This window comes from Abrus precatorius, unplaced genomic scaffold, assembly GCF_003935025.1.
Source record: "Abrus precatorius isolate BTA unplaced genomic scaffold, Abrus_2018 Scaffold6, whole genome shotgun sequence".
In the NCBI taxonomy this organism is placed as follows: domain Eukaryota; kingdom Viridiplantae; phylum Streptophyta; class Magnoliopsida; order Fabales; family Fabaceae; genus Abrus; species Abrus precatorius.
Window position 1 is genome coordinate 3581096 of NW_020874406.1, and position 72089 is coordinate 3653184.

At 34.6% G+C, this 72089-nt stretch overlaps 2 protein-coding genes, 1 non-coding gene and 1 pseudogene across 3 annotated transcripts; 1 reads left to right on the plus strand and 3 right to left on the minus strand.

The window, feature by feature from the left end:
* Positions 1-3956: 3956 nt before the first annotated feature.
* Positions 3957-15876, plus strand: LOC113870030 (annotated as a pseudogene).
* LOC113870581 lies at positions 11136-11242 on the minus strand. The gene has a single exon (XR_003505602.1). It is a non-coding gene; the product is annotated as a small nucleolar RNA R71 (small nucleolar RNA).
* An 18072-nt stretch (positions 15877-33948) lies between the features above and the next one.
* On the minus strand, positions 33949-37065 carry LOC113870031 (cytochrome P450 86B1-like). Its single transcript, XM_027506627.1, has 2 exons — positions 35585-37065; positions 33949-34350 (listed from the first exon to the last, which is right to left on the minus strand). Exons 1-2 carry the CDS (start codon positions 36794-36796, stop codon positions 33949-33951), a joined length of 1614 nt encoding a protein of 537 aa, XP_027362428.1. The 5' UTR covers positions 36797-37065.
* A 16971-nt stretch (positions 37066-54036) lies between these two features.
* Positions 54037-55356, minus strand: LOC113870032. Its single transcript, XM_027506628.1, has 2 exons — positions 55267-55356; positions 54037-54348 (listed from the first exon to the last, which is right to left on the minus strand). Exons 1-2 carry the CDS (start codon positions 55354-55356, stop codon positions 54037-54039), a joined length of 402 nt encoding a protein of 133 aa, XP_027362429.1.
* Between the last annotated feature and the right edge of the window lie 16733 nt (positions 55357-72089).

The following is a 72089-nucleotide window of genomic DNA, read 5'->3' on the forward strand; positions in this document are numbered from 1 at the left end:
AATAGCCAATGGTATTGGTTATATAGCATTGGCAACAAATACTAAAATAAATAAATAAATCTATTTTATTATAGTAACCAATATGAATAATAGTAACAACGAGACCCAATTTCTTTTAAATTTTTTGTAGTTTAAAGTTATTGGTGAAATTTTATTTATTTTTTGGACATAAAAAATAATTTTGTGAACCTTTGTTATTGTAACAAAATGCTTAAAAATATTAGATACTCTTCTAATTTTGATCTAAAATTTTTTATACATATTTTTGACACTATTAAGCACATTATGTTCAACATACCTTCCAATTTGATATTATTTAATTAATTAAAAAATTTGTGTTCTATTATGTGCATATGATTAATTATTGTGATTATGTCATATTGCTATTGATGAATCCATATTTTTACTATAGTTTTATCCCATTTAATAAGAAAAATATGTTAGAAAAAGCAGAAAAAGTCATAAAAATATAATGATTAAAGATTTTCTTTAAATACATAGTTGTTTTAGAATTTGTGAATTTTCTGTGTAGAATTTAAGAATTTTATCATGTTTTTGTAGGAAAATCTGAGCCAAGTGCATGAAGATAGAGGAAAAGTGGCAATTCTGGACTCAAAGAACACGATGACTTTGAAAATGCAAATATTCTAAGTTCATTCTATGAGGCAAAGAAAACCATCATGAAGCTTGGTTTGAACTATACCAAGATACATGCATGTCCAAAAAATTGCATGTTGTATTGGGGTGATGATGAGAACAAGGAGACACGCAAAGTTTGTAACAGGTCTAGACAGAAAAAAGTGTCAAAAGATGGTCGAGACAACCGACATTGGTGGTAACAATAAAAAAAAGTTGCCTGCAAAAGTCCTTGAAGATAAAAAGATTGTTTTTATCTTCAAGGACTGTAGAGGATATGAAATGGCATGCTTCAAACAACAATAAGAATGACCTAATGAGGCATCCAAGAGACTCAAAAGCTTGGAAAAGCTTTGATTTAACAAATCCTTTATTTGCATCTGATCCACGAAATGTTCGCCTTGGTTTAGCTACTGATGGGTTTAATCTATTTGGGACTTTAAGTGCAAGTTATAGTATTTGGCCTATCTTTCTTATTCTATACAACACCCCTCATGGGTGTGTATGAAACAAACTTCATTCATCATTTCAATGATTATTCTTGGCAAAAGATCTCCAGGAAATGACATAGATGTCTACTTGCAGCCTCTAATCAAAGAGTTAAAAGAGTTATGGTATGAAGGTGTTCATGCATATGATGCTGCTGCACAAGAAAAGTTCAAGTTGCATGCAGCTTTGATGTGGACTATAAGTGACTTTCTTGGGTTATCGATGCTTCCTAGGTGGAACACATATACAGGACTAGCTTGTCCAACTTACAATTTTGATCCTGTTCCTTGTCGACTTAAACACAGTAAAAAATTCTATTTTATTGGCCATCATTGTTTTCTTGACCAAAGACATAGGTTCAGATTGAATAGGATCCGATTCAACGGAGAGCAAGAGACTAGGTGTGCACCAAAAGCATTGTCTGGTGTTGAAATCCTTTCCCAAGTTGAGAATATTAATACCACATTTGGGGGACTTCCAAAAATAGGAGAAAAGAGAAAAAGATTGCAGGCTAATGGATATGGCAAAAGCACTCAACAATGGAAGAAAAAAAGAACTTTTTTTAGCTTCCATATTGGAAGTGTAACTTGTTGCGTCACAACCTCGACGTGATGCACATTGAGAAGAATGTGTGTGACAATGTCCTTTATACCTTGCTAAATGATAGTTCAAAGTCAAAAGATCATTATAATGCTTGAAGAGACCTTCAAGAAATGGATATCAGGCAAGAGCTTTGGGCAGATGAAAATAAAAAGTATGCTCATGCTATTTTTACACTTACTAATTTTGGGAAGAGATCATTCTTGAGAACTTTGAATAACATCACAGTGCCTGATGGTTATTCAAGCAACATTTCAAGATCCATTGATATGGAGAATCTCAAGTTCAGTGGGATGTTGAAAAGCCATGATTGCCATACTCATGGAGCAATTGCTACCTTTAGCCATGAGGACATCATTGCCTAATGAGGTCTCTGCAGTATTAGTCGAGTTGTGCTCATTCTTTAGACAATTATGCAGTAAGTCCTAAGGTACTACAACTTTAGACAAATTTCAAGATCAAATTGTCCTTACTTTATGCCACCTAGAAATGTTGTTTCCTTCTTCACAATTATGGTTCATTTGGTGGTGCACCTTGTTGAAGAAGCTAAGCTTGGAGGTTCTGTCCATTATTGATGGATGTATCCTATAGAGCGATAAAGATTCTATGATCATAACTTCCTTAGATTATTAATGTATAATATAGTTTTTAACTAGACTTGTTATTTTGTAATAGGTATTTAGGGCAGTTAAAGTCTTATGTGCGCAATAAGTCAAAAGCAGAAGGATCAATAGTAGAGGGTTACCTAATGGATGAAATTCTTACATTCTGTTCAAGGTATTTCGATGATATTGAGACAAGGTGAAATCGCCTTAGGCGTGTCGATAATGGACCCAATTGTGTACATCCTAATTCTTGGGTAGCAGAATTGTTTCCCATAGTAGGGAAGAAAGCTAGCGGTTACAAAAATGTTAATTTAACAACCATTGAGAAGTTGCAAGCACATAGACACGTGTTAATCAACTGTCCTGCAATTGAACCATACCTCCAATGAGTAACTCATAACCTTATCCTTTTGATAATTGACATCTCCTTATCTAATTATGATATCAAATGCAAGGAATATAGAAATATCATACAACAAAAACTGAGAAGTCGTATAAGAAATACAACAGAGATAGACAAGAAGGTCTATAGAGAGTTCTCTAGCTGGTTTGCTAGTTGTGTGAGTAAAATCACAAGTTTCACAAGTATTGTATCAAGATTCTAAAATAATTATGTAATTAACTCTTAGCATGCTTTTTTAGATTGTTAGGGATATGGATAACATCGAAGAGTCTAAGAGAGGAGTTTTGCTTACTCTTGCCAAAGGTCCTATCAATCATGCTAGAAGATACTCTACATACAATATCAATGGATTCAAATTTAGAACTATGGAACGTGATTAGCAATTAAATACACAAAACAGTGGAGTTTATGGTTCTTTTGGAACAAGAAGTTACTCAAGTAGTAGCGATTCCCAATGAGATTTGGAGAGGTGCCTTATTATGGGAAGTTAGTAGACATTGTTGAACTTAACTATAATGGTGCATTCAATGTTGTACTATTTAAATGCCAATGGGCTAATACTACTAATCCAAAGGGCATGAAAAAAGATAAGCTGGGCTTTACATCCATCAACTTTGGTAGATTGATACATTCGGGTGAACAAGAAGATGACAAACCATGTATAAAGGCATCTGAAGCTCAAATGGTTTATTATGTGGATGATGAGAAGGAAACAAGTTGGAGTTTACCAGTTCTTCTTGCACTAAGAGACTTGTATGACATGGGATCCCTTGACAATGAAGAAGATATCCATGACCATGAGGGTTATCCATCCCAAAACTTGGAACAAATTTTCCTAGAAGATATTTCACATCTACAATTGGCAAGGGATGGCATAGATGATGATCCTCACTCTACAATTGTTAATGAAAATGTTAGGGATGATGATGATCTGGACTAAGAGTCCTAGTAAATTTTGGTAAAATCTCTCTTATTTGTATGTGTTTCATATCTCTTTTTGTGCAACTTAATCTGTTATGTTAAAAATTTGATATATGTATAATGTTTGTTATGCCATGGTTGGTTTGTGACAGCTTATGTATTGGAGAATTGATTTGTGTTTGCATTATTTTTCCTCCTTTTAGATTTGTTTATAACTATTTAATTTTGTAGATACTTGTTCATATGTACTATAATCAGGTTTTGGTTTGACTATATGTTAGAAACCCATTGAAATAGTAAAAATGACAAAGAGAAATAAAAATGGTGCTAAGAGAATGACTAGAGTAGTTTCAACTCATTCTCAAGAGGCAAACAATCTTGAAGCCATTGGTGAGATACCAGTTCCATCCAATGAGAGATCATCCACTCCACCTACTATGTTACCCGAAGTTGAAAATGTTCCATCAATTGAAATTGAAGAAAAGACTAGATCTTGGCTTGTAAATCTGATTGGTATGTGATTTGTTTGCTTTTTTCAACATGAAAAATGATCTTTCATTTTTAATATTTAGTTTAGTTTAGATAGGCTTATGTTCTCTTTAAGGAATAGATGCATGTTAGTTGCTGACAATTATCTGTCTTTGTTTCACAATGTTAGATGCGAATGGGATAGTGAAGACAGAAAAAAAAATAATTGCAGATATATGGAATCTTAAGACTGGGACCAAGGTTATGATAGAATGGAGTGGTAGCCAGTTAGTTGGGAATTCAGGTGGCCTGTTACGGATGTTTCTAGGAGCAGTTGCTAAAAACTACAAGAACTTTCCAATTTGTTATAAGACTTGGCACAAGGTTCTAGACAGCTACAAAAATACCGTATATGAGAAGCCCATCAAGGTTCACACTATAATCAATATAAAAAAAAATTTACTTTTGGCTTGCTTGATTATTATATTAACTTTATCTTTTTCCTTTATTTGAAGGAAAAATTTGATGTCAATGATGGAGCTCATAAAAAGTATATACTTCAAAACCTTGGAAAGAAGTGGAAAGACAACCGGACCAAATTATTCAACACCCACTATGATTTTGACAAGAGTAGAGAACAAAACATTGCGTCATGTCCAGATGGGGTTGAATTGGACCATTGGTCAGCATTCATTGACTACAGATTGGATCCTAACACTATGGTAGTTAGAGATATATTGAAATGTTTTAAAATATATATTTTTATTACTAAAGATATTTTTTTAATACCACAGGCAATGTGTGACAAAAATGCAGAAAATCGACAAAAGCAGATAGTCCCTCATACCCTTGGTTCTAAGTTGTTATCTAGAAAAAAAAATGAGTTGGTACGTATGATTACTAATCTCATAACATTATCTAATTTTATAATTCTCGTAACATTATGTTATTAACCTTAAGCAAACATTGATTTTAGGAAACAAAGAATAAACGAAGCTTCTCTAGGATTGAAATGTATCCAATCAGCCATAAAAGAAAAGATGGATCTTATATTAAACATATTCATAGGATTGTAGAAATTTAAAATATTGTTGTTTTCACTTTATAGTGTCTCATGTAACATAATGGTGTATATGTTTAATTATCATGGTTTTAATTTTACTATGTAAGTTGTGCATGATTATTAAAAGTATTTTTTAGATATAGGACCAATTAGCCATGCTTGAAAGTGAAGGGACTTCTTCCCAACATACTTCGCATGATGATACTTTTACTAAGGTATTTGGAAAGGAACACCCGAGTCATGTTTGAGGTATGGGCTTTGGGGTGTGCCCATCTCAAATGTTGACTTCTGCCCCAAGATATAGTGAAGGGATGGCATCCTCATCCTGTCATACCTCTGAATCCGCTAAGATTCGACAAATAGAAGCCACGGTTTCAATTCTACAGGTTCAAGTCAATTACTTCATCACGCACTATATGGGTGGTGTAGTACCACCGAATTTTCCTACTATCTGAGAGAATGGGGTTATTGTTTTTATTTTTTCTCATTTACTTCAAGGTTATTTATGATATAGCTCTTGTGTGGATTGTGAAGTTTTCTTACATCTTTATATTGGTATAGAATATTTGTTTTGTTGGTATAATATAAAATCTAATTTTGTAAATTTTTCCTACAATTTCAGATTGGAGACTATGAATCGTCAGTGCCAGCAAGATCCTCTTCTTCAGCTAGTCATAACCCACAACACCTTTCACCATCTAACACTTAGTTTGTTTGAGAGATTTTTTTATTTGTAATTTCGGATTACGCACCTGAATTTCTAGTTTGTAAGATTTTTGTGGATTTTATTTTTATTTAGAATGACTATGAAATTTTATCTAAATATTATGTTTTATTTTTTTATATGAATGTTTAATATTTAATATTAGCATTTTAATATTTCAATCACTAATTCAATTGAAAATATAGATGTAAAAAAGGCATAATTTACACTTTACAATGGTTTAAAACTGTTATATAATTTCTTTTCTTATTATAGCAATTATAAATGTTGCTATTAGTATGAGTTTTTTTTCTTCAAAGTGGACGTTGGCAACAATTATAAGCTGTTGTTAATTTTATTAAAAGGTTTAATTTTCTTTATTTGGCATAAAATCGCTGCAATAATATTTTTTTATTATCCTGATTTTTTACAATGATTTTACAAAAGGTGATTGTACAACTGTTGTAATAATATTTTAATTATAGTTATTTTTTTGCGGTGGTTGTCATTTTTTGCTGGCAGTTTTGTCATTTTATTCTTATTGCATTTTGTGGTAGTTTTTGAACCTCTGCTATCTCAAAACTATATATAGGGACGGTTGTTCCAGCAGTTTTCAAAACCACTGTTAACCACCCTCTTGACACTTGGAATGGTAGTGGTTTAGTAACCGCGGCGAGCATCAAATTGCAGCGATTTAAACTGTCGCGAAAGGCAAAAAGAACCTCCACTAAAACCCTTCTTTCCTGTAGTGTATTTTTCACAATTGTGAGCTTGCCTTTGCGAGACGGATGGTGATAAAATACTGTGATATGAAAATTATTGTTATTAATCTGCCATTGGGAATTATTTAAATAATGCACCTACCTTATCGGTTTGTCTGTATTGATATAGTTCTTATTGATTAGCAATTATATTTTAAAGTTTTCAATATCCGTTCGATATTAGCTTTAAGAATATAATTATTTTCTATAACGTGGGAGTTAACTCTTGTATTATAATTTAGGACCCTTTGGCATGATTATAATTGCATGAGGTTATAACACCTTAATTTAATTTCTAAATAATAAATTTCACAAAAATGAGAATATTGAAAAAATTTATTTAACTAAAATTCCCATCACATGGCTTCATAAAACAGTTTAAAATAATAAATGATTACAAGTTTATATCAAAGACTGCTACAGGAGTAATCCAATTACATCATAAATTTCAAAATAAATTCTAAGTCCTGTAGCGGTTCATCCTTCCTTCACTGAGTCCAGTGCTGATCGTCTTGGTTACCTGAAAAATAAATGTAAGAATGAGTACTCTGCACTGTCCCACAGACACATGCATAACATAGAGACTCACCTTGCATAACTATAGATATTCTAATATATTCTACTCAAATCTAGGTAATCATAAACAACATTTCATTCCAGTTCATAATCGATGCACTTATGGCACCAAACAGTTTACACACGTGCACTCACTGCACCTAGCCACGCTTTCTGTGGCACTGTGATCAGAGATTTACACCATGAATGGTTGCCAGTTACCCCTACCTCATGGATACCACGTGGGCAGTCATGGGTCGCTCAGTAAAGGTAGTAGTCAGAGATCTAGTCAGGAAAAGAGTGTGTGGCCTGTGGTGTACTCGCTCCCACTGTCGGTATCACCACCACTCCCTCTTCCCTAAGGTATTTCTACCGTCCTCATCTTCTACACCCCCAGTGTATAGCTGAACCATTCACAGCACGTTATACCGGTGTTAATCATGCCCCATTCACACACATTGCAATATTCATTCTCAGTATATGGCATAAAGCCCACAATCATGCATAATACACGGCACTAGGCCCTCATTCATTTTACAATACACAGCATAAAGCCTATATTCATTCATATTACACAGCCCTTGGGCCCACAATTGTTCATAATATTCATTCAAATATACGGCACAAGTGTCCACATGCATTTACAACATAATTCATTTCAACCATACACACAATATTCACCATTCACAACACACGGCACAATTATTCATTCACATTCCATTCAGCCACATTATGATGCATAGAGAATAAATGAATTTCTAAACAAAATGAGATAGGGTAGAGTCCCCTCTTACCTCAAATGAAGACCCACACACAAAATCGACAATGAGAAGGCTCTCTACACAGACTTCATCCTAAATACACGAAAGAATTCCATGAGAACCCAGGGAAATTGTGAAAACAAGGAAAAAGGAGGAAAAATGAAACCCTAACCATTAAAACTCACCTCCAAGCGTTCCCCCGACAGATTCAACCTTTAATCTTGCTCTCGAACGGCTTTGAAGGTTACAACGAGACTGCACCCAGAAATACAGCTCAAATTGTGGCTTTGTTGCTACAATGAGAGACCTTTCGCTACAGCGACAAGGTGACAGTTCCATCCTTCTCTCCTAGTGCTCTCTTGCTATAGTGAGAATCCTCTCGCTATAGTGAGAAATGTACAACTTCATGCCTCACGCCTAGGGGCCTCTCACTACCGCGAGGATGCCCTGCAGCAGCATCCATACTTAACTTGTTTTCAGTCTAATCAATCCAATCCAATTATATATACTTATATATACACATCCATACACATCATACCCACAACATCATCATTACGCATTCAAATGCAAATTACATCTTTCACATTTACACGTACATATAAACACATATACATATATCAATAATAATTAATATTACAAAAATTTAGGGTGTTACAGAGGTAAACTTGTTGTTTGATGAATCCATATTTTTACTGATATTTTAGCATAATTCTAGCTCATTTAATAAGGAAAATATATGAAGAAAGCAGAAAAACTCAGAAAAAGAGAATGATTGAAAGTTTTATTTCAATTTGTAGTTATTTTCGCATTTGTAGAATTTATGCTTAGTTCTTAAGGAATTTATCTTGTTTTGAAGGAATAAGCTGAGCAAAAGTCATGGAAATGGAGAATCAATGGGAAGGAAGAGGAAGAATGGCAATGTTGGACTCCAAAATACAAGAATTATGGGTTGCAGCCTGGGCGTGGTGATCACTATTGTTAGTGAAAGTGATCATTCCAGAGCCTAAAGGAGAAGAAGAGCCTGTGCGTAATCACTTTTATTTACAAGAGTGAGCGTTGCCAGTGTGCGTTATCACTTTCGTCAACGAAAGTGAGCGTTCCAGAGAAGACTCCATTCCTGAGAAGCTGCGCATTGTCACTTTCGCCAACGAAAGTGAGCGTTCCAGAGGCACTTGTATCAGGACAGCTTGCGCGTGGTTACTATTACTCACAAAAGTGATCACGCGCAGCCCTTGACCTCCTGCGTTGCCACTATTATGAATAAAAGTGAATGTTCCAGAGAAGCCTTCAACTCTGCAAGTTGCGTGTGGTTACTCTTGCTCTTGAAAGTGAACACGCGCACTACATAAAGCTTCTGCGTGGTTACTCTTGTGAAGAAAAGTGACAACGCGCAGAACTGGGGTTTCTATATATACATGATTGAAGCGCGAAAACGGGGATTCTGTTCATTTTTTAGTTTTTTTAGTTAGTTTCTGGTTAGAGGAAGTGAGAGAGAGGAGTGGGGATTCAGATCTTGGAGCTTCACGAAGAGGAATTGGAGTGGAGCAAGCTTCCATGGCGTTTCTGAGTTTCTTCTTCTCTTCTTCTCTTTCTTTTTCTTCTTCTGCTGCCATGGCTGTGTAATTCGTTCATAGTTAGGGATTGTAGATCTGAAATGAACATGTTGAATTGATTTGGATCTGGATTTCAAGCTTTGGAATAGATTGAGTGATTGATTCTGAACTTCACGTGTGAATTGAATGGAAATTTGATTAACTAAATTCAGAGGAACCTTTGTCAATGGAAATTGAATTTGCTCTTCAGATCTGAACCAATCACCGAGATTTTAGTTTTCTTAGGGATAAGGAACTTTGATCTTGCAATCTTTTGGTTTCTTACACTTAAAGCAACATTGAATTGAATTAGATCTAAGGAATTAGAATGGTTTAATTGAATGTTAGGTTCACCGAGTTAAGGAATTAACCTCTGAATAGTATAAAGTGAAATTGATTGTCATTCTTTCCAATTGCTTGTTAATTCAGAACTTTATTGATTAAACATTGGAGTTTTGGTGAAGCAATTCCCTAGCTATGGTTTCTCCCTCTGTTATCACATAACTGTGTGTTCATTGTCTTATTTTCTGAAAGTTCATTTTACTTTTAATTGTTCTAGTTTGCTGCTGTTATATGTTACAAATCTCATTCCAAAATTTGTATGGCTCAAATGGTTATAATTCTGTGAAGTGGTACTTGAAACCTAAATTCCCTGTGGAAACGATATCTGGATCTTAAATTTACTCATCACTTGCTGCAATCCTAGTGCACTTGCTAGTATAGATTGCCAACAACAAGTTTTTGGCGCCGTTGCCGGGGAATTTGAGTTTCAATATCATTAGTAACATAAGAATAGCTCGATTGAGTATTTTGTTCTCTGAATTTCTGTAGTAGTAGTCTGTAGTTAGACATTTTGTCCATTCTGCATAATTCTGCAACTTTTGAATTTGTGTTTCAATTACTTTTACTGATATTTGCTGCATAATTTTCGTGGTGCAGTTTTGAATACTAACTTGTAGTTTACTTTTGCTTCATTTTGAATTGTATATGCGTGGCAAAAACAAAAACAAATCAACTCTAGTCTTTGATCTTGACATAGACATAACCTTAAGAAGATTGAGAAAAGAGTCTAGAGAAGAAAAAGCCATAGGGAGTGATAGTGAGTTAGAAGCTGTCCATTCTCCAGAATCTCAGAGTAATCCTAGAGTGAAAAGAACACCTACATCTTTGAGACAACTAAATTCAGAAATAGAGATGGCAGAACAAAATAGAATTAGAACATTAGGGGACTATGCAATTCCTAACATGCAAGGTTTTAACTCTTCTATAATCAGGCCAACTATTCAAGCCAACCCTTTTGAGATTAAACTTGCCTTGTTACACTTAGTCCAACAAGATCAGTTTTCTGGTGGAAATTCTGATGATCCTAACTTACATATTTCAAATTTTCTACAGCTATGTGACACCATAAGAATAAATGGGGTTAGTGAAGAAGCCATCAGACTGAGACTATTTCCTTTTTCCTTGAGAGATAGAGCAAAATGCTGGTTACAAGCTCAACCACAAGGAAGCATTACAACTTGGACAGAACTTGTGAACAGGTTTCTAACCAAGTACTTCCCTCCATCCAAAGCTGCTAAACTGAGAGGAGAAATTACATCCTTTGTTCAGCAAGATGGAGAATCATTGTATGAAGCTTGGGAAAGATACAAAGAACTGCTTAGAAGGTGTCCACATCATTGTATTCCAGATTGGATGCAATTGGAAACTTTTTATAATGGGATGAATGCAGTAACAAGAACAATGGTTGATGCTGCTGCTGGAGGTTCATTAAATACAAAGTCTATGGAAGAAGCTCAGAGGATTATTGACATGATGGCATCTTCAATGTATCAGAATTCAAACTCAAGGAATCAAGGAAGAAACTCTGGTCATGAAGCTAAAGTTCTGGAAACTTTTCTTGCACAAAATCAGCTACAAAATCAATTGTTTTCAAAACAATTAGTTGCCTTAACACAACAAATCATCAATCTTCAAACAGGGAGTATGCCTACCAGTCAGCTAAGTTGTGATTTTTGTGGAGGAAACCATGCAAATGGTGCATGTGAGGCATCCACAAGTGAACCACAAGAGCAAGTGAATTATATGAATAATTTTCAGAGACAACAGCCATCATATCCCCCTGGATTTCAATTTTTGAATAATAGAACTCAGCAGTATTCTAATTGGAATAATCAATATTCTGCTGCAAAGAATTCTAACTCAAATTTGCCTTTTTCTAATGCAGGTCCAACAACACAACAGCCTTATTTTCAGAGGAATTCATCGACTCAACCTCAAGGAAATCAGAAATTTTCTAGACCTATGAATGAGAGGTTGACTGAGATGGAAGAAACTATGCTGCAATTCATGAAGGTGACTCAAACAAGCTTCAAAAACCAAGAAGCTTCCATGAAGAAACTAGAGACACAGATTGGACAATTAGCTGAACAATTATCCAGCAGGGATGAAGGAAGATTTCCAAGCAATACAGTAATCAATCCTAAAGAGCAATGTCAAGCCATAACTACAAGGAGTGGAGCTGTAGTTGCAAGCCCTAAACCAGCAGAAAAGAAAGTGAATGATGCAGCAGAAAGAAACATTGAACAAGATCTGCAACAAGGAAATTTTAAGCTATTGAAGAAAGACCATTCAGAAGAAAAAGAAAAAGTTCCCATGAATTCTGAAAGGAAAACCAAAAAGCAACTCTTTGAGGAAGCTTGTAAGCCAATAGACCCAGAAAAATACAAGAGGCTGCCTTATCCTCAAAGAGTCCAAAATCCTAAACAAGAGGAACAATTTGAAAGGTTTATGAATGTCTTTAAGAAATTACAAATTAACATTCCTTTTGCAGAAGCTTTGGAGCAAATGCCTTCATATGCAAAGTTCATGAAAGAACTACTTTCCAGAAAAAGGAAGCTAGAGCATGACAAAACAGTACCTTTGACAGAGGAGTGCAGTGCCATTCTCAAGAGAAAGCTTCCTCAAAAGTTGAAAGATCCTGGATCATTTAGCATTCCTTGTGAAATAGGAAACTGCACTGTGGGAAGAGCATTGTGTGACTTGAGAGCAAGCATAAATCTGATGCCATTAGCTGTTCTACAGAAACTTGGCATAGAGGAAGTGAAGCCTACCAACATTACACTGCAGCTAGCTGATAGATCATACACTTATCCATATGGAGTTGTTGAAGATTTATTAGTTAAAGTTGATAAGTTCATTTTTCCTGCAGATTTTGTAATTCTGGACATGGAGGTGGATTCTAACATTCCTTTGATCCTAGGGAGGCCATTTCTTGCAACCGGAAGAGCTTTAATAGATGTGCAAAAAGGTGAACTTATGCTTCGAGTTCAAGATGAGAAGGTAATATTTAATGTGTTTGAAGCTTTAAAATATCCAATTGAAGATAATACATGTATGAAGGTAGATATACTGGATGCTTTTATTACACAACACCATATGAAAGAATTTGATGAAATTGCTGTGTTAGAAGAGATAATATCTGCAGGGAATAACAAATCTGAAACTCTAAATGAAGAAGATATCATGGAAATGCAGCAACAATTGGAAGCTCTGCCGATCCAAAAACCTGCAGAAAATTTAGTGAAAGAAGAGCTGAAAAAGGATGGTAAAGAAGAGGAAAGGCAAAGGCTAGAACTGAAACAACTCCCTTCACACCTACGGTATGCATTTCTGGATGAGAATCATGTAAATCCAGTCATCATCAACAATGAACTTAAGGAAGAACAAGAGGAAAAATTGCTCAGAATTTTGAGAGAACACAAATCTGCAATTGGCTGGTGTATTACAGACCTGAAAGGTATAAATCCCTCATTTTGTAAGCACAGAATTTTATTTGAAGAGAATTTTAAACCTGTTGTGCAGCCACAAAGGAGGTTAAACCCAGCCATGAAAGAGGTAGTTAAAAAAGAGGTCATAAAGCTGTTAGATGCAGGAATAATATACCCTATTTCTGACAGCAATTGGGTAAGTCCAGTCCAAGTTATTCCAAAGAAAGGTGGTATGACAGTTGTACCTAATGAAAAGAATGAACTTGTCCCTACTAGGACTGTGACTGGATGGAGAATGTGCATAGACTATAGAAAATTAAATGATGCAACTAGAAAAGACCATTTCCCACTACCATTTGCAGATCAAATGTTAGAAAGACTTGCTGGACATTCATTTTATTGTTTTCTTGATGGGTATTCAGGATACAATCAAATAGCTATAGATCCTTTAGATTAAGAGAAAACTGCATTTACATGTCCATTTGGAGTCTTTGCATATAGGAGAATGCCATTTGGTTTGTGTAATGCCCCTGCCACTTTCCAAAGATGCATGCTTTCTATTTTTTCTGATTTGGTAGAAAACATCATAGAAGTGTTCATGGATGATTTCTCTGTTTTTGGTGATTCTTTTGATGATTGTTTAGCTAATCTATCCACTGTTTTGCAGAGATGTCAAGATACTAACCTTGTGTTAAATTGGGAGAAGTGTCATTTCATGGTACAAGAAGGCATTGTCCTTGGTCACAAAATTTCAGAGAAGGGAATGGAGGTGGACCAAGCTAAAATAGAAGTCATTAGTAAATTGCCTCCACTTGTCAATGTTAAGGGAGTTAGAAGTTTTTTAGGACATGCTGGTTTTTATAGAAGATTCATAAAAGATTTTTCCAAGATTGCTAAACCCTTGAGTAATTTACTTGTAAAAGATGCAGATTTCATATTTGATGATAATTGTTTGCATGCATTTTCTGTTTTAAAAGAGAAACTGATTTCTGCACCTATTCTTGCAAAACCAGATTGGAAATTACCTTTTGAACTCATGTGTGATGCAAGTGATAGTGCAGTGGGTGCTGTGTTAGGATAGAGAAAAGATAGGAAATTACATGCTATATATTATTCAAGCAAAGTGTTAAATCCTGCACAAGTGAATTACACAACAACAAAAAAAGAACTTTTAGCTGTTGTATATGCTTTTGATAAGTTTAGATCATATTTAATGGGTTCAAAAGTGATTGTATACACTGATCATGCTGCTCTTAAATATCTCTTGACAAAACAGGATGCAAAGCCTAGATTATTAAGATGGATTCTACTCCTCCAAGAATTTGAGCTAGAAATCAAAGACAAGAAAGGGAAAGAAAACAATGTAGCAGACCACTTATCCAGACTTCCTTTGTAGAGTTTAACCACTGAATCATTGGAAATAAATGAAGAATTTCCAGATGAAAAGCTATTTGCAGTGGAAAACATGCCTTGGTTTGCTGACATTGCAAATTTTAAAGCCACTCAATTCATTCCAAAGAGGTTTACTTGGCAGCAAAAGAAGAAGTTCTTACATGACAGCAAATTCTATGTTTGGGAAGACCCATATCTGTTCAAAATTGGAATAGATGGGTTAATTAGAAGATGCATTCCACAAAGTGAGCAAGCTGAGATACTATGGCATTGTCACAATTCAGAATATGGAGGCCACCATGCAAGTTCAAGGACTGCTGCAAAAGTCTTATAAGCAGGTTTCTTTTAGCCTACACTCTTCAAAGATGCCAAGAAGTATGTGGAAAACTGTGATAAATGTCAAAGAACTGGAAATATTTCAAGAAGACATGAGCTGCCATTAACCAACATCCTAGAAGTGGAACCATTTGATGTATGGGGGATTGATTTCATGGGACCATTTCCCCCATCATTCTCACACGAATACATTCTAGTTGCAGTGGATTATGTGTCTAAATGGGTAGAAGCAATTCCAACCAGATCAAATGATGCAAAGGTAGTGATTTCTTTTATAAGAAAGAACATTTTTTCAAGATTTGGTGTGCCTAGAGTGCTGATAAGTGATGGAGGTACTCACTTCTGCAACAAGTATCTTGAAGCTGTATTAATGAAATATGGTGTGAAGCATAAGGTTGCTACTCCATACCATCCACAAACAAGTGGACAAGTGGAGGTTTCAAATAGAGAGATCAAGCAAATTCTAGAAAGTAGTGAACAGTTCAAGGAAGGATTGGTCAAAGAAACTGGATGACTCACTGTGGGTATATAGAACTGCTTTTAAAACTCCAATTGGTATGTCTCCATATCAGCTAGTATTTGGAAAGGCCTGTCACTTACCTCTAGAGCTGGAGCACAGAGCATATTGGACTACCAAGTGGCTTAACTTTGATTTGTCAAGTGCTGGAAAGAAGAGAGTTTTACAGTTGCATGAATTGGAGGAATTCAGACAACAAGCTTATGAGAATGCAAAGTTGTACAAAGAAAGAACCAAGAGGATCCATGACAAATTTATTCTACAAAAAGATTTCAGACCTGGCCAGCAAGTACTATTATTCAATTCAAGATTAAAATTGTTTCCAGGGAAACTGAAATCTAGATGGTCTGGACCGTTTATAATCAAGGAAACTTCTCCCTTTGGAGCAATTCTTATAGAAGATCTGAAAACAGGGAGAGAATTCAAGGTCAATGGCCAAAGATTGAAGATCTATCATGGAGAGGAGTTTACAAGGAACATATCATGCATGAAACTGGTTTCTCTTGAGTGAAAAACATTTAATGTCAAGCTAATGACATTAAAGAAGCGCTTTGTGAAAGCCAACTCACATTTCTAACCCAATTTAAGTTTTCTGCATTATTTTTGAATTAACAGTGTTCATAGAAGTCAAAGTCTGCACTTTTCATCTTGGTTACCTTGCTGAATTTGATGTTTGGAATAAATCTGGTGGCTGAAACAAGAATGCAGATTGGAATTAATTAGAATGCTTAAAGTTCTTGTACAGTCTAAATAATAGTTATCAAATTCTGCAAATTCTCTGAAAAATACAAAGTTCTGCATCATACTCATCATATTCTATAATTTTGGTGCAAAAGGTAAATTTTGAAGTATGCTAAATCTGTCATTTGTAGCGAATCTGATAAATGCAATTGGACTTCATGCTATAATGTGTTATGGAAAAGTCAGAATTGCATTATGAATATGTTAAGCAGAAATTCTGCAGAATTCAACTGTGATGTTTGTTGCATCTGTAATTTGGAGCAAAAATGATGAATGAATTGAGAGTTCATGATAGGAGTGTGTAATGTAAAAGTCAAAACTGCATAAGTAGGGAGTGAATACTTGTTCTGCAGAAATTCTGCAGAATTCAGTCTTGAATGAATGTTGTATATGTAATTAAGGGTGAACATGATGAGGGAAGTAGGTATTTTATATGGTAAGTGTGTATTGGAATGATTATGATTTGTTAAGTGAGCCAATTAAAGTTTGGAGAACTTGGATTGATGAAAGGATTCACTCTTTTGTAGGAAAGCAATCACGCAGAGATGGAATTCTGAGATTTCCCCTCTGGAACAATCACTCTCGCTGATGAGAGTGATAACGCAGAAACTGACTGGGAAACACAACTCTCTGGAACAATCACTCTCGCTGATGAGAGTGATAACGCAGAGGCAGATGGGAAAAACACACTCTCTGGATCACTTCCTTTCCTTGTCAAGAGTGACCACGCTCAAGCAAAAAGCTTGCGCGTTATCACTTTGCCCAGCAATAGTGATAACGCGCATTGCATTCAAAATTTTCAAGTTCTCTGGAACACTCACTCTGTTCGACAAGAGTGACAACGCAGAGTTTTATTAACAAGGGAACGTTCACTTCTCACTTAAAAAGTGGGCATGTCCACACGCGTGACCACAGACTCCATATAAAGGAACCACGCTCACATCCATTTAAACCTAAATCCCCATTTCCCTCTGAAATTCCTCTGACTTTCAATCTTTCGTGAAGCAACCAGCAAGCAATTGCTCCTTCTTTTTCACTGTCATTCACATTTCTGAAGCTCAAGGTACGTTCTCTGCATTCTCTGAAATTGTATTTAGGGTTTTTCTTTGCTGCAACTCTGGAAAAATGTCAAAAATGGCAAGTGGGGAAATATCTTGAGCGTATTCGAATTAAGGAACTTTAAATACTGTGAATAGGTTTTCAAAGTCATTCAATCTCCTCTGTTAACATATTTACATCTGCATTATGCGAAAAATCTGAACATGACTTTGAAAGAAATAGAAATACTCCAGTTGCCTTCAACGAAAATACTCTTTGCATGCAATATTTGAATGTTGATGTCTGAACTGAGTTGTATGGAACGAATTACTGTTGTATATTGCACTGCCTGATTGTACAGATAGCATACTGATAGTCCTGTATTGAACTGATCTTTAGTCTTTGATGATAATGAATGAGTGCACTGTCCTAATTGTATGTGATTCAAAGAAACAATAGGCAATATTCTGGATGAATTTTACTGTCAGAAGAAAATTTCTTTTAGGAACCATTAGTAGTTGAAATTTGGTTGAAAATTGTGATTATTTTTTTGCATTCTTGGTGAAATTGTGAACTCTGAGGGAACAAATTATGAAGGCCAGTTTAAAATCCTTTAAATATGGTTTGATTAATTTTGTACCTAAGTTCTGGTATATCTGAAAAGTTAAGAGAGCATGTAAAAAATATGTTGATGACCTATAATAGCATCTCTGTGTTAACCTGATGTGCTTTGAGAGTGTGCACTCTAAACTACAAATTTAAAGGTTTAACCAATTTTGACTGTGATTGCTTAGTAATTTGCAATAGTGCTTGTATGTTGATATGATTACATTCTCATGACAGCAACTGATTGTAAATAGATACATACTGCAAGTTGGAATTCTGCACATGGATTGATTGAAATTATCTAGTAAAGAGATGTATACTGTCACAATTCTGTGTCATGAATTTTAAACTGTCAAATTACTTGCTTGTTTTTGCAGCCACTTCAAAATGGTCAGAACTTCTTTGAATACACCAGTTGGACCTTCTAAGAAGACCAAAGCTGGATCTGCCAGCAACACTCCAAGAAGGAGATCTATCAGGAATATGCAAGCTGGAACAGCCAGGAATTCTTCAACCACTAAAAGAGCAAGAACTGATGGCGTCTCACCTTCCTCACCCATTGAAATCGCTGACCCTCCTCAGCCAAGTGTACCCACACCTGCAACCTATTCACCACCTCAGCCGACCAGAAGAAATGCTCCTTCTACCTCTACCCCTACTGATCATGATCCAAGATTCAGGAGTATTGCTCACGAAAACTATTTCAAGGCAAATATTCTGAGGAGGAAGATTGTCCCAGATAGAGCCTTTGAAATTGCTGAAGGCAACTACCCTGAGTACTCAGAAGAAATTCAGAAAAGGGGATGGGACAACTTCTGCTCCTTGGCTGATAACGGTTGGAGAGAAATTACACAGGAGTTTTATGCAAATGCAATGTGGTTTAAGGGAGACCAAATTCCCAAATTTCACACAATGGTCAAGGGTATGAGGGTGGATTTCACTGCTGCCAACATCAATCGAGTGTTGGAAATTTCCACTGAAAGGCAACCTGGGCAGATGGACTTCACTGACTTTAAGAATAGTCCAGACAAGGATTATATTGAAATCTTGCACAGAATTGGAAGGCCAGGCACAACTTGGCAGCTGAACCTCGCCCAGAAACCCAAGTGTATCACCACCAAGAACCTGCTACCATTTGCTAAAGTCTGGAGTACCTTTCTATTGAATTCTTTCATGCCAGTCAAGCATAGTTCAACCCTGGCAGTAGAGAGGGCTGAATTATTGTTTGCTATTGTTAATGATATGTACATTGATGCAGGGGAAGTAATTAATGAATGTATCTTAAATATTCTGAAAACGAAAAGAGATTCACTAGCCTTTCCCTCATTAATCACTTTACTATGTGAGGATGCAGGGGTTGAAGTTGGAGACTACCAAGAGAAAATCAGATCTGCTCCCCCTATCTCTGTCTCAATGGTAAAGGAAATCTATGCCACCACCTCCTGCACTTCAGCTGCACCTATCCCCACCCAGTTCAGAAAGGATAAACCAATGAAGATGAAGGACATCCTACATCTTTTGGTTGAAAGGCAAAATCAATTGGCTGAACGACAAACTGAGCTCCACAACAGTTTGAAGGCAGGAACTATGCTAGTGGAATGTGTGTTGATGAATCTTGGTCAGAAGATGGGAATGACCAAAGATGAGCTTTATCACACACCAGACTTGGCCGAGAATGCTCAATGTCTACGCTCATCAGTCTTTAAAGACTTGCCAATCTACAAGACTCATTTTCCACAGCCAACTGAAGAAGTGGTGGAGGAAGAAGAAGATGAGGAGGATGAGGAAGAAGATGAAGATGAAATTTCTGATGAGGAGGATGCTCAAGATGACTAGTTTAGGATTTTTGTTTTCTTTTCTGTTAATTCGAATTTTCTCTTGATGGTCTTGTAATTAAGTTTCAAACTTTTTGGTTTCATTTTAGAATTTGGGTTTGTAATTTGCACACTTGGTATATTTTGGTTTCATGCTAATTCTGAACAATTATATTTTGAACATACATTAATTCTGCAGAATTCAATCCCTTTTCACTTGATAATTGACGGAATTTTTGGTGTTTTATGCAGAAAATGTCACAACCACACAACACTCACACACCATGGAAACTGACACTTGCACCAGCTGCCATGGAAGGGGGGTTTCATTCTCTACCTCTTATTCATGAGTTAGCTTCACAATTACACTGAATTATTCCTGAAAAACACCAAAATACTAGAATAGATAATAAATTGTTGGCTGTTAATCAAATAAAAATGATTGACAATTTTGTGAATTCTGTGTGAATTTCTTTTTAAGTTGTTTTTCCCATTCTCAAAATGAGATCACACTTGTATTTTCAAAAATGAGGCAGTTGCCACTAGGTGCATAAATTTCTGAAAAATGCATTGTGTTTTCATTAATCCACATGATCACTTATAAATACCTAGTGAGATTTGAGCTGTCTAATTCTTTTCTTGTGTGATTAATCATATTTGGCTGTATTCTCTAGAACTTGCCCTTGTTCTTAATTGAATATGCATGCTACAGTTTTCACCCACATGATAGAGGCCATGTTTGATTATACCTAGTCAGCCTAAAGGCCTTCCTTTATGATTGAATGTCTTAGTTCACCCTTTTGAGCTTAATATCCTTTTTCTTGAAATTACCTCATTATAAGCCTTACTGAAAAACCAATTTTTACCATTCCAAAGATCAAAGGCATAATGAGTTTAATCAAGAATGAGTTTTAAAACTAAGTTTGGGGTGGTATCCAGATTTTAATTGCTTGAGGACAAGCAATGTTCTAAGTTTGGAGTGGGAAATAGCATGCTATCTAAGTTTGAGTTCAACAAGCCAGAAAGAAAGAACAAAAGTGCTGCAGAAAAAAAAAAGATAGTGACTGAAAGCAAGAAAAGAAGAAAAGTATCAGTGAAAATTCTGCTGCAAGAAAAAAATTTGTTTGCTACATAAGTGAGAGAAGTAAGGAGGAATAATGTAGATCCAGGCTAGTTTTAAAACAAATCACTCAAAATGCCTCTGATCTTTTGAAATTGCATGTATTGTTTTCCATTTTCTTTGATACCTACCTGAACCTTATCCTTGTTATAACCTAAAAAAGTCCTCTAGATGTGTGATTAATTGTACTAAGCAGAGGAGATGGAGAAATTGGGCAAGCATATGGTAGAGTGTAGCGAAATTGATGATTTAGAGTGAAAACAGCACCTAAACACTGTTGAGTGATGAGAGAAACACTTCCAAGTGAGCTGTGATCATGTTGATTAATTGTACTCACATGAATTTTGATGAAAAATATGAACTTAGGTAGCAATTCTTACTCAATGATGACTATGCAGTAGGAATATCATGATGAGTATTTGGAGGAACAACTTGATTGAAAATTTTGCAGAAAACACAGAATTGGAAATTGGAAAATCTGAGAAAAGCAATTTATGAACTGAATTTGAAAATGGAGGAACTTACCCTTAGTTTAGTTTGATTTGCTTGAGGACAAGCAAAAATTCAAGTTTGGGGTGGTGATGAATTAATATTTTTACTGATATTTTAGCATAATTCTAGCTCATTTAATAAGGAAAATATATGAAGAAAGCAGAAAAACTCAGAAAAAGAGAATGATTGAAAGTTTTATTTCAATTTGTAGTTATTTTCGCATTTGTAGAATTTATGCTTAGTTCTTAAGGAATTTGTCTTGTTTTGAAGGAATAAGCTGAGCAAAAGTCATGGAAATGGAGAATCAATGGGAAGGAAGAGGAAGAATGGCAATGTTGGACTCCAAAATACAAGAATTATGGGTTGCAGCCTGGGCGTGATCACTATTGTTAGTGAAAGTGATCATTCTAGAGCCTAAAGGAGAAGAAGAGCCTGTGCGTAATCACTTTTATTTACAAGAGTGAGCGTTATCCCTTTCGTCAACGAAAGTGAGCGTTCCAGAGAAGACTCCATTCCTGAGGAGCTGCGCGTTGTCACTTTCGCCAACGAAAGTGAGCGTTCCAGAGGCACTTGTATCAGGACAGCTTGCGCGTGGTTACTATTACTCACGAAAGTGATCACGCGCAGCCCTTGACCTCCTGCGTTGCCACTATTATGAATAAAAGTGAATGTTCCAGAGAAGCCTTCAGCTCTGCAAGTTGCGCGTGGTTACTCTTGCTCTTGAAAGTGAACACGCGCACTACATAAAGCTTCTGCGTGGTTACTCTTGTGAAGAAAAGTGACAACGCGCAGAACTGGGGTTTCTATATATACATGATTGAAGCGCGAAAACGGGGATTCTGTTCATTTTTTAGTTTTTTTAGTTAGTTTCTGGTTAGAGGAAGTGAGAGAGAGGAGTGGGGATTCAGATCTTGGAGCTTCACGAAGAGGAATTGGAGTGGAGCAAGCTTCCATGGCGTTTCTGAGTTTCTTCTTCTCTTCTTCTCTTTCTTTTTCTTCTTCTGCTGCCATGGCTGTGTAATTCGTTCATAGTTAGGGATTGTAGATCTGAAATGAACATGTTGAATTGATTTGGATCTGGATTTCAAGCTTTGGAATAGATTGAGTGATTGATTCTGAACTTCACGTGTGAATTGAATGGAAATTTGATTAACTAAATTCAGAGGAACCTTTGTCAATGGAAATTGAATTTGCTCTTCAGATCTGAACCAATCACCGAGATTTTAGTTTTCTTAGGGATAAGGAACTTTGATCTTGCAATCTTTTGGTTTCTTACACTTAAAGCAACATTGAATTGAATTAGATCTAAGGAATTAGAATGGTTTAATTGAATGTTAGGTTCACCGAGTTAAGGAATTAACCTCTGAATAGTATAAAGTGAAACTGATTGTCATTCTTTCCAATTGCTTGTTAATTCAGAACTTTATTGATTAAACATTGGAGTTTTGGTGAAGCAATTCCCTAGCTATGGTTTCTCCCTCTGTTATCACATAACTGTGTGTTCATTGTCTTGTTTTCTGAAAGTTCATTTTACTTTTAATTGTTCTAGTTTGCTGCTGTTATATGTTACAAATCTCATTCCAAAATTTGTATGGCTCAAATGGTTATAATTCTGTGAAGTGGTACTTGAAACCTAAATTCCCTGTGGAGACGATATCTGGATCTTAAATTTACTCATCACTTGCTGCAATCATAGTGCACTTGCTAGTATAGATTGCCAACAACATTGTTGTCATAAGCTCTATCTTGTCTATTGGATTATAAATTTTTGCTTTGCTAAATGAACTCTTTACCAAAGCTAAATGGAAGTAATTATGAGGACTGGACTGATTTTGTTAAACTATTCCTTGTCTTTCCTAATGTTGATGTTGCCTTTGAATGAGCCAGATACTCTCACACCCAAATCTTCCGCTGCTATTTTAAGAAACATGATAAGTGAGCTCATTCTATTAAAATATATCTAGTAATTATGAAGTTCACTATAGATTCTGTTCTTGAGATATATAGTGCTAACGAGTAAGTTTAGTCATAAAATTTGTCACAAAATGATTAGCGACAGATTTTTTTGACAAAAATCCATTGTAAAATTGTGAAATTTTAATAGTGTCTCTGGTCAAGAAAGAAATTTGATAAGATGGAGAAGACTTACTATTTTTCATGATTGACAAAGACAATTAGCAATTTGTTTGTAGGATATTGTGTAGGCTGTAGGGGTTTTAGATTTTATTGTTCTACTCATATCACCGGAGTTGTTGAGTCTAATTCTATTTTGAAAATAATTTAGAATATATTGTAAGCTCTCTTGACTTTAAGAAAAATGCAATTGATTAATGCATTTATCTGAGAAATAGGGGGAGAAATTTGTTGTTATTGTTCTTTATGTTAATGATATCCTTTTGGTGATGCATCTTTTGTTTGGGGCAATGAGATTTATCATTATTGATCTCATAGTATTGTTGTGTTGTCTTAACAAGGATATATTGAAAGAATCTGAACCAGTTCAATATGCAATTTTGTAAGCCCTATGTTGCACTGTAGAATTTTTCCAATGCCCAGTGTCCTCAAACTAATAGTGAAATAGTAGACATGGAGAAAATTTATTATTCTTTTGTTGTTGGCAGCCCTATATATGCTAGCGTTTGTACATGTCTTGATATTGCTTTTGTTATCGCCATACTTGGGAGAGACTTGAGTAAACTGGTGTGGCACATTGGCAGGTTGCAAAGCATGTTTTGAGGTATCTAAAAGGTACCACAGATTATATAGTTACATACAAGAGGTCAGGTCATCTTGAGGTGACAGATTATTGTGATTCTGAGTATTGTGGTTGTCTAGATGATCATAAGTCCACATTAGGTTATGTATTTGTGTTAGCTAGAGGAGCTAGCTCTTGTAAGAGTGTACTCTTTCAACCACGTCAACTACGGAAGCATAGTATATAACTTGTTATGAGGCTACACGTTAGCAATATGGTTGAAAAACTTTATTGCTAAATTTGATTTTGTAGAGAGTATCTCTAGGCCTCTGACTATATATTATGATAACTTTGCAATGGTTAGTTTCTTTCTCTTCAATAAGGGCTCAAAGCAAACAAATCACTTTGAGACATTTTATTTTTGTGAGAGAGAAAGTTCAAGAGTTTAAAACTCGTGTCAAGCATATCCCTATTGAGCTTACGATTGTGATCATGTATCCCTATTGAGCTTATGGGTGTAGTAAAGTGTAACACCTTAATTTAAATTTCCAAATAAATTAATGTTTACAATAAGTGGGAATAATATGAAAATTTCCATTCAATTGTTGCCAACAATAGTATAATAAAGTATTTCAAAATAAGGATGGATTACAAGTTTGAATCAAATCATTGCTATAGAACCAATTTAAATACATCAGAGTTCTCAAAATAAATTTCTAAGTCCTATAATAGTTTCATCCATCCCTTCACTGAATCCAGTGATAATCGTCTTGGTCACCTAGAAAACAAATGTAAGGGTGAGTACTCTACACTATCACACATAAGCACAGAGTCTCACCTCACACAGTCCACTCATTTACTAACATAATTTGAAACATGCATAAGACAAACGTAAAATAACACTTTCCAAGATTTTACTCAAAATTCATATACAGGTGCGTTCACTGGCCTATCAAACAATCCACACACATGTGCATCCATTGCACATAGTCACGCTCATTGTGGCACTATGATCACATATTCCTGAGTTCTTCAACCTCAGGGACTTACTCAGTTCACACCATGGATAGTCACCGAATAGCTCCTGCTCCACGGATACAACGTGTGTGGTATTGAGCTCCTATGCAAAGGTGTTAATCAGAGGCCAAGTCAGGAGGAGAGTGTGTGGCCTGTGGTGCACCCACACTCACTGTTGGTGTCACCATTACCCTCTCTTCCCCAAGATATTTCTACCGCCACCATCTTCTATACTCCCACTGTATCGCTGAACCATTCACAGTTTCCAACCATCTCAAACACATTCACACACACATTTCATTTATCTCAATCGAAGGCACATACACCTATATACCACCATACAATATTCAATTACACAATTTTTATCACAATCTCCCTACAATCATTCATTTCATCACACACAACATTCATTATTCATCATACACCTTTCTCAAATAGTAATCACATTATATTACACACCACATTTCCATCAAGATTCAATCACAACCAAACCATTCTCATCAAAATACACTTCTTCCTACGTTTCATTCTAACTACATTACAATATACACCCAAATAAATAATTTCTAAGTACAATGAGATAGGGTAGAATCTCCCCTTACCTCTAATCAAAGACCTATAACACCAATCAACAAAGAATGTGCTCCCCACACGAATTTCATCCTAAACACATGAAAAACTCCATGAGAAACCAAGAAATCAAGAAAAGGAATGAAAAATTGAAACCTAACTCTTAGAACTTACCTCCAAGTGCCCTAAACACGATTCCAACCTTCAATCTTACACCCAAATGACTCTGGAGGCAATTTAATCAGTGAAATAGGGTTTTGAGTAGAGAGAATCGAAGGGATTTCAAAGAGAGGAATGAGAAATGAATTTCTTAAACCCTAAACCCCTAAAATACCCTTTTGGTTGCAATATTCTCGCTACAACGAGACATCTCTCACAACAGCGAAAATAGTAGAGGAAACTGCACTCTGATTTCTGCAAAATCTCGCTACAACAAGACTACAACCCAGAAATGCACCCTTCTCTATTCTCTTCTCGCTATAGCTAGCGAGGAGCCTCTCGCTAGAGCAAGAACACAATAGAATAACCCCCTACTCCCAAGACTTTCTTGCTACATCGAGAACGCTACAGATTCATGCTCTATGTCTAGGACTTTCTTGCTACAGCGAGAACGCCTTTGCAGCACACACTTAGCCTACATTTTCAATCAATCCAAACACATCCAATCTCTCAATACACCACGAATATCCGTAATTATACATATATATATATATATATATATATTTATCTACACGCATTCACACATATTTATGTCATCACACATACACACATACATTTAAATCATCATACTCATTAAATACACATTCGAATAGCAACCCACATGCTTATATTAATAATCAAACAATATTACAAAATTCAGAGTGTTACAACTCTCCCCTCCTTTAGGGAATTTTGTTTCTAAAATTCAACCAAACTATACAAACAACTCTGAATACAACTCTCTCATCCTACTTTCCATTTCCCATATGACATCTCTCTCATCACTTGAGCTCCAAATCACCTTCACCAACGACATTTCCTTGCCCCTCAACTGCTTAACGTGATGGTCCACAATCCTCATCGGGTACACATCATAATACAAATCCTCTTTTACTTGAACCGAGTCAAGGTCGATCACATGAAAAGGATCTGACACATACTTTCTAAGTTGTAACACATGGAACACCGGATGTAGATTTGAGAGATTTAGAGGTAATGTTATCTGGTACGTTGTAGGACCAATTTTACTTAGCACTTCAAATGGCCCAATAATGATTTGTCACATTAAATGACACATAAAAAATTAGAAAGTGACGTATTATTAGTATTTTTTTTAAATAATATAAATTTTTTTACTTTTGATATTTCTGTTTCTCTGATTCATCTTCTTTTATGGAGTCTTGTGTTTTAGTCATCTTTTCTTCTTTAACCACTATGAACAATCCTCTTATTGTCGACGTTGCTATTATTTGGCCAAATAATTGATGACCTTTCTCCCTCACCCCAAGCTTTGCATAAAAAATCACTTCACGAATATTTTTTCCACCATCTTCTCCACCTCCAACTATGGTGAAACAACCTTCTTTCTATAAACCTCATTGCCATTTGATCAAAATGTTGTTGATCCTCTTCTTTTTTCACCCTCGAATCTCATGCCATGAATCACTTTGCCATGGAAGAAGATGAACAAGAAGAAGGGAAGAAGATGATGGACGTCATTGTTCAAAAATACCAAATGTCAAGGATGAAAATGAATTATTTTTAAAAATTTTAAAACAATATCGCTTTGTATCATTCCATATATCATTTAACGTGACAAATCATCCATCTGTTATTTAATTTTAATGTTTATTGATGATAAAAATTTAAGTGATTAATATTGGTTAATTTTGGAAACTAAAATTTAAAATTTTAATTTTAAATGATTGTTTTGATAACGCTATATATTTTAGAGAAAAAAGTTAAAGTTAAACTCTTGTGAACATTGCAATTATATCACCCCAAATTTTTTTCGTCTGTAATGTGTGAAACACATAAAACTGCGCCTCCTCCTTCTTCTTCATCATTTTGCATAATTTCCTCTCTCTCGCCTCTCTCTGTGTCTCTCTTTTTAGGAGCTTCAGCTTTTTGGCCTTTGCAAGTGATTGGAGCATCCATTTGAAAGATAATTTGCATCATTGTGTTCCTGGTACAATACTCTAACTTTTAATCGGTTTAGTTTTTTAATTTTTTTTATGTATTTTAGAGACTTAAAATCTCTAAGATAGAGTTGTAGGATTAGATATTGTATGACTGAGGGGAAGAGCGTAGAGGTCCTTCTTTGAACCTGATCATTGTGTTTTGTAGGATTGTTCGTGTTTGCGAAGTTTGTAGAATATGCATGTTATGGAGTTATAAGGAGATGTGCTTTAGAACGGTTTAGGATTATGATGCTTTTGTTTTTTATACATTGATTAATATATTGTTATATAGTATATTAGTTATGTGTAGTGAAAATTTTGATTTTTGTATTAGATGTAAACAAATGTAAGGAAATTGACATGTATTAGGGGAGATTCTGCCAAAATTTATATTAAAAAATTTGTGTAATGTATAATAGAAGGTTTATACAACATTGTGTATTTGTATTAGGTTTATATAATTCTTGATCCAGATATTTCTCAGAAATCATCATTGGATGTATGATTGGTTACACCTAAGTTGGGGGAATAAAACCTGAATTCTTTGAGGGTGTAAAGGAATTCATACGTGTTTGTTGTAATTCGCAATAATTAATCACCAACCAAAAAGTTAGGTGTCCATGTTTTAAGTGCAAGTGTAGATAGTTTTTGGATATTGATTCAATTAGGTATGATTTGTATAAGTTTGAATTTAAACATGATTATTGGATATGGACTGAGCATGGAGAAGTAGTTAATGTGGAAAATCAAGTAGGCAATTCAAATATATTGCAATCAGGTGAGGATGTAGGTAAGGTAAGTTGGGTAGAAAGTAATAGTTGTTATCAATAAATGGTTTATGATGTTGTTGGTTCTAAATTTAGAATTTTTTGTTATTTTGAAGCTGAACAAGAACCTAATAGAGAGGCTACAAGGTTTTATAATCTTTTAGAGGTAGCAAATTATGGAATGGGTGTGTGCATTCAGAGTTATCTTTAGCAGTAAGAATGTTAAGCATAAAGTTAGAAGGTAATCAAAGTCATAGTTCATTTGATCAATGGATTACATTAATTAGTGAGCTTAGTCCCCAACCTGACTCAAGCCCAAAAGACTTTTACCAAGTACAAAAATTAGTTTCCAAACTTGGATTAAAAGAAGTCAAAATTGATTGTTGTTTGAAAGGCTGCATGTTGTATTACAAAGATGATGTTGTTTTGACCAATTGCAAATTCTATGGAGAGCCTAGGTTTAAACCAAGAAGAGGTGGTAGAAGTGGTAAACATAAAGATGTACCACAAACTAGAATGCATTATTTACCTTTAATTTCTAGGCTAAAAAGGTTGTATACATCTATGAGCTCAACTCCTTACATGACATGGCATGTTGAAAATAAAAGGAATGATGAGATAATGACTCATCCATCTCATGGTGAGGCTTTGTAACATTTTGATCAAGTGTATCCTGAGTTTGCATCTGATCCTAGAAATGTCAGGTTAGGGTTATGTGCTAATGGGTTCACTCTAAACAATCAGTTTAATAAACCATATTCTTATTGGCCTATTGTGGCCACCTACGCATGGAGAGTTGTTCAAGGAGACACACACTCACAGGGGAGACACAAACCTGTGAGTTAATACATGATCTCAAGCCATATATGTAAGTCATTCTTATTGATACTATATGTTATTATTAGTGATTTATTAAATAATTTTCTAGACTAATATCTAATTATTTGAACTAAACTATAGGATAACTATGTTCAAAGGCTTAAGGAGGCATCTTCTCAGGATCCAGAGTCAGTTGAAAGATGCTATGTGGTCACAAATAATGGGTGGCCTTTATAAAGGTCGCATTTATGACATGGGGGACCGCTTTGCAGACTCCATGTCCCCTGCATTTGTCACCGGAGATGCCCCTTCTCTTGCACTGAGAAAGTGGAGGACATGGTCTGTACTATGGTCCATGTCCTTAATGAAGAACTCCAGAAGTAGAATGAGGAGATGTGAAAAAGCAAGGAAAGTGCATGGAAGAAGAAGTGGGCAAGGAAAATGGAGAAGAAGATAGAGAATAAAGTGGCATCGATGATGCAAAGGAAGGTCTAGCAACAGATAGAGCAACAACATATGCAAATATAGAAGATACATGCGTATTTTGAGCTCATAAGAGCAAGAAGCTCACATCTTCCTCCCCCTTCACCAGCTTTAGCTTCATCAGTTTTCAGCTCCATGCGTCATGTCTGACTCCTCGTCTATTGATGGCAATACTCCTTTAGATGATGATCATACGAATTATTCGTGATAGGCACTTGTATTTTATTTTTAATATTATTTTTTTGGATGTTTATGTCTTCATTTGTAATGACATTTAAATTTTACATTTTATAAATCAATTTTGAATTTTTAGATTTAATTTTGTAGTTTTTATTATGTTTATAAATTGTGATAATTAGGAATAGGCAGAAATAACTATGTATATAAACAAAAAGAAACAAAAATGATAAAATATATCACAGACGGATTACATTTTCCGTCTGTAACTTACATACAGATTTTTTCGTCTATAACTTACAGACGGATTTTTTTGTCTGTACATTACAGATGGTTTTTTCTGTCTCTAATTTACAAACAAATTTTTCTGTCTATAAGTTAAGGGATTGTGAAATCCATCTGTAATTATTTATCAATGAGGATATTACATACAATTTTTGTCCATCTATAAATCTATCTGTAGTTTCAAAAACTGTCTGTAATTGTTTAAAAATCTGTCTGTAAAACTGTCTATATATGCAGGTTTTGTAGTAGTGTTCGTCTAAAGATAGGATTCTTATTATTTTAGTTTTACTTTTATTCATTTTTATTTGCTTTTTATTTATGTTAGCCTAGCTTAAATAAAAAGCTATTAACTAACAGAGGTTGGTGGCAGCGACAAGCGGCTTGGTATTGCTTAAGCAAGGTCTTGGATTCAAATTCTTGTATATGCAAAAATTTACAATGGTAGACTCACCCACCACATCCAGGTAAATAATTAATAAATCTTCACAACTAAGTTAAGGTTACTGTTTTCTTGTTTTAAGATACCAATTAACATTTTAAGAAATAAATTTTTCTTCCTTTAAAAATAAAAATAGTAACACTTATTGTTTAGGAATTAAATAAATATAAACTACTTCATAAGTCATTTTTTATTTTAAAGATCATATTATTTTAGAAGTTTTTTTAAAGTTTTCTTAAATAAATTTTTGTAACAATGTAACATCCTTATCTCAAAATTCGTACAATGTATGAATTATTCTTAATCATTTAAAATAGAACATCTTTTACAAAATTTAATGAATTGATTCTAGCCAATTACTAAAAAATTTTCTTAAGTTCTATATGTAAATGAAAATTTTAAAACTTCCAATACTAATATAACTACAATATTAAATACTGTAAAGAATAAATAAATATCACAATTGCATTGAGTATTCTTCATTTTGGGAAACCTGAATATAAATCACATACATGAGCATCAAATTTGTCAAAATGAATGGGACTTAACACAATATATACATAACTATAATATTTACAATCCATAAACATATACAAATCTCAGAGCAGTCTTCCTCAAAATCAACTACTGAAAACCGGTCCTACTCATCTCCAACATTCCAACTCTCTATCTCAGCTAAATCTTCAGAGTTCAAATCCTCATCTGATCCCAGGTAGTGATCGCCTGAATCAGCTATAACCTCTGTGCCAGTGACACGCTCAAAGGTTCATCTAGACAGTCTTCCGATAGAGTCATGGTCGTGGCAGGTAAATAGATATGTGAGAGTTGTTGGGTTTCTAACAGTACCTCTGTACATATATACACACAAAGTCTGGTATATTCTACTCCTAGGAAAGTCAAAAGGGATACTACAAGAGAAATCTATCTCTATCATAACAAAAACCCTAGATTCATCTTCTACAAGTACAACAAATTTAAAATAACATACTCTTTGGTATTCATTAAATACATAATTCAACCTAAAATATACTGAACTATCTACTAGTCTAATCCTTCCTTGATGCTCTGTCATCCTGATTTCCTGAAATTATTAATAAGGATGAGCGTCTATTCTATCCTTTACAAACATTTAGCATAAAATCAAAATTTTAATGTAGATACAACATATTCAATTTCATGAATTCATATTACAAACATATTTATATCACACATGACATTTAACAATTTATTATCTATTATCCTTTTTCTTATTCTAATACGCACTCCCAATGCAATGTGATCACAAATATCGATGCCTCCAACACTTCTCGAGGTCTTACTTAACTAGGTAAATAGTTTCCGGTTAGCTCATGCATACGGATACAACATGTACAATAATTGGGGCCCTTAGCAAAGACATAGTCAGAAGTCTAGTCAGATTTTCCCCTAAATTTTCATCATCTCTGGACTCTATACCCCCACTGTATCTTTGTAACTATTCACACTAGATCAAATCCATATCCAACTCTTAGGTCATTCTCTGAGTTATTCTCTTTCTCATTCATAAGATCGTGCTTAATAAAGCACTTCTAGACTATTTCCATTCCACTCATACATTCATTGATACAATTTCAACTGTAAATCTTTCATATCCACATCATTTTTTCATATCATTTTACTCAGACATCTTTCATAAAATCACACAAATCACTCAACAAATTTAATCATCATCCACATTAAGTACTATAATCATATAGTACACATACCCATATATTTCAACCACTTAATCCAAACAATCAAATAGTTTGAACAATCAAATAAGCATCTTTTCATCTATTATTCACACAAAAGATATCTCAACCATCTATTCTCATACTATATTCACATAATAGTGCTCTATGAGCATAAAATAAATATTGTAATGTAATGATAAAATAGAGTTTTCCTTACCTCAAAAATGAGTTTATGGAGAGTTGTTAAAAAGGATCAAATTTCATGGACAGCTCTGTCGCCTGAGCGAGATATGCAGACAGCGGTCTCGCCTACTATTTTCTGATGCTCGCTTGAGCGAACTCCATCTCACCTGAGCAAGATGGTGTCTAGAAAGCATGCTATTTTTTTAATGGGTCCTCGCCTGAGTGACCCATCTCGTCTGAGCAAGATCCCTAGCTCGCCTGAGCGAAATCACTCTTGCTTGAGCGAGGTGACAATTAGACTGCATTTATCTTATCTCGCTTGAGCGGGATAGCCCTGCAATTGTATATTCTTGCATGACCAATCTCGCCTGGGCAAGATTTACCTCGCTGAGCGAAATCTCCTACACTAAAGTTCCTCTAAAATCCTTCAAATTCACATTTAAATGTATTCTAATACTACTTAACAATAAATAAAATATAAATTACTGAAAAATAAAAAGAGGGTGTTACAGACAACTCCTCTGATTTTTTAAAAATATTTTATCCTTAAAATATGTAACTAATTTTTATTCTATTTTATTGACATGTAACTCTAACCTTTTTAACAAGATTAATTTTGAATAAGAGACTAAAATATATGATAAAATGACAAGATAAATTTATCATATTTTTAGTGGCTCTGTGAATTAAAATGAGATGAAATAATTTTTTATATTATATTTCTTTTATTCTAAATTAATTTTAAAGGATTGTTTAGGAGAGAAATTTTTTTCAAAAAAAGAAGAATGTATTTTTTAAATTTAAATTAAAAGATCTATATATCATTTACAATGATAAATAAATAATTAATACATTAAATTTATATTAAAATACTTTATATCTTTTATTTTGTAAATATTAATTTAAAAAATATATATTTAAAATATAAATATACATTCTTCTCTTCTTTCCAAAACTTTTTTTTCATAGACAACTCTTAAATAAATAAATGGAAAAAAAAAACTAAACAGTTACTTGAGGTAAGTTAACAATAATAACAAGGCAAAAGATCCAATATACACAGTACAATCAACATATATAAACTCTATTATAAATGCGTAAAATTTTAACTTCCAAGGACTAAATACATGTTGTTTCTTAATGACTTTTAACCTTCAAACATAACAAATATGAAAATCATATACCTAGTAAAAACCAATAGTAATTCATAATAAAGCACGGTATCCATTATTAATCATATATTACTACTTAATTCATATTTAACCAAACTTAAAGTGCTTCTGAATTTCTGCCACATGACGCTTGTGAAGATTGACTTTCAATCCATGCTTCATGTAGAGAGTCAAAGCAAGTTTTGGCACCATAGGGTGGGTCTCCACCACCTTAACATGGTAGTTGAATATGATGCTGGCTGCAACATATTTCATCTGATAGTATGCAAAATCTTTGCCTAAGCACAAGCGAGGTCCTCCATTGAATGCAGTAAATTTGTATGCAGATTCTGTCATGAATATACCATCTCTAAGCCATCTCTCTGGCATGAACACCTTGCAATCCCTGCCCCATATGCTCTCCATTCTCCCCATGGCATATATTGCATACAACACTTTTGTTCCTTTCTTCAGCACAGTTCCATCAGGAAAAGTCACATCTTCCACCACCTGAAAAATTGTACTTCCTTTAGTTATATACATCATTTGTCATTTTAAAAAGTCTCATTTTTTTATTTGTTATTTTATAATACTAATAAAGTTCCTTGTTTCAATTTCGTCAAACTTAAGTAATTATAGAAGGAGAAATTAAAATAAATATAATACATGAGATGTAAAAAATATAATAGTAGAAAATTATATAAAAATTTTAAAAAATAAGAATATTGATTGTATTTTTTAGTTTCTGTACTACAATCTTTAGGATTTATATAAGTTATCACATGAAATAAACAATCTATCATCTTAAGTAAATTAATAAAATTTTATTTATAAGAAATTAAATAAAAAATTAATACAATCTTCAATTTAATATATTAGTCTCGTTAATTCATTTAAGATAAAATTATTTATTCTAGTTAACAACTTAAAATCCCTTAGACAGAGTTCAATTCTTTAACTAATAATAAGGTTGTAACAAATTATCAATTTTTTTAATACATACATTAAAACACACAATAAAAAATTATGAATAATATTTTTTATTAAAAATTATAAAGTAGTGGAAAACTTGATATATTAATAACTTTAATAAAAAAATTGTTACTTTTTTAATTTCTCAACGAGAAAACTGATACTTTATTAGTCTGTACTTGTTTCACTGGTTGACAATTGCATTCAGTCTCGGTTCCCATCCCAAGTTGCATTTAATAATATTACCTTGAATTGTGTGATCTTCTTAACTAATTAGTCATATGGGAGCCCACATATTTGCCAGAAGCAATTTTTCAAATAAAATTTGTGCTACATTTAGAGATAGTTTTCATTTCAGTCTTCCTAACACTTGAAGTCTACTTTGCTTTATCCTACAGTAATTTATGGATAAGTTATAGTGATTGGTTCGCTCAACTATGCTTACCTTTTAAAAACCTTCAGAAATTATGTGCCTGACAAAGATTACGTTTGTTAGGTAAACAAGAAGTTGACAAAAAATAATACTTAAATGTTTTAAATGGCTAAATGTCAGTCTGAAGAAATTGATTAAAAAATCAAGACAATTGGTTGTAGGGAAGAGAGACAACACATTTCTAATATATAGAAGACAAAAGCAAAAAGGATATATATCTTCAACTAGGACTTTGTGATGTGATCAGTCATGTACAAATTAATTACCAAAATGGAATTATAATGAAGCTGATAAAAAAGAAAGGATTACATAAAAATAAAAGGTAAATTGATCAATTACCTCCTTGTGATCCACAGGCACAGAAGGATACAGCCTGAGAGATTCCGAAATAGCAGCATGCAAATAGTCCATCTTCTTTATCTCCTCTGGTCTAAAGGTCAAAGAATTTGCATACCCTTCAATCTTGAAGTCCTTCCTCTGACTCACCACCCTGCAAATCTCTTCCAGAATGCTCTCTTCCACTGCAGGATTCTGATGAAGCAACCAGAAAAACCAGCTCAAAGCAACCGAAGAAGTGTCCCTCCCAGCTAACATGAAATTCACACATATATCCCTCAGAAACTTTTCTGAATAAGCTTGTCCATTCTCATCCTTGAGCCTCATGAACACCGTCAACAAGTCACTCTTGTGCTCCTTTTTCACCTCCTTACTTTCCAGACAAACCTCTCTCTTTCTTGTCCTAATAACACTCTCAGCAAACTCATCAACTTTCTCTATTGACTTCTTCAGCTTCTTCTCCACCCCCAAGTTGAGGAACCTCATGGCCTTCCAAATGCAAACTGGGGTGATAAATCTGAGCAAGGTGGCTTCAGTTGCATGCTCAAAGGCTGTTGCAAATGGAATTTCAGGCAGGTGGGGTTGTGAACAACCAGGGTCAACACCAAAGGCCATCACGCACACATTGTCAAAAGTGAGCCTTAACAAGATATCTTGAAGGTCTATGATAGCTGATTTCTTAACAGATGAGTCTAAGGTTGGTAAGAGCCTCTTTTGGACAAGCTCAAAGAGTGACTCAGTTGTTAGTTTTCTGAACTTTGAGGAGTGAAACTCAATGCTTGCTGTCTTCCTTTGCTTCTGCCATGTCTCGTCATCTGCATTAAATATGCCATCTCCAAGAAGGTCACGAACTGTGTCCCTAAAGAACTTTCCTTTGGGAAAGGAAGAGAACTTGGTCTTGAGGATGTGCTCAAGCTTTTGAGGGTCAGAGGTGATGATGCAGTTGAGGCTTGTGAACCATGGTCCCTTGAATATAAAGGTTCCATTTTGACGGTTGAGAATCTCACTGAGCCATTCATACAAGTTGGTTTTGAGTCCTAAGAGCAAGGATGGTAGCATTCCAAGGAAAGGCCAAACCGGTAGGCCATAATGACTCTTTGAGCTCACATAGTGCATGGCTATGAAGACCATGGCTGCAATGGTGATTTCAAGGATTTGGATGTGTTGCAAGAGGGAGAGTCTGAGGAAGAGCATGTTTCCAATGGATATTGCCATGTTGGAGGAGTTGGAAGAAGAGGTGGTGAGGTTGAGGAAGCTAGTGCTGCTAGCTTTGGTTGTGGTGTTGGACTTATATGCGGAGATGCATGAGCATGATGGTGAATCTGAAGAGTGATTTTGGGGATGCCTTGATCACGTTTGTTCTATGAGGTGTGTGTTTCTTGGCGTGCTTTGATTTACCAAGCGGTTTTGATTCGGTGAGATCAAGTGTTGTGTGACCAATTAGTTACTTTTCAGTGAACAAAGTACTTGGTTGTGTGGCATCTTTTGCTTGAACTGCGGTTTCGATTTGGGAGGTTGTGGTTTACTTTGGGAATGATCAAGGTGTGTGCTTGTTGGAAATAGATTTGTGGCTATGTTAATGTTTGAGTGTCAAATAGGACTTAAAAATGAGGTGACACTTTTTATGGTATGGCCAAGGAAGATGAGGAGTGGGTGTGGCTGATTACCTAAATAGCCACACATTTGTACAGTTTTAAGGTCCTAAATTTTCATATCATTATGAACATATCACCATAACTAGCTAGCTGGGTATTTAAATATATATTGAGTTGAACACTATTGACAACATCACTCGTATATGGGTGCCTTATCATTAGCAAGAAACGTATAATTACCAAAAGAAACAAAACACGTGCTATTCTTGATTAATGTGAGAAAACTTGCCAAACGCCTGCTTTAGGTAACAAGCTTTTCCATTTTATTTTATTAACCTTCTATGTTGTCATTTAAGGCTAACGACAACCAAACCAGTTATAGACTTTATTATTATTATTATTATTATTTTCTTCTATTAATTGTGTCTGCTATGTTTGGCTACTCTCTCATTTCTAATAATTAAAATAATATCAATGCACATTAAAATAATGAATTCAATCATTTTATATATTGTTATAAAGTATAAAAATTACATTATATTTAATATTATACTTTTTAAACTCATTAGATTGATGGTGTAACCATATATTATTAATTACCAAATGAAAAAAAAAAAATATACCACTTACTTTAAGAAAACCAGTGATCAAGATTAGTTTATTTGTAATGATTATTTTAAACAGCCTTTGTATAAAAACTTTAGCATTTATTGAGACATCAACGTAAAATATAGTATTATGATTCATAGCTTTTTTGGAATTGCGTTTAACATAATCATACGTGAGTTAAAAATGTGAAAACTAGTCTTGGAAGCATCTCAAAAAACGTGGATCCGGTGACTCTCAGTTAGTATATAATAATTGTACATTTCGTAAAAGTACACTAAACCACTGCTAAAACCCGTTTTGTGATTGAGTGTTTAGCAATTGAAACATCAACTTGAGACGGTAGTTTACTTCACGCTTTACCTCAACATATTTCATATTATAAAACAATCAATACTCTGAAACAGTTTATTTGCAATTTTTAATTCGTTGTATGAAAAAGTTAAGCATCTTTTGAGGCATCAATGTGAAACGGTGGTGATTCAGTTTGTATAAGAATAGTTTTAACTACTGTAAGCACACTACACACCACTGCTAAAACCCGTTTTATGGTACTATCAAAATCAACGTGAAATATTTAGCATCAATTGAAACATCAACGTTAAATGGTAGCGTACTTCACACTGTAAAAAAATGGATATTCAAAAGTAGTTCATTTGCAATAATTTTTTTAAACATTTGTTATATGAAGAGGTTAATCTATTGAAACATTACATGCACGAAATGGTGATGATTGATCATTTGTGTAACAATAATAATATTTTTATATTATGCAGGATAAGTTGTATAAATTTTTATTGATAATTATAGAATTTAAACTCATTTAATAATGTATTAATTTTATTATATGTTCCTGCTATGGAAACACCAGTCTTCGAGTCTCTACCTAGATAGAGTGATGTCCTTCCGTATCTTGCTGACGTTGCTTGATGTGGAGAGAGTACCTGCAAAAGGCACTCCGATGCTGAAGTCAGGTCTCGACTCTGAGCAATGAATACTATTGTTTAATTAAAAGTCCACCTTTTACCTATACTTCTTACCTTCTTTTTATAGGAGATATTATGGGCTAATGGGCCTTGTGGGTCAGCCCTGATCCTGATAATTAATTTATTAATTATAATTAATTTATAATTAACATGCTTTGTGAGGTACTCGTCCTTCGTAGGCCAAGTAGGTATTCAATTTCCTCTTTCTGTAAATAAGACCGAGTAATGTCCTATCTGGTACACTAGTCCCCCGAGCCCAAGGATGTAAGACGAGAGGGCTGGAATCATTGGTGGAGTTCTTGGCAAAGAGATGACATGGTAGTTGGCTTGCTTCTGATGATATGTTCATGTCAAGTATTCTGTTTTAGCAGAAAAAGAATGATGATATCAGCGTTAATGAATTAGGGTTTTAAATCTCTAGGGTTTCCTCGTGCATAGAGCCTGTGAAACGAAAGGGTGCGTGATCCTAGTCATCAGATTTGAGGAAGATTTAACGGTTCAGAGAAGGTGTGACCCTTCGCTTGCCCAATGCCCTGGATTCTATACATATGTGGTGGACCATCCTTCCATTCACACGCTTTTGCTCTACATCGAAGAGTACCTTTTATGCATTACCTTTCTCGCTTTTGCATAGTTATTTCTTCAAACCGAAAGGTACGCTTTGCTTCTTTCATTCCTCTCTTTTCCTATTATCATCATGGCTAGTTCACTAGTCTGGGAGGACTTCCTGTCGGATCATGTGAGGCCGACTACTACTGCCGAGGATGAGTGACTCACGAATGATAGGTTTGAGGAAGTTTATTCACAATTGAATAGGGATAGTTCTGAGGTTAATATTAGGGAGGATGAAGACAAGGCCGAATCATCCCAGGCAGGTGCTAAGTCAGATGAACCTCTGCCGAATGCGACCCCCCAAGAGAGAGACCTGTTTTCTGCCCATGTTCCATACCTGGATATGAATGGGTGCATGGTGAAGTGGCTGCCTACTTTTTACGTTTCCAGAAGAATAAATGTCTTCAAACCTTTGTAGATACTTGTGACATATCCTTGTGGGAGGGTTTGGATCCGTATCCTATAGCAATAAACACCTGTCAGGGCGATGGGACCGATCACCCAGACTTAGTATTTTTAGGGGAAGAGGTTGAGGGGGTTGACACCTTTTATGTATATGAGTATATGTTCAGGGGGTTAGGTGTTAGACTCCCTTCTGACGACTTCCAAATGGGAGTGTTAAGGATGTTAAATGATGAATCCATATTTTTACTGATATTTTAGCATGATTCTAACACATTTGATAAGAAAAATATATGAAGAAAGCAGAAAAACTTAGAAAAAGAGAATGAATTGAAGTTTTCTTTCAATTTGTAGTTATCTTAGAAATTGTGAAATTTTTGCTTAGGAATTAAGTTTTTAATCTTATTTTTGAAGGAATAATTCGACCAATGTTCATGTAAATGGAGGCTTGATGACAAGAAAGAGGAAAGTAGCAAGTCTGGACTCCAAAACACAAGAACAAGGAAATGCAGACTGCGCGTGATCACTATTGTCAGTGAAAGTGATCACTCCAGAGTTCAAAGAAGAAGTGAAGCCTGGGCATTACCACTTTTGCCAAGAAAAGTGAGAGTTCCAGTGAAGCCTCAGACTCAGCATGCTAGGCGTTATCACTTTTATCATTAAAAGTGAGCGTTCCAGAGAGGCAAAATATCAGGAAAGCTCTGCGTAACCACTATTGTCATCGAAAGTGATCGTTCCAGAGAGCCTTCAACTTGGCGAGTTGCGCGTAGTCACTTTTATTCATAAGAGTGATCACACGCAACTACTTGAGGTCTGCGGTGACACTTTTATCAGCAAGAGTGATAGTTCCAGAGAGCTCTCACATCAGCAAAGTTGTGTGTGGCCACTTTTTCTCATAAAAGTGTTAACGCGCAACCAACTAACCTTCTGCGTAGCTACTATTTTTGATAAAAGTGATAACGCGCAAATCTGGAAATTTCTATAAATACCAGATGCGCTCAGATTTTTAGGAGTTCAGTTTTATTTTCCGTTTTTCTGTTAGATTGTCGTTGAGAGAGATTGAGAGAGAAGATTGGGGTCAAGTCTTGAAGCTTCCACAAAGAGGAATCGGATTGGAGCTTTCAACCATGGCTTTTTGGAGTTTTTCTTCTTTCTCTTTCTCTTCTCCCATGTTTGAGTAGTTTTCTTGTAGTTAGGAGTTTATGGAACTCCAATTGATGTATTGATTTGATTCTTGCTTCTGAAATTTGAGTATTTGGATTAATTGAGTTGTTAATTCTGCACTTTTACATAATCTTTGAATGGAAATTCATTTGATTAACCTTAAAGGAACAATTGCCAATGGGAATTGGATTTGATTCTCTGATCTGAATGAACAACCAGAATTAGGAGTTTCTGAGGGATAAGTACACTTAATTCTGCAATCCTAATATTCCAAGTCTTAATGCAACATGAAATTGAACTTCACCTCACGGATTAGGGTGGTTTAGTTACTTGTTAGGGTCAATGAGTTAAGGGATTAACCTTTGGCTATTGATATACGAAACTGATTGTCAATTAACCAAGTTCTTGAATTTTCAAAAGCATAATTGAATTAATATTGACATTCTTGTGAAGTAAATTCTTAACTACCTTTCAATCCATTTCTAATCCCACATTGCATTCATTGATCTGTTTTCTGCAAGTTTCCTTTACTCTTAATTGTTTTGGTTTACTGCTGTTAGATGTTACAAAGCTTATTCAATTTTCGTATGGCTCAAATGGTTACAATTTTGTGAATTGATACTTGAAATATAAATTCCCTATGGAGATGATATCCTGATCTTAAAAATTACTCATTACTTGCTGCAATACTAGTGCACTTGCTAGTGTTTAGATTGCAAACAATAAGTTTTTGGTACCGTTGCTGGAGAATTTTGAATTTCAATATCATTAGTAGCAGAAAAGTAGCTAGATTGAGCATTTATTTTTTGTTGTTTTACTTTCAAGTTTCTCTGCATGATTTTTCTACATCTTGTGTAGTTTTCTGCATAATTTCTGCACCGTTTTTGCTACATAAAGTTTTTGTATTCTTTTGCATTTTCTGCATAATTTTGTTTTTCATTTTTTTGTATAATTGTAAACTTCATTATGCATAATTTCTATGTTTTCTGCATGTTCTGTTTTGGTGTTTTCTTCATAACTTTTGCATAATTTTCTATTGAATTCTGCATGATTCTATTTTGTATTTTTCTGCATAATCTTGTTTTTCATTTTTTTGCATAATTTTCTATATTTGCTACATGTTATGTTTTGTAATTTTCTGCATAATTTCTTATTTCATTTTTCCTAGTTACAAATTTGATTTAACTTTTGTTTTTTTCTTTTTTTTATGCAAGGAAAAACTAGAAAAATAAGTTGCTCTATTATTTGACAACAATCAGCATGTATCAGAATTTCCATCAAAGCCAAGTTGCAAGAACAGGAACTTATGAAGCAGATGCTTTTGAAGCTTTAATTACTAATTTTTGAGCTGGAGTTGTCGAAACTAACCCCTTGGTTTGTGATTTTTACAGTGAAAACTATGTGAATGAAACCTATGATGTGGATGCACCAGACTTTCAAGAAGAAATCAATTATGGAGAAAATTTTCAAAGACCTGAATCTACCTTTCATCATATATATCAACATCAAGCTAACATGAGTCAGCCATATTATGATTGGAATCAAGAAATGCTTGCTGTAACAACACCATTTTCTAGTCCTTAATCTTCACAACCTTATTTTCAAATATCATATTCTCAACCTCAAGGAGGACTACAGCCTTCACAGAAATTTCTAAAAAAAATGAATGAACTTGAAGAAACTTTGCTCTAATTCATGGAATTTACTCAATCAAGTTTTAAGAATCAAGATGCATCCATGAAGAAGATGGAGAAGCACATAGGACAAATTTCAAAACAATTGTTGAATAGGAATGATGAGAAATTTCCTAGCAACCCTATTGTGAATCCAACAGAGCAATGCCAAGCTGCTTTCATAAGTAGTGAGGTGAAAATTTCAAGTCCTAAAGCTGCTGAGAAAGAGAGAGCATTAGATGAATCTGAAGAAAACAAGATTCAAGATAAGCAACAAGAGGATTGCAAGGAAAAGCAGTTAACAATTTTAAAGAAAGAAGAACCAAAGGACAGCAGCAAGACACAACCGAAAAAAACCAAAAACTGTTTGTTTGAAGATGCACCAAAGCCAATGGATGAAGCTAAACACAAAAAGCTTAAATTTCTTCAAGGAGTGCAGAATGTCAATGTTGTTCGCAATCTAACACTAGCAAGTGCAATAGGATTGCAGTAAGTAATGAGTAAAATTTAAGATCCAAGTATTGTCTCCACAGGGAATTTAGATTCAAGTATCACTTCATAGAATTATAACCATTTGAGCCATGAAAATTTGGAAGAAAAGTTGTAACATGTAATAACATCAATTCAAAACAATTAGGAGTAAAGTGAACTTGCAGAAAATAGAACAACGAACAAACAATTATGTGATAACAGAGAGAGAGAAACCATAGCTAGGGAATTGCGTCACCAAAACTCCAATGTTTAATCAACAAGGTTCTGAATTAGCAAGCAATTGGAAAGAATGACAATCAGTTTCATGTTATATTATTCAGAGGTTAATTCCTTAACTCAGTAAACCTAACATTCAATTAAGTCATTCTAATTCCTTAGATATGATTCAATTCAATGTTGCTTTAAGTGTAAAAAACCAGAAGATTACAAGATCAAAGTCTCTTATCCCTAAGAAAACTATAATCTCGGTGATTGGTTCAGATCTGAAGAACAACTTCAATTTCCATTGACAAGAGTTCCTCTGAAATTAGTTAATCAAATTTCCATTCAATTACTACGTAAAATGCAGAATCAATCACTCAATCTATTCCAAAGCTTGAAATTCAGATCCAAAATCAATTCAACATGTTCGTTTCAGATCTACAATCCCTAACTATGAACAAATTACACAGCCATGACAGCAGAGAAAAGAAAAGAAAGAGAAGAAGAGAAGAAGAAAATCAGAATCGCCAGTGCAACGTGCTCCACTCCAATGTCTCTTTGTGAAGCTCCAAGATTTGACTCCCCACTCATCTCTCTCACTTCTTCCAACGAGAATCTAACTAACAAAACTGAAAAAGAACCGAATCCCCAATTTCTGGATCGTTTCTGGTATTTATAGAATTTTCCAGATTTGCGCGTCATCACTTTTATGAGAAATAGTAGCTACGCAGAGGGTTTATGGTTGCACATTAACACTTTTATGAGAAAAAGTGGCCACGTGCAACTTTCCTGATATTGAGAGCTCTTTGACTATCACTCTTGCTGGTAAAAGTGTCAACGCAGAACCCAAGTAGTTGCGCGTGATCACTCTTATGAATAAAAGTGACTACGCACAACTCGCCAAGATGAAGGCTCTCTGGAACAATCACTTTCGACGACAATAGTGGTTATGCAGGGCTTTCCTAATATTTTGCCTCTCTGGAACTATCACTTTGCTGATAAAAGTGATAACGCCAGGCTTCTTTCTTTGAACTCTGGAGTGATCACTTTCACTAACAATAGTGATCACGCCCATTCTGCATTTTATTGTTCTTGTGTTTTTGGAGTCCAGACTTATTTCTTTCCTCTTCCTTGTCATCAAGCCTCCATTCACATGAACCTTGATCGAATTATTCCTTCAAAAACAAGATTAAAAACTTAATTCCTAATCAAAAATTCCATAATTGCTAAAATAACTACAAATTTAAACAAAACTTCAATTCCTTCTCTTTTTCTGAGTTTTTTTGCTTTCTTCATATATTTTTCTTATCAAATGCGTTAGAATTATGCTAAAATATCAGTAAAAATATGGATTCATCAGTCAAGCAGGAAAAACAGAAGGATGATTCTGTTATAAGAGAAGTCTATGTTGCAGTGGCATATCGAACTGATAAAAAGGAAGGAAAGAAGCTTATTGAATTTATCAAGCTGCTGGAAGTTCCTCCACTGTTATTTCATCCAGGTTCTGAATTAAATGAAGAGCTGCAAGCTAGTGAGAAAAAGGGAAAATGTTTAAAGATAGAGCAAGAGCCGTTATCATTAAAATCATCTCTTAGAACCAAAGATCAATAGGTGTCAAGCTAGTGACATTAAAGAAGCACTTTGTGAGGGGCAAATCACATTTCTAACCCATTTTATGTTTTCTGTAGTATTTTAGAATTCTGCATATACATGTTTTGTAATTTTTTGCTTTTTTGCAATTTGATTCTGCTGCATATTTCTTCTAAGGTGAATTTGGTACTTAAATTGAGATTTAATGTTTAGAGTGTGTTTTGAAAGGATTAGAGTGGGAGAAGTGAGTTAATTGAGAGTTTAGAAACAATTGACTAATAAAATGAGTTACTTTGTTGCAGGAAAGGAGCTGCGCAGAGAGGAAATTTTGAGGATCTCTGCTGGAACAATCACTTTTACTGATAAAAGTGATCACGCAGAGACAGATGGGAAAACTAGCTCACTGGATCGTTCCCTTTTATTGACAAAAGTGACTATGCATAGGTAAGTAAACATCCAATAATTCTGCATTAATCATTTTATTGAAAATACTTGTCACTTTACTGCACGTTATCACTTTGACCAGTAATAGTGATAACGCGCACTCACCCTGAAAAAAATCAACTCTTTGGAACGCTCACTTTTTTGAAAATAGTAACCACGCTGGATGCCTTTAATACTGTAACGTTCACTTTTTCCTTAAAGAGTGGTCATGTGCACACGTGTGATTATAAATATTACTTAAAGTGACCACACACACACTCTCATCCCTAAAACTCACATTTCTCTCTACGTTTTCTCTTATTGTCATTCTCTATGTATCGACCCAGTAGTATTTCTTCTTTCATACACTTGAACCTACATTTATGCATCTCCATTCCAGGTACATTCTTCTTCATTTCTGAAATCTATGGTTAGAGTTCTATATGTTTGAAAATTTGAGAAAATGTTTGAATAAGGCAAATGAGAAATTTTTCTGAGATAAATTTATTCGAACATGGAACTAAAAGAGAATGTGGCTAGATTTTCACTTCATTTGATGTTCTTATTGGAAGATTCGAAGCCGCATTATGATATATACATGAACAAATTTCTGCAGAATATGAGTTAACCTATAAGACTTCATTGAAAAATATTTGAATTGAAATTCTTGAATGTGATTGTCTGAAACTAATTGTTGCTCTGTACTAAGACTGAATGTTTGAAAATTTTCATGACAATTAGTTCTACATTATCCTGATGAAACTTCTTGTTGCTGAGAATGAGTGGGTTGAAGAATTTTATTGAAAATTTATTGAAAACCTGAATGTGTCCTTCTACGTTACCCTGATATTCTATGATAGTATGTATTCTGAAATTACAAATTGAGACAAAAATTACAATCTTTCTGAGTTTAATTGCTAATGTTGTGCAGTTGTAATTTTGCATATATGTATGAACAATTGCATTGTCCTGACAGCAGATTGCACTTTAACCTGTTCAAATTAATTTTTCTTAACAGAATTTGAAAATTGCAAGAACTTCCAACAACACTCCAATAGGATCTTCAAGAGGAACCCCAAGGACCAAGAAGGGCAAACTATCAACAGCTTCATCCTCAAGACTTGTTGTTGAGCATGATCCAAGGTTTAGAAGCATAGCTCATAAGAACTACTTCAGGGCTAACATTCTGAGAAGGAAGATAGTTCCAGATAGAGCATTTGAGATCGCTGTAGACAACTACCCTGAGTACAAAGAGGAAATCCAGAAAAGGAAGTGGGATTTTTTCTGCTCAATGGCTGGCATGGGCTGGAGGGAAATTACACAAGAGTTTTATGCCAACGCTATGAGATTCAAGGGAGATCAGATCCCCCAAATTCCACACAATGGTCAAAGGGATGAGGATAGACTTCAGTCCTACCAATATCAACAGGGTGCTAGAAATCAATGCTGAAAGACACCCTGCACAGCTGGATTTCACCTCATTCAAAAAGAGTCCTGATATTGATTATGTACAGATTTTGGAGAAAATTGGCAGGCCAGGTACAAATTGGAAGTTGAATTAGGCCAAGAAGCCAAAATGTATAATCACCAAGAACTTGCTGCCTGTTGCTAAGGTATGGAACATGTTCATCCTGAATTCTTTCATGCCAGTAAAACACAGCTCAACCTTGGCAATGAAGAGAGCTAAATTGCTGTTTGGAATAGTTACGGATATGTACATAAATGTGGGAGAAGTTATAAGTGACTGCATCCTGGGCATTCTGAAGACAAAGAGGAATTCTTTGGCTTTTCCCTCAGTCATCACCTTGCTATGTGAGGATGCAGGAGTAGAAGTTGGAGAATACCAAGAAAGGATCAGGGCTGCACCTTCCATTACTGTAGCCATGAGAAAAGAAATTTATGTCACTGTTTCCTGCACTTCTGCAGCTACCATTCCCTCCAGTACAAGAAGGAGAAGCCTATGATGATGAAGGATACCTTGAAGCTACTAGCTGAAGGGCAAAATCAGTTGGCAGAAAGGCAGAATGAGCTTCACAATAGCATAAAGGCTAAAGTTATGTTGATGGAGTGCATAATGCTCAACATTGGGCAGAAAATAGGAATGACAAAAGAAGAGATGTATCATACTCCTGATGTAGCAGAGAATGCTCAATGTCTTCGCTCCTCTGTGTTCAAGAATATGCCAATCTACAGAGCCCATTTTCCTCAGCCAACATTTGAAGAAGTAGTGGAAGAAGAAGAAGAAGAAGAAGAAGAGGGTTCTGAAGAAGAAATTTCAGGAGATGAAGATAGTGCAGAAGAATAGATTAGGAGTTTTACTTTCTGTTATTTTTCTTTTAATTCAGTATGTAATTTAAAAAGTTTGTAAATTCAGTAATTGTTCAGAACAATTTTAAGGTTTTTAGTTGTAATGACAATCAATTTCTGTTATGTTTTATAATTCTGCAGTTTTTCCCTTTTGTTCCTGATCATTGATGGAATTTTGGTGTTTTGTGCAGAGAATGTCACACACACATCACTCATACACAATGGCTGATAACACCTGCACAAGCTGCCATGAAAGGGGGGTTATTCCTTACCTTTTGATTCATGTGTTAGCTACACAATACACTGAAAATATATTGATAATAGTATAGGATATGAGCTGTTTTTCTGCAAATTAACTGCAAGATGCTTGATAGTTCTGTAAATTCTGTTTTAAATTTTTTTTAAGTTGTTTTTCCCATTCTCAACATGAGATTACACTTGTATTTTCAAAAATGAGACAGTCTTGCCACTAGGTGCATATAAATTTGAAAAGAGAAATGTGAGTTCATTGATTAACATGTCACTTACACAACCTGAGTGAGATTTGAGCTGCATGTTTCTTTTTCTTGTGTGATTGATAGTCATATTTTAATACATCTTTCTCTCTATATTTTCGATTTAATTGAGTCTTTTTAGTATATTATTTTGATGTGTTAGTTTAGATTTGAGTTGGTAAGTCATTTAGGATTTAAATTTAAATCTTTCTTAATTCTAGCCATAAATTCTTGTTTTGACACAGTTTCTTGAAAAGATCATATCTGGAGCTACACTATTTGGAATTGGACAAAATTGGTGTCCCTGGAAAGATAAGAGAGAGATCTACAACTTCTCTGTTGCAAGAAAAGCCCAGTTCGAACATCTTCAGGCCCAAAACTGCGTCACAATGTTGCGGTCCTGCAATGAATTTTTCAGAATTTGGTTTTATTGTTGACATTACTTAATTAGGGTTTTAGGAACCTCGTTAGGAAGCTGGGCCTTAATTAAGCCCAATTGTTTTGTCTTTAAATAGGGTTTATGATTTCGTGTGGGGATATTCTTCCCTCTTTTTTGCCTTAATTTTCAGAATTTTAAATAAAAGCATTCGTAAGGATTCCTCTCGTCTCCCTCTCTTTTATTTTCGGAAACTTCATCCCCTTCTCTAATTGGTCGAGCAACATGATTATGAAGCAAGGATAATTCATCAACCGGTTCAAGGTTTCAAAAACTACATTGCATTCGAGTTTCAAAATAGGTTTTATCGAATTCCTCCTTTCCTTCCTCTCTTCTAATTAGGTTAATTACGTTTTTCATGATATGGAATTTTCGTTGCTTCCTAAATAGAAAGAATAGGTTAATTTCAGATTTGAATTAATTGGATTCACCTAATTTAATCAATCAATTGTTCTAAATTTTGTTAAAGCATTGGGTTTGCGATTGCGGTTCTTGTTTTGATGGAATTCATAATCTAGATTTAGATTTTAGGGTTGTTAATGCGCATTGAATTAGTGTGATTGGCAATTCGTTGGGATCATATTTGTGTGAACGACGAGAATTGCATTGTAGGGATTGAGATCTTGAATTGGTTGAATTTCATAATCCTTAATTTTCGTATTTTGTCGTTTAAATTCAAAACAAATCCTCCCCCAATCTAATTTGAAATTGCATGATGGAACTAAAAATAAAATGCATTTTATGTCCTTGAGAGATGACCTAGGTTTGCTTCTTGTATTGCACAAATTTTTGAGAAAATCTAGCTTGTTTGATACCATTGCGACGTGGTTATCAAAATGGCGCCGTTGCCGGGGACATAAGTCATTTTGTTTTTATTTCATCGTTCTGTGATTGTGTGTTTTTGTGATTCACTCTTCTGCGTGTGCATTTTTGTGTGCATTTTTGTTTTAAAGTCATTCACTCAAAATGCCTCTGATCTTTTGAAATTGCATTTGCTTCCTATTTTTTGTTCAGTATCTACCCTAACCTAAGCCCTGTTATAACCTACAAAAAGCCCTCTGGATGTGTGATTAACTGTACTAAGCAGAGGAGATGGAGAAATTAGGCAAGCATATGGTAGAGTGTAGTTGAATTGATGATTCAGAGAGAAAACAACACCCAAACACTATTGAGTGATGAGAGAAACACTTCCAAGTGAGCTGTGACCATGTTGATTAATTGTAGTCACATGAATTTTGATGAAATATATGAACTTAGGTATCAATTCTTACTCAATGATGATTATGCAGTAGGAATATCATTATGAGTATTTGGATGAACAACTTGATTGAAAATTTTGCAGAAAACACAGAATTGGAAATTGGAAAATCTGAGAAAAGCAGTTTCTTAATTGAATTTGAAAATGGAGGAACTTATGATTTGCTTGAGGACAAGCAAAAATTTAAGTTTGGGGTGGTGATGAATCCATATTTTTACTGATATTTTAGCATAATTCTAACACATTTGATAAGAAAAATATATAAAGAAAGCAGAAAAACTTAGAAAAAGAGAATGAATTGAAGTTTTCTTTCAATTTGTAGTTATCTTAGCAATTGTAGAATTTTTGCTTAGGAATTAAGTTTTTAATCTTGTTTTTGAAGGAATAATTCGAGAAAGGTTCATGTAAATGGAGGCTTGATGACAAGGAAGAGGAAAGTAGCAAGTCTGGACTCCAAAACACTAGAACAAGGAAATGCAGACTGGGCGTGATCACTATTGTCTGTGAAAGTGATCACTCCAGAGTTCAAAGAAGAAGTGAAGCTTGGGTGTTACCACTTTTGCAGGAAAAGTGAGAGTTCCAGTGAAGCCTCAGACTCAGCATGCAGGGCATTATCACTTTTATCATTAAAAGTGAGTGTTCCAGAGAGGCAAAATATCAGGAAAGCTCTGTGTAACCACTATTGTCATCAAAAGTGATCGTTCCAGAGAGCCTTCAACTTGGCGAGTTGCACGTAGTCACTTTTATTCATAAGAGTGATCACGCGCAACTACTTCAGGTTTGTGGTGACACTTTTATCAGCAAGAGTGATAGTTCCAGAGAGCTCTCACATCAGCAAAGTTGTGCGTGGCTACTTTTTCTCATAAAAGTGTTAACGCGCAACCAACTAACTTTCTGCGTAGCTACTATTTTTTATAAAAGTGATAACGCGCAAATCTGAGAATTTCTATAAATACCAGATGCGCTCAAATTTTTAGGAGTTCAATTTTATTTTTTGTTTTTCTGTTAGATTGTCGTTGAGAGAGATTGAGAGAAAAGATTGGGGTCAAGTCTTGAAGCTTCCACAAAGAGGAATCGGATTGGAGCTTTCGGCCATGGCTTTTTGGAGTTTTTCTTCTTTCTCTTTCTCTTCTCCCATGTTTGAGTAGTTTTCTTGTAGTTAGGGGTTTATGGAACTCCAATTGATGTATTGATTTGATTCTTGCTTCTGAAATTTGAGTATTTGGATTAATTGAGTTGTTAATTCTGCACTTTTACATAATCTTTGAATGGAAATTCATTTGATTAACCTTAGCGGAATAATTGCCAATGGGAATTGGATTTGATTCTCTGATCTGAATGAACAACCAGAATTAGGAGTTTCTTAGGGATAAGTACACTTAATTCTGCAATCCTAATGTTCCAAGTCTTATGCAACATGAAATTGAACTTCACCTAAGGGATTAGGGTGGTTTAGTTACTTGTTAGGGTCAATGAGTTAAGGGATTAACCTTTGGCTATTGATATGCAAAACTGATTGCAATTAACCAAGTTCTTGAATTTTTAGAAGCATAATTGAATTAATATTGACATTCTTGTGAAGTAAATTCCTAACTACCTTTCAATCCATTTCTAATTCCCACATTGCATTCATTGATCTGTTTTATGCAAGTTTCCTTTACTCTTAATTGTTTTAGTTTACTGCTGTTAGATGTTACAAACCTTATTCAATTTTCGTATGGCTCAAATGGTTACAATTTTGTGAATTGATACTTGAAATCTCAATTCCCTGTGGAGACGATATCCTGATCTTAAAAATTACTCATTACTTGCTTCAATACTAGTGCACTTGCTAGTGTTTAGATTGCAAACAACATTGAACGTTGCACCTACTCAACTGCATCTGAATGGGTGGGCGGCCATGCAAGCGTTCTGGGACCTTTGTAAATTTCATTACATAGAACCTAGGGTAGGCTTATTTTTGCATTTTTTTTGTACGCGTCCATTTGATAAGGCGAAATGGGTGTCTTTAATAAGGCAGGTCGATTTGCCCCTATTCAAACCTTTAAGGTAACTTTGAACCCTATAGGTAAGAAATATTTTTTTGACAAGGAAAACTGACCCCTCTTTTCTTTCCACTAGACCGGGGTACCTCGTCGATATGACGTTTATCCCAAGGAAATGTTGTTGGCTCTGGAGTATATAGCTCCCTGCCCGCTCCTTAGCTCTGTTGTTGAAGTCCCCCTAACCCCGGGTGGATCTGGATAGTATGTTTCATATTTTTGCTTTTGTTACACATGAACATTAGGTTATATTGACTCTACCTGTTTGTATTGCAGGGTTAATTGCGCAAAGAAGAGCTAGATTGGGCTATCGGCATGGTCTTAAGCTGAAGGCTCCTGAAGGTCCTCCGGCCCATGTCCATCGACACCCTGTAATAGATTAGTTGCCCCTAGTAACTGAAGCCCATTCTCCTCCTCAAGACCCTGCCCTTGCCGAACGTTGATCAAAGAAAAGAAAAGACAAAGGCAAGGAGAAGGAGTCAGAGAAAGAGAAAAGACCTAAGCATGCTCTTGACGCTGGGTCAAGTGGCCGGGAAGTTCCTCTGCTCCCACCGTCATGCCGACTAACACCATATTGGAATCGTTCTTTGCTGAAGGTTTTCGGGTCAACCGAATGGTGTGTCCGGATTCCTTATTAGAGTCGGCACAAGTCCTTATAAATAAGCAGACCCACAGGACTCGCTGGCAATGGTATTGCGAGTTTCAGGCGCAAGCCATGGCGATGGTACACAGCTTTGGATTGGAACCCCTGCAAGAGCTAGAAAGGGTCCAAGGCCGACTCGTCTCCTCCGAACAGGCTCTGGCCCAGAGTGAAGAGGTCCGATCAAGCTTGGTCGAGACCAATAAGTTACTGGAGGAGGAATTGGCTTAGCTGAAAGAGCATTTCTATAGCATGGGTAACCGGTTGCGGGCTGCCGAGAAGGCGCTGGAGGCGAAAAATTCTAAACTTAAGGCAAAGAGTTCGGAATTGGAGGCGAAGGGCTCATAATTGGACCAAAAGAAGGAAAGGTATGAAACCGAGCTGAGGGCTCTGACCGACGAATGTAATATAAAAATTGTTGCAAAGCACGAAGCTGGTTTCAATCATGTTGTTCGCCAAGCTGTGGAGTTCTGCCAGATCCCCTCAGGCTTTAGTTTTGACCTAACGCGGAACTTCTTTGGTGGGAAATTCCTACCATATGATGAAATGGATGAGGAGGTGGAACCCGATGCCTTGGCACCAAGCCACCACAGGAACCCGACTGAAGAGGTTGCCCCGCTCCATCAGGGCCCCAAAGGGGGAATATAGTTTTTTTTTTTTTTTGTTACCAGGGGCGGATAGTGCCTAATTTTTTGTAATGCTCATCGGTCAATGAATATCAACATTTTCTGAAACTGCTTCTTATTATTAGCCGACTAGTAATATTTTTATGAGCAACGCTAACATCAACCCATTGGGTATAATCAATTAACTATTATAACGATTTCTTCTAGCAACTAATCCTTGACCGAGTAGGGATACGCGGTAGGGGATATAAGAAGTACTTGGGTTTTTAATAAGTTATTCATCCTTTACCGAGTAGAGGTACTCGGGAGGGAATTAATTGATTCAACCTTGGCCAAGTAATAGTACTCGGGAGGGAGCTTATATTTAGTGAGCCATCCATGACCGAGTAGGGGTACTCGGTGAGGAAATTAATTAATTCAACCTTGGCCAAGTAGAAATACTTGGGAGGGAATTTAAATGATTCGTCCTTGATCGAGTAGGGGTACTCGGGAGGGAATTAGTTAATTCAACCTTGGCCAAGTAGAAATACTTGGGAGGGATATTTTAATAAGTGATTCATCCTTGACCGAGTAAGGGTACTCAGGACGAAATTAGTTAATTCAACCTTGGCCAAGTAGAAATACTTTGGAGGGAATTTTAATAAGTGATTCAGTCTTGACCGAGTAGGGGTACTCGGGAGGGAATTAGGTAATTCAACCACGGTGACAATTAGGAATTTACATTGCTCTTTTGCTAAGAGAAAAAGACCGTGAAGGTCCATTTCCCAAATAGCAAAGGGCCAAGGAGAACTAATGGGGTGAAGGGTGTCGGTTTGTTGATGTAAATAAGGACCGTGTTGTTGACAGGGAATGCATTTCTTCACAAATGTTTGGCAATCTTGGGCAAGTGTCGACCAAAAGTATCTGGCTCAAAGTATCTTAGCGGCCATGGTGTGTCCACCCACATGGGTACCACAGATACCGTCATGAATTTCCCTCATGACATAGCTGGCTTGATCTTCATTGAGACATTTAAGCATAGGCGTTGAAATTCCTCTTCTGTATAATTCGTTGCCGAGAAGGAGGTACTTAGCTGTATGCATACGTATTTTCTTAGCCGAAGCTGGATCCTTTGGTAAGCTGCTGCTGGTGAGGTATTGAATAATCGGAGTCATCCAATTTTTAGGCATATTTTCTATGTCCATGCACTCTTGTTTGGCGATACTAGGTTGAGGGATTTCCTGATGAATCACGCTTTGCAATTGCCCATTTGACTATTAAGCCTGGCAAGCCTATCGGCTTGTTCGTTCATGGTCCTTGGTGTGTGTCGAACATGTACTTCGTCAAATTCATTCTTTATATTTTTGAATTCTTGATAATATTAGAGCATAATGGCATCCTTCACCTGATATGTTCCATTGACCTGTTCGGCCACTATCTTTGAATCGCTCCAACAAGTGATGCGTTTTACTCTAATTTCTTTTGCCAATCTGAGACCCGCTAGTAGTGCTTCATACTCAGCTTGATTGTTGGAAACTTTGAATCCAAATCGAATAGAATGTTCAATAGTTACAGTGTTCGGCCTTTCAAGTATAATTCCTACGCCACTATCCAGTCAGTTTGATGATCCATCAACATGCAGGTTCCACATGTCAGAGCTAGTGTGTTTCTGGGAACTTATTGACAAAATATGCAAGAATTTGAGCTTTAAGAGGGCGTTGGTTTTTGAAATGGATATCAAATTGGGATAACTCAATTGTCCATGTTACCAACCGACCAGCCAACTCTGCTTTTCTCAAAACTTTGGCCATTGGGCAATCTGTACGTACCACCACCTTTGGAAGTAATGTCTTAATCGACGAGTTGTGTGGACTAGGGCCAGCACTACTTTTTCCATTAACTGATAGCGTGTTTCAGGGCCTTGGAGTGTTCGACTTATGAAGTATACATGGGCCGATTTGGGTGTTTCTTGTAGTAAGATCTAACTGATGGCGTTATCTGACATGGCCAAGTAAATAATCATATCCTTTTCTGGCTTCGATTTTGTCAACACAGGCAGTGTCGCTAACATATTTTTATATTTGATGAAGGCCGCTTCACATTCGTCAGTCCAAGTAAACTTTTGGAATTTTTTAAGTAGGTCAATAAAAGGCTGAGACCTGTCTGCCATTATGGGCAAAAATTTTGGCAAGGGCAGTAATACGACCGGCAAGTCTTTGGACCTCCTTAACATTCTGGGGACTGGTCATTTCGATTACGACTTAGCACTTGTCAGGGTTCGCCTGGATTCTCCTTTCGGATAACATAAACCCCAGAAACTTGCCACCGACGACCCCCGAACGTACACTTTTCGGGCTTAAACTACATCCCATGTTTCCTGGCTTCCTCGAATACCACCTTTAAATGAGCCAAATGTTGTTCCAAGGTAGTAGATTTAACCACCATGTCGTCTACATACACTTCCCTACATTTTCCCACTCGTCTTTCAAAAATTTTATTCATCAGTCTTTAACATGTTGCCCCTACATTCTTTAGGCCGAATGGCATTACATGATAACAGAAATTTGCCAAGTCCGTGATGAATGCCATCTTTTCTTCATCTGGGGGATACATCCGGATCTGATTGTACCCAGAGTAAGCATCCAAAAAACTGAGTATCCTATGGCCAGCTGCACCGTCCACTAGGGTATCAATATTTGGTAGAGGATATGCGTCCTTTGGGCATGCCTTGTTGAGGTCCATGAAGTCTGTGCACATTTTCCATTTACCATTTGCTTTTTTAACCATGACCATATTGGCCAACCAAGTGGAATATCTAAGTAGTATATTGTACGAGGTATTTGCGTGTACTACCAGGTAAGTGACCTTGATACGCTTTCCCTTGTGTTTTGACCCGAATGAGGTGTAAAGGTCAATACATCCTCGGGTCTCTACTCGTTCCTTAGAGAAACCAACCAGGGGTTCTTGATATTCTCCGAGTTCTTCTTCTAGTATACCCAGATGCTTGAACGTATTCCAGTATAGGATGTCGCCCGAGCTTCCTTGATCAATTAGTGTTTTCCGGACGGTGCAATTAAGGATGTCCACACTTATGACCATGGGATCATCCTGTACTAGATCTACTGCCTGAAAGTCTTCGTCCGTAAATGTAATGGGTGGGATCCGGATTCTACTACCCAATGACACATTGTTGACGGAGCGTACTTGGCTCAAATGTCTTTCTCTAGCCGAATGGGTGGGTCCTCCACCTGTGAACCCACCGGCATTGGTATTAATAACCCTTTTAGGATACTTCTCACGTTCATCGTATCGTGTGGTGGGAGGTTCCCTTGACCGACTTCGTTGCCTTTTAGGTTGCTTATTATGGTACCTTCTTGATGAATCGGGGTAAGGGTCTCTCCCCCTTTCGGAATGACCAGTGGGGTTTGTCTGCACAAATCCTCTAAGGTGCCCGTCCTTGATCAAATCTTCAATTTTATCTCTCAAGGCCGTGCACTCCTCTATTGTATGGCCCCTATTGTGATGATACCAGCAAGATTTGCTCTTATCTGCCCGAGGGGGGGTATTGGCGCGCCTGGGCATACTCAAGATTTCTGTTGCCAAGGCCTGATCAAGTATGCTGGACCGGATAGTGTTGAGTGCAGTGTAAGAGGGATATTTGGGCCCCCTGGGCGGCCTCTCAAGCTCATTCCTTCTTTCTTTGTTTTCTTGCCAAGATTTGAAAGTTTCTCTCTTATCTATATTTTTTGAATTGGACCTCTGGTCTGTTCGAACTTGATTTTGGTACTCGGCTAATTCCTCCATCTACATATACTTTGCAGCCTGACTCCGCAATTCATCCAGGTTAGCTGGTGGTTTTTTGCATATGCTGCTAACGAAAAAACCTGGCTTAAAGGCCGTTGTAAGGTGGTGTCTGGCCACAGCTGGTTCCAGATTATGAATTGAAAGGGTCACCTTGCCGAATCGTTCCATGAACGCTCAGAGTAATTCTCTTTTTTCCTGACGAATGTTAACAAGTGCTAGGGATGTCAAGGGGTGAGGTCGGCTTGTGGCAAACTGGAGGTTGAATCATCTTGTAAGAGTTGCAAAAGAGTCAATAGATGAAGGGGGGAGTCGGGTGAACCAACTGAGAGCTGGTCCTCGAAGCGAGGTGGGGAAAATCCTGCACCATAAGGCATCATTTTCTGTATACAGGGCAACTTGAGTCATGAAAATATCCAAGTGTTCTCCTAGGTCAGGCGTCCCATCATACTTTTCTAATGTTAAACCTCTCCAGTTATCAGGTAACTTGGCCTCTAAGATAAGCTGAGTAAAAGGGCTTCGACTCAGGCCGTCGTCTCGTTCAGTAGGGGTTCCAACTTGTAGAGTGCCCTTTGATTTTTCTTGCAATGCCGAAGACTCTCCTTGCTCTTGAGCGAAAGGGGTAGTATGAGAGGGTATATGGGTTTTGATTTCCTCCCTCAAGTTAGCGTTCTCTCTTCTTAAGGCCGACATCTCAAGAGCATCTTTCTCTCTGGCCTGTTGCATTTCTTTCATCTCGGCCTGGAGCTGTCTTACTGCAGAAAAAAGGCTTTCATCACCCTCCCTAGCGGCCGCAACTTCAGGGATCAGTTGATTGGGTGTCACACCTTCTTGTTGACGAGAAGTTCCTCCTTGATAATTCTGCCCCTCTTGTTGGCTTCATGTTAATACCATGATGATTGAAAAAGCAAGGCAATTCGTGCCCCACGGTGGGCGCCAAAATGTTCCTGCTATGGAAACACCAGTCTTTGAGTCTCTGCTTGGATAGGGTGACGTCCTTTCGTATCTTGTTGACGTTGCTTGACGTGGGGAGGGTACCTGCAAAAGGCACTCCGATGTTGAAGTCAGGTCTCGGGTCTGAGCAATGAATACTATTGTTTAATTAAAAGTCCACCTTTTACCTTACTTCTTACCTTTTTTTTATAGGAGATATTATGGGCTAATGGGCCTTGTTGGTAAGCTCTGATCCTGATAATTAATTTATTAATTATAAATTTATAATTAACATGCTTTGTGAGGTACTCGTCCCTCGTAGGCCGAGTAAGTATTCGGTTTTCTCTTTTTGTAAGTAAGACTGAGTAATGTCCTATCCGGTACATTATATATTATAATTTTTAACAAAATTAAAATTATTATATATAACTTTTTGTGTGATATTTATCATATGATTATATTTTCTAAAATTTCTCACTCACACACACCTTACAATTCAACTCATTCCCTTTCTATAGCTGAAAAGAATCCTATAGCCCATATATCTTATTCCTTGTTTTACGCATCTTCAAGTTTCCTATTTCAATTAATATTTCTTACTTTACTGTCGAGTTAACTGTCATTGAATTTTGTCTCTACAGTAATTTCCAGAATTGTTGATAAATTACGATAGCACCACACTTGTTACTGATTTTTATTATTAATTGAAAAGTTATTATCTGAAATTCAACCATTATTATTAAATCTTACAATAACATAATATTTTTAATAAAATATTTCTTATCAAAATAAATTAAACTCAAACTCTTAATTTGTTTGGAAACAAAAACAATAATAAAAAAAAAACTCTTAAGATAGAAATAACTGTTAGTCAAAGTAGTTGATGGTTGGTCAAAGAATTGTTTGACAAAAAATTGAAAGTGTAGTTAAGACTATTCTACAAATGTTAGCATGTAATGAAAAGCAAACTTGAGGAAGGAATGTAATGCATGGAATTCGATGTTGTTGAATATGATGCTCACCTAATTATAGTATCACTGATTCTAATGATTTCGTGGTCAACTATAATTAAGTTCTTAATGTTGTCGTCATCAAAGTAACAATTCTGATTAAAACTAATTGGTTACATATGGAGTAACAAATATGATTATGGTAATTAATATCTTTAAAATAAGGATTTTTCCATCTTATAAACTTGCACAGGTAAAGCCTCGTTAGATACACATTTTTGACTTATTAAAAAATAAATTAAACATTTTTTCTCTTATTTATTATTTTTATTATTACAATTGTTTCTTTTTAATTGGTTAAAAATAGATAATTAATAACGCTTAATTTATGTAAGTTTGCACGGGATAGAAAAATCCATAAATGATATTAATTAAAATATCAAAAATATATAAAAACATTTATTAAAACTATGTTTGAAATATTTTGAAAATCAAACAAGTAAATTATTATGCTTTTAAATAAAAATTTACTTTAAAAATTGTGTTTAAAAAAAGTATTAGTGTTTGTTATAATAATATTAATTAAAAATAAGGAAATAATTTAAAGATAATAATTAGAAAAAAAAAGTTATTCAAACGAGTTTGTGGTGAATATCAATATCCCAAACTCAATCCTTCAAATCTAATCAGAAAGAGTAAGAATCAGGCTGTAAGAGTTGAAATTTCATTACCATAAGTGGATAAATTAATGGGTTTGGGTATCATTATATACAGTAAAGAGATTGAAAGAGAAGGAATGAGGTCAATTATCCATTGCTTTTTTGGGGTTACATGACGTGTTGCTTACAGAGGGTGTTCCATTTATGAAAAGGTTCCACCCATTACAGGAGCAAAATATATTCTATTTGTGAGAAAGTTTTGCTCATTCTAAATATGAAATTAATTTTTTTAATATTTTTATTATTTTTGCTCTTGACATAGTCAAAAATTACTGCATATTCATTCTAAGCAACACTAAACTGAAAAATTATTTTCTTTTATACAATTTTTAATAAATACGTCAACAGTCAAATTTTATCGCTAAGTGATTAAAGTTGTTATATGAATTATATGATATTATTGAGTTCAATAAAAAAAATTTATGAATAATATTTTTTTAAAATATTACAAAAAACCTCAAGATGCAGCAAATTAAAAGAATGTTTAGGATAGTGAAGCTTCAATAATTTTTTTTTCTCTCAAGATAATATGATACTTTTAAAATATAACGGAGTTTTTGATTCATTAATTTCAATATATGCATTTATTTTCATGAAAGTCAAATATTTATATATCTTTTATATACAACGTACATCCTGTTAGCAATAAACCACTCTATATATTAATTATTTTTTATTACAAAAATTATTTTATTATAATAATTAAATAAAAGATAATTTGATTTTCACTTTAATAAGCTTTTTTATTTAAAATAAAAAATATTTTAAAAATATTTTAATTTTTCAAAAATTTTGAAATATGTCCTTATTGTACTATACATAAGTTGTATAAAGTGAAATGAATTATAATTTATGTATAAGTTATGAGGTTTGGACAACTTACAATCGAGTATAGCTATGCTAAAGTTGAGTAAAGCCATGTATAAATGTAAGTTACATCAGGTGAGGAGACTTGTAATTTTCATGTAGGTCATACTACTCTTGTGCAATTTATGCACTAACATGGTTATATTTTCAAAAGCATGATTGTGTTTGTGCTAATCAATGAACAGAAGATAAGTGAAGACATATTTGTGATGTACTCAAGTTTTTTTATCTCTTTAGTTTTAAATTTTGAAAGAATATAACTTTTTACGTAGAACTTTAAATAAGCGTTAATTATATATTTATTTTATATAAATTTTGAGATTTATTCAACCAAATAACTAGATAGTTATTTAGTTTAAATTAATTAATAAGTATATTATTAATTAAAGAGAAAAATGCCTCTTAGTTGATTATCAAGATAATTATCTAATTAATTAAAGATAACCTATTATAAATTTACGTTCCATAAAATTTCCATAAAATTTGGATAACATATGCTCTATTAATTATAGCATATAGTGTTAGAGAAACTACACATTAATATTACAAATTGAAATTATCATATACAAAAATAAAAAAAATATAATTCACTAATTATGAAATAGAAGACAAAACATGAAAATAAAATCAAATTTTACTAACATGGTAAAATTATACAATAAAATAAACAATAATGATGCTATAAAAAAAGACATAAATAAATAATTTAGATGCAAATAAATAACTAAATAAAAATTTAAAGAAAAATAGAGAAAGAAGAAAAAAGTCAATCAAAAAGTCAAAATTCAAATTGGGGCACAAATTAGCCCAAAAAAAAAGGTCAACTAAAAAGTTGGGCCATCTGACTAGGCGAAAAAAAAAAAAGAGTCAACATTTGAATTGGGCCACAGAATGGTCCAAAAAATAAAAGTCAACAAAAAAGTCAAATAAAAAAATTAAGCTATCTGACCAGGCCAAAAAAACGTCAACATATAAATTGGGCCATAAACTAGTTCAAAATAATGTAAAATTACAAATTTTTTTCAAAATTTTAGATTTGAGCTATATATAGGGTTTTTAGAAAATGGAAGGTCATTTTTCAAGGGAAGAACATGATAGAGATTTGAAGTAAAAATAAAAAAAAAAAAAAAAAACTTTATTTGAATGGTAGATTTATATATGAGAGGGAGAAAAATTAGATAAAAAATAAAAAATGAATAATATAAATGTTTTTACAGTAAATGATGATTTGGAGAAAAAAAAAATGAAAGTTGAGTGATTGAAGGTGATGATTTTAAGAATAGAAGAAAAATAGAGAAGAGAGTAATAATAATTTTAAAAAAATAGTTAAAAGTGGTGGATTAGAAGAGAGAAGAGGAAACTAATGATTGAGGTATGAATTTTTTATAATGAAGAGATATGGTAGCTGGAGGAGGAGCTTCGACAGGGACACGACGACTAGAGACAGTTTTGTAAATTTTTAAAAAAATATATATATGTGGTTGAATGAATATATAATATGCTCCTAATAGGAATATGTCAAGAAACAAAAATTTTAAAAAATGCATGATAAAACTTATTTGCACTTTTGAAACCCTTTGCTTACTTGTTGTTCTTCTTCCTTTCCACTAGCTCTTTTTTTTTCTATATTTTTCAGAAAAATCTCCTCTCCAATTCTTAAACTCCTTTTTCATGGTTCCTCTCCCCTTTTATTATTTGAGTTTTCATAAAATACCAAAAATTTAAAAATTTATTTTTAAAAAAATTTATTTTTTTACATATGAAGTAACATTGGTTTAAGAGTTTGATTAATTATAATATTTTTTTAAGAATTAATTTTGAATTTTTCTCATTTTATTAAGATAAATTTTTGTTTTTTCTTAAAATCCTTTACTATTTATTTTTTATAATATTAAAATTCATATTTTTTTAAATAAAAATTACATTGTTCACAATTATGTTAAATTTGAGTCGCATCATCTTTGAACGATTTATATTTTTACTAACATGTCCCAAGTTAAGCTGAGCACAATCATATTTTATAACATATTTTGAAATTTTCACAAAAGAATAATGCATTTTAAAAATTTGATTTATTTTATTTTATTTAATAAAATAATTTTTTTATATATTATTATTATTATTATTATAAATTTTATTTTTTAAAAATTTAAGCATTTTTTATTTGTTTGTTTATCTTTGACAAACTCATTTGTTAACATGTTATTGACCTAATTCTAAACAAGTCAAATTAACACTATTTACTTTTTTTTAAAACAATAGGAGAATTCAGGTAACAAATAAGTATATGTTCATATGCATATAATAAGTCTTGTGGACGTGGTTGATGTCATCAGCTGTTGGGCAACGCTTAAAGATGTTAAGAATGTAAATTAGAGAAAATCATGTTAAACGCATAGAAGATCTTATTAGAACGAAGAAGCATAACAAAGTTTCATAATATATAAATTAACAAAGGAACTTCTGGTGTTTTGTTAACATACTATTTTAAAGTTTATCTTCAAATTAACATAGGATTTAAGCAGAATTAAGCAACTTAACCATAAAGAATCATATTTTAATTAATACTAAAAGCCTTATATATTAAAGATTATTACACTTTAGATTAATTTTTTATAACCTATTATCCAAGTAGCCTCAACGAACTTAAGAATGATGAATTGAGTTCTCAAACTTTATTTTTATTTATATATTAAAATTCAGCAAAGCTAATTTTCCCATCTCAAATTATTTATTTTGTATGTGTGCGCTTTGACAAATTAGATTAAATTTTCACTCCTTTTCGTTGTTAGAAATCTTGTCACCATGCACATAAATTAAGTCATTCTATAATATTTATTCCAAAATTTTGATATCACCTCTTATGCTAAGAAATGCTGGCTAAATGATATCTTTAATGATAATGATAATGATAATGCTGCTGTACGGACCAAGCACCAAATGAAGTCATGCATGTGGGAATAGATTTTCTGAACGTCATATCCCAAAGCTATCCCTTTGTGGACCCCCTTCTAAGCCTAAGACTTTACATAATAAATTACCTAGATTGGGTTTTAACCAAGCTACCCGTATAAACCCCTAACACCACGTAAATTGATTAACTTTCAGCAATTAGGACGCAATCATGAAAGGCAGCGTCTTGGTACCAATATGCAGTTTTTCTTTTTGATCAATTGATTTTGAAGTTAGTCCAAGAGCAGTTTCCACGGTCTTTGCTTCTAAAATTAGTGTTAATTAGAGAATATATAGGAGGCACAGTACAAATGTCCAAATTTGGAGGCTGATAAGTAACCCAATTGTGCAGAGTTTTAAAACTTGTAGTCACTCTTTTCCACTTACAATTAGTGCAGGACTGAACCTTTCTTGTTCAGAATAAAACCTTCCATTCCTTCATTAAAACAGCTACGAAAACTGCCTAGGAGAGGGAGACCACCTGCCAATCTTTGATTTCTAAGTAGCGATAACTAAATCGTAGAGGTAAGTCTAGGACAGACCCATCTAATTCCCTCAACAGATCACAAACCAAGGAATGCTGCTGCATTCTCATTAATTCCTTCTAATGTAGCCTACTCATTCACCTCTTTCGTCACCACATAGCGTGAATTAAAAATAAGTAGGTTGTGCATTGCAATTGCACGTGTAAACTTCCATAACCTGCTCACGATAATTACACTCATTGCAGCTAAATCATGATCATGTGACACAAATTGTGACCATTTTCCCCTCCCACTTTGATGCAAGACCAGAACCTCTTTTCATTATGTGGAAGACATTTCTTTTATATAACCAGTTACTGGATCATATGAACTGCCTCTAAGTAAAATTACAACTAGACTTAAATTCTCACAACAGAAATTGAGTACAATCTTTATACTCCCAGCAGGAAACAATTTCATGAAAAACCTCCTCACAGTAATAGAATACAACAACTGATTTTAGCTTCAGACCTCATGCATGGAAAACGTAAAGGTGGCACTGTACTTAAGTTACACCTGTCCATCCTTCCCTCACCAAATTCTGACCTCTAATATAAGGCAAGTGTTTGAATGTATTTTGGGGACCAGAGCACCTAGATGACTTCACAATCTTAAGTAATAAGTGTAAGGAAAGACAATTAGATGAATGTTCCTTTCTTTCTTGATTCCACCTCGCCAAATTTGCATGAAATAAATGCAAGTGGCTTTATCCTTACACTGCACGTGTAATGGCTCATAATCCGCTTTAAGTTTAGACAATTTAGTGGTTGGTTTCATGTTGTATAAAAAGAAGAAACAGGTTGCCTAACTACTACACATATTCTCCTCACACTAAATAATGAATCCCCAATTCTCTTTCACCATTAATATCTCTCCTTACATTCATCTTGTTTGCGGCTGGACCCTATCCCATTGTAGTTCAGAAATGAACGAAAAGTCACCAAAAGTTGCCCGACCTTTATGAACTGAAGCTTCCAAAATTCCTTGTAATAATCAGCTCTGCCTGTAACCCCATTCCTCCACTAACATTCTCCACTAAGGTCCTCAAAACCACAAACATATCTCTCCCTTTCACTCCACATTCAGTCCCACTTTACAATTTGAAAGTTCTCAGTTCCCTTTATTCAGTTTCGATTCCAACTATTTAGGAAGGAGAACCAAAATTCTTTGCAGAGTATCATCCATTGCAGCTCAGCCACTGCACAGCCAACGTCAACACCCAGCTCAATCCTTCCACCAAATTTCCCAACCCTTTACCTTGGGGAGTCCATTATTAATAAAACTTCAAAATGAGAACCTAATTATGAACTCCTCCAAACATCTTCACTGCTTCTTGTGTGTGTAGAATTCTAGTTGATAATATATCCCTGATATAACTCTGTATGTAAAGGAATAAGGAGTTAGGTACTGGATGCAATACGCAATACACTTTGCTTTTGCGAATTGAATAATAAATATCAACATACTCATATAGGTATATTTCCCTAGCAAGTAATAAATCACCGAACGTATTTGATTGACTCCAAATATGAATGATACTTGTAGGTCTGTGTCTCTGCATGCTGTGAATAAAGAATCTGATATATATGATTCATATTAATTCCTGTCTCTTAATGTTGGGTGTAACTTTTATACTGAGTTTGTTTATGCATGCGGAATGCAACTAGATTAGTACATATAGGATGCATATATTGGATCTCCCTCCACAAATAATAAGATTATAACAGGTTCACAATATATGTTTGGTGGTAGCGTATTTGTATATAGTGAGTAGTAAGTGAAATATGCAAAACACTTATTTATCTGCTGTGATTAAATTAGATTTAGTCCCAATTGAGAGCCTCAGCTCAAAAGATTGTTACATTACTAATTGAACTACAAAATCCTCTCTTTATATATATATATATATATATATATATAAGACAAAATTTTAACTCTGACGGCTTATAAACATAAATGGAGAGTAGATTAAAGAAAATAGCTTAGGACTTAAATGAATCAAGGTCTCTGACACAAACTTAGGTATGCAGTGGCTAGGCACTTAACTAGATAATTACATACAATAAGTATATATATAGAACCTTACCTTTACAAGTATTGAAGTAAGATAGTGTATGTATTGAATTATAACATGTATGAGGTATTCATTCATTTTGGTAGAAGAATATTAATTCAAGTATACTGAGCTTGTTTTATTTTAGCGTAGAGTTATCGCTAATTCAAGTGAACATATCTACAAAGTATGCATATCCTACCTGAGTGAAATAATTAAGTTGAGTTTTTTCATAAAACCTGTATGATGAAACACATCCCTGCATATGATGGTTTCAGTGTGTGTGTATTTAAATTGTTTATACTGCACAGGTCCACATGACTTTATAAAATGTGTTAGCTCTACTCTACCCGTAATAAGTAAGATATATATATATATATAGTAGATTATAAATAAATTTTATTTAAATTTAGCAACTAGTATTGAGTTGTAAGAGACAGTTTACTCTGAACAATTTGTCCATCTTTGATCTGTCAAGAGATAACATTTGCAGAACAAATACTAATAACATCTTCTTGCCAAGGATAATCTATATTGTTTTGAATGGTATAAGCATGAAACCAATCAAAAAATGGAATATTTAGTTCAACTTTTCAAGAAATTTATAAAACTTTGATATGGCAAGACAGAAAATGAAGAAAATCTCCCTATACTTCACAGATATTCCTTTGTGAAATGGTGGAATCAATCTAATGTAGATCATGTAGGACCACCCGGCGTTGCTGAATTTTTTGGAAATAATCCAAAATTATTAAAACCATCTGATCCAACAACATTCCAATTCTTGCCTTCTTGTCAAGTTGTGATTCCAAAGAGAAAATGAAACAAAATGTAAAAGATGTTCTCCTTCTCCTTCAAAACCAAGACGAAGCTGAATCTTCTACAAAGCAAGATTTCAAAATAAACACTGAAGACATCGACTGACAAGTATTTGCAGAATTCAAGAATTTCAGCAGACCTCAAATATTTTTCTGTTTTTGCTCTTGCATGGGTATCCTCATGGCAATACAGATATGGCAAGATAGAAAATGAGGAAAATATCTCCATACTTCACATATATTCCTTTGTGAAATGTTGAAATTAATTTAATGCAAATCATGCAAGACCACCTGACGTTGCTGGATTTTTTAGAAATAATTCAAAATTATTAAAACCATCTGATCCAGCAACATTCCAACTCCTCAAGCTTTCCAAAATATTTGAGGTTTGCTGGAATTCTTGAATTATGCAAATACCTGTCTTTGAAAATTAAGTATCTTTTCAAAGGGCAAGTGTACCCATCGAGAAGTAATAAAGGGTTTTTAAATTAAGTTCTCGAAATATCGTCCCACAAGGATTGATTTCCAATTACTAAAAATTTTCTAATTCAATTGCTTAAACTTCAAAGATACGAGATTAATTAAAAACAAGAATTTATAAAATCAATTATAAAACTAAGAGCAAGGAATACAATGCACGTTTTGGTTAAAATTATCGGAGAGCAACCTAGGGCATATGGGTTTTCTCATTCAATCATTTATGTTATTTTTCTATTTAACTCTAAATCTGATTTCCTTGTGATTACCAATCATTCATACGAATACTATTAATAACCAATGGTCATGCAATATTAATATTCTTTTCTCTAAATTAATATCCCTAATGGTCATGTAAGACATCAATTTGAGAAAGCTTGAGGAACCTATGAACTTGTTAATTTAATAACGATTAGAAGAGAAAGATTGATTTGGTCCACCTAATCCTTTGTCTCGTTTTACCCTCTAGATCTATTAATTAACCGAGGTACGGTCGCCTGACGATATAATTAATTAGGATTAAGAAAGAAGCGCAATAGGATAAAATCTAATTTAAATTCAAATATCAAAATTCCATAAATTCATGAACAATAGTTCCCATAGCCCTAGCTATGGACTTCGTTACTCATGCTAAAGAAAAGAACTAAAACAATTATAAACAAAGTCATAATCAAAAGAAATAGCAAACTAGAGTGTGAGATGTGTTCCCAGTCTTCAAGTACGATCGCTTGAAGCTGCAAATGTCGCCAAGCATGTGCCAAGGATCCCGTGCAAGAGAGACAAAATCAGATGTATTCTAGATCCAAAGCCAAGATGTCAAAAATGGTCCCTTTACGATGCCTGAGATCTTCCCTTTTATAGGATTTGAAAACCCTACAAACTCTTCATAAATGGGCTTTCCGCAGATGAGCACGGTCGTGCAAGGCCTTAAGCACGACCGTGCATGGGCTTGAAGCACCCCCGTTCTTATTGAATAGGTTTGGCCATGCTGACTGCTGCGAAGCTCTAATCTTCCATCAATTTGGGCCCAGAATGCACCCAAAATCCACTTACGGCCTCTTTATACCAAACTGCATAATTAATATATAAATTAGTGTAAAATGAAAATAAAATAAAGATCAAATATGAATATATAGGCTGTAAAAGAGGGCCTAATTACAGAGTTATCAGTATCCTTCTTTTACTGGGGAAGGAAAGATATCTTCTATAAGTCTGAAATAATCTCACCATTGGAGGAACTAATTCGAAAAATCATAATTTTGATTTCTTTTAAAATAAATCAACCAAGAATGTCGATTGAGTTTATTTTGAAACCAGAAATTCTTGTCCAAACATCGATGTAGTCCCAATAATTATATCCTGTTGGGTCAAAAGGTTGAGAAAATTTCTTGTATGAATTTAAATTTTTGCCAAAGATCTTTGGTGTTAAGATTTTGAGGATTTAGATTGTGGAATGGGTAATAATAGATGGATCTTTTAGGTCTTCATAATCTGAGTCCACCAAAATAAATTCATAAAATTGTCTGGTTTTATTTAAGGCATAAGGTCTGAAATGAAAACTAGGGGAAAAAACTTTGGTAATAGATTTGTATGGGTTTTTATCCCAAAATTTCGGTTCCATTTGAATGACAAAAGAAAATTTTCCTTTAGCCATATAATGGCTAGTATTTGAAGATTTTTGTTTGCTTTCAGGGAGATTAATAGCCTTGCTAGTTTCTCCAAAAAGATTGACAAATTTCTGAGTTTGGTTAAAGGTTTGGATAATAGAATTTAGGCAAGATAAGTTTATATCCTCTAACTCATCTTCAAAGGCTATGTCTGTCCAAGATTTTTTTGGTATGCTACTCAAGCTTCCTTGTTTGATAGCTAAGAGTGTGCTGACAGGTAAAGCATAATCGACTTTAGTCTGTTTGGTGGTTATGTTTTAGGAAGAAGAATTAGTCTTTTTGGAAGATTCTTTGGGAGTTCCAAATTGTTGAGTTGATGACTCGACAATTTAGATTGCCTTTTGAATAGATGACTCAATGGGGGTAGATGACCCAAAAGATGTTGAATCTGCTGATGCAGATTTTGATTTTGATTTATTTAGAGCCAGGGCAAGCCTGACTCTTCCTCTATTGGATGTATTATCCCTGGATAGGGTTGTCACCTTCCTAGGCATGCTATTTATCCTGTAAGAATTCACGAGTGAGATAATCAGGAAGAGAATTGGATGTGCCTTTGAGATATTCAATGTCAAAATAAAAAATACTTAAAATTGTTTGCCATCTAGCAAAGATTTGTTTGGAGGGAAGGTTTTTAACATCTTTTTACAAAATTTCTTTAGCAGACTTATAGTCTACTCTAATAAGAAATTTTTGATTTAGTAAATCAGATTAAAATTTTGATATGCATAAAACAATTGCTAATGCTTTGAAGTATATGCAATGATATGCTCATGAGAATCGACTCTTTGTTTGAGAATGTCACCATAACCTATGTCAAAGGCATCAATTTCGACAATTTTGAAAGCTTGAGGAATGGGAAGGTAAGACAATTTATTTCTTTAACTTTGTTTTTGATTTCCCTAACCACATTGGTATGAATATCGGTCCAGGAGGGAGGATTCTTCTTAAGTCGATCATGTAAAGGCTTAATGATATTATTAAGATAAGGAATAAAATCTCCTACATAATTGAGACATCCTAAAAATCTTTGTAATTGAGTTTTATCAAGGATTCTGTCAGGAAATTTGTTAGCAAAATCAATGAATCTGCTAATAGAGATGATAGTCCCCTGGTAAATATTATGACCACGAAATCTAATTTTTGTTTGGAAAAGATTGATTGTTAACTTGGATACAACAAGGACATTCTGTTTGACAACATTAATAAAAACATTTATATGTTTGAAATGACGATCAATAGAATGAGAAAAAATTAATATATCATCAATGTAGACAATGACAAATTTGGAATACGAATTGAAAATATCATTCATAATCTCCTGGAATTCAGAAGGAGCATTTTTTTAGTCCAAAGGGCATTACATTCCACTCATATTGCCCAAAGGGGACAGTAAAGGTAGTTTTTTATCTATCTTCCTCACAGATCTGAATTTGCCAAAATCCAGATTTCATATCAAACTTTGAAAAGATTTTTGCAGAATTGAGTATGTTAAGAAGATCTTTTTTATTAGGAATAGGATACCTAATCTACTGAAGGGCTTGGTTAAGAGGTTTATAATTGATAACTAATCTAGGGGTTCCTCTTTCTAATTCTGCCTATTTGTTGACATAAAATGCACAACAAGACTAAGGACTCTTGCTTTTCCTAATCAGTTTTTTGTCTAAAAGATCTTTAATCTCTTTTTGACAACATTGGAGAAATTCCTTATTCATCTGAATGGGTCTCGCTTTGGTAGGAATTTGACTTTCTTTAAAGTCTGATTCATAAGGAAGACTAACAATATGTCTTTTTCTATTCCAGAATGCATTTAAGAGGTCAGAACAGATAAAAGATTGAATAAACTCTGAAAGAGATTGAATCTTTTTCTGAAGTGATGAATTCTTTAGTTGCTTGTCAATATTAGCAAAAGAAACTTCTTTCAGAAAATTAATTTGATTAATCTTATTCTGAATGAGATTAATATTTCTGGTAAAAGGTTTACTGAAAAATTTAAAAGTTATTTGCTTACCTAAGTGATAAGTAAAAATTGAAGTAGGAAAAGATCTTTAATAAAAGGAGTTCCCAAAATTACTTCATTTTTTAGATTTTTAACAACGAGAAAGTTTGTTTCAATCTTAAAACCTTGATTTTCAATAACAGCTTTAGACAATTTGTAATTAATCTTAAGCTTCGAAGCACTAGCAGTACTGAGTTTTTCAGAAGTTTTCTCAAAATATTTAGTAGGAATTAATCCTTCTAAAATACAATTTCAATCAGCACCTGTATCAAAATGGGGGCCAAAGTATAAAGAACAAAGTCATCAATAATGATTCTAATATTAATATAAAATTTTTGGATTTTGACCTTGTTGATTAAATTCATGAAAATTTCTTCTGGAATTGTTCTTCTGCAACTTCAAATGAGGTTATCTTCTTCAAGTTGCGAAAGAATAATTTGATGGATTTGTTGTTGTTCTTTGATTTCACGAATCTCCTTCTTAAGATTGTTAATCTCTATCTGAAGATCTTGCATAGTGGTTGGTTTTATACTAGAATTATTTTCTGATTTTTAAAAAATATTGGTTATACCAAACTTGTTTGTTGTAAAAAATTCCTTTGGTTTCTACTTTGTTTCTAAAACATCTTTAAATTTGCTAAGAAAGTCTTTTCTTTCTTGATTATCAGGAATAGAATTAATGGCTTCAAAAAGAAGATCTTGTTCTTTTGTTAAAATATTGATTTATGAAGTTTCATCACTGTCAGAAGAAAAAACTTGATTATCCTGTTGGATCTGATTAATATCTTCATTGGATTCCTTAGCAAAATCTTCTTTAGAAAATTCAATAAGGAGGTTATTGATTTGGTCTTCTACAGAAGGGTCAAGATTAAGATTGCTGATCTTCTTCTTGAGTCTGCAGTATTTGCTAATATGGTCGAGTTTTTCACAATTATAACAAGTTACACCTATTTTGGGTTTCCTAGGAACATTGCTAGGGATGACGTCTTCCCTATGTTTCTTAGGAGGTTTTCTATTGTACTTCCTTTTGTAAGGATTTTTATGGGTTTCAACATTCTCTTTCTTATGAGTCTGTTTTTTGGTTTTGGTTGAATAAGGAGGAAGACCAAATTGTTCACAGAAAGAACCTAAATCTTTCTTGTTTAGGGCTCTTTCTTTGGCAAGCTGTTTATGGATCTTATCTTCTTGGCAAACTTTTAAGGCATTTCTGACAATAATAGTATTGA

What these genes read in the sequence shown, in the direction of transcription:
- LOC113870031 (XM_027506627.1), bottom strand. Translation starts at nt 36,796, where the DNA reads ATGGCAATATCCATTGGAAACATGCTCTTCCTCAGACTCTCCCTCTTG. An exon ending in TGCCTGTGGATCACAAGGAG is followed by an intron (nt 34,351 to 35,584) that starts GTAATTGATCAA and finishes ACAATTTTTCAG; the next exon opens with GTGGTGGAAGATGTGACTTT.
- LOC113870032 (XM_027506628.1), bottom strand. Translation starts at nt 55,356, where the DNA reads ATGACCAGTCCCCAGAATGTTAAGGAGGTCCAAAGACTTGCCGGTCGT. An exon ending in TTGCCCATAATGGCAGACAG is followed by an intron (nt 54,349 to 55,266) that starts GTCTCAGCCTTT and finishes GTGATTCATCAG; the next exon opens with GAAATCCCTCAACCTAGTAT.